We start from the raw sequence: 70,635 nt of genomic DNA on the forward strand, positions 1-70,635 counted from the left end.
ACCTTGGGGGCCCAGGAGCTGGTGGTAGGAGGGGAGACCCGGTGTCCAGATGGCAGAGCTGGGAGGTGATTCACTTCTGAGGCAGGAGGCTCGGGGGCTGTTTGACTCCAGGCCTAGCTGGTCCAAATATATGATTTCGTGCACAACTCAGCGCCCCGGGGCCTGGGGGTGGACAGAGGAACGATGCTCAGGCACTTGCTGCCAGCAGGTGGGTGGGCTGTGCCGGGATGGGAAGGGGAGTGGGCTTCTCTTCTTTCCCCGAGGCTCCGAGTGCGGCCTTCGCGCAGCCTGGCTGAGGTGGGGAGAATGTGCCCCCCTGACATTCCTCCTCACCAAAGTCAAGGCTTGCCGGGGAAAGCCCACCCCTCCCAGCCAGGCGAGTCGGTACCCTGGACCAGCCTTGAGCAGCATGTGTAACAATAGCTAACACCATTGTCACGCTCTCTTTTATTTGTTTTATTCCAGTTACTCAGTGCTCCCAACCCACCCCTCCCGCAGTCATTCAGTGTTGATGTGTGTCCTTTTGTTGTTCTGTGTGTGTGTGTTTTATTTTATGGAAACGATAGAAGCCTGTGGATCTCACTGTTTCTTCTGTTTTCTCAGCATCCTGCTGTAAAGCACATCCATGCTGCTACGTGTACGTCCGGGCTGCTGCTTCTAGATGCTTCCTGTCTGCCCGTGGATTTCATCCCTCACAAAGGATGCCAGCTGGTCGCCAGGGGCCCTGCACCGAGGCGGTGATGAAAAACTCATTCATTCTCTGGACTTTGGCGAGCATTTCTTTGACATTTACACCCAGAATCCAGAATTGCTGAAATGCCATGAAGCGTACTGGATACTGCATGCCCCCGGCCACCCTTGTGTGCCCCCGGCCACCCTTGGGTGCCCCTGGCCACCCTTGGGTGCCCCTCCAGCCCTCGGCTGCCTTTTAAATTCTTGCCGGACTTTGCTGTCATCTGCGTAGCTCTCACTGCTGAGGAATGTTAACATCTCTTCCTGTGCTTATCAGCTTTTGAGTCTCCTGGTCTGCAAATTGCCTGTTCATATCTTTTGTCCATTTTCCCTTTGGGGTTTCTCGCTTTTTTTGTTGGCTTGCCGGAGCTCCTCGTCTGTTCACCACTGGAGACTGAACGCTCGTGGGGCGGGGCCCTGGTCTGCTCTGCTCGCCGCTGCGTTCTCGGCACCGTGCAGGCAGCGCTGGCGCACAGTTGGTGCTTCGTGAATGCGCGGAGAGGAGATGAGCGATGACCCTGCGACGGCGGGGACGCGTGGCGGGTCCCAGGGCCGGCGCTCAGCAGATGTGAACGCTTACTGCCTGCCCGCCCCCCCTCCGCCCGGCGCCCCACTGTCCCTCACGTGTAATGTCCCTCCTCCTTTCCTGGGCTGCAGTGAGAAGCAGTTGAGGTGACGGGGTGGCAATTTGGAAAGGGCTTGTTGCTGTGCACACTCAGGGCGCCGCTCTTGGGCTCTGAGCCCTCTCTTGGGGGCAGCGCTGCCTGCCACCTGGGGGTACCTGTGGGCCTTACCTGTGGACCTGCGACTTGTGCGTGTAACACCGCAAAGGGGGGGAACCCCAGCCCCGTCTCCCCAGTGCTTTTGCAGCTGATATAAGCTTGAAGAAAGCGACCAAGTGCATGAGATCAGATGCATAAAATGCAAAACAGAAGTTCCTTTTGATCTGTAATGGGAAAGAGAAAAATCTCAACAGTTTTGCGGAGATGGGAACAAAACCTAGCAAGAGCACTTAGCGTTAACTCAGCTGATAAGGATGCTTCAGTCACAGCTTCAACGAAGAGACCTCCTGCAGCCCAAAGGCAAGTCACTGAGCCCTGCCTGCCCCCAGATTACTCGCTCAGAAATTTTGGTTGCCTGTAGGATGGGAAAGCTGTCTCTGGGTTTCTGGCCTGAGAGAAGTGAGAACCAGTAACCCGGGGACAGCCTCAATGTGCCTAGAAGGGCCTGACGACTCCCCTCCCTGCTCTACCCCAGCAGGCCTCCCTGCCCCAGGGAAGCCCCGAGGGTGCCTTTTCAGCCGAGCTGTCTGGGGCTCGGCCCAGGCAAGAGAAAGGTTACTGGAGGAAACACTGACATTAAACCACAGCAAGGAAACAGTGAAGGTAGAAGTGTGTCCTGGCACGAGTGCAGGGCTGCAGCGTGGCTGGGAGGAAGCGTGAGCAGCTGCCGAGGGCCCAGGAGATGCCTGCTGTGTGACTGTCCCGGGCTCGGGAATGCCTGTCTCCCCCCATGGAAACCAGATCAGGAAAGTCGCAGCCCGTCCCCACTCATGTACCCCTCCCTGGATCCACCCATCCGCCCATCCAGCCACACTCTGGGGAGGAGTGGGGAGGCCGTTTGTGGTGGGGGAAGAGGACACTGGCACGGCGTCTAGTAGCTGGCGCAAAGCGGGTGAGCCCGGGGGACACTGAGGTCTGGGGAAGGCGCCCACTCTTTCTTTGCCCTGTCGCTCTCTTTCCCAAACACTGAGCCTGTCTGTTCATTCATTCAACTTTCATTCATTCATTGGGCACCTGCCACCGCCCCGCCCACCTCCAGGCACTGTGCTATGCCTCAGGGGCACCGAGTGAGGCTGACACCCTGCCCTGACCTCAAGTACTCACATCATAGCAGGCAAGATGAATAAACAGGTCAAGCACCTACAATTATTGCAGGTTGAGGTAAGTGCTTTGCAGGAAACAAACAAGCAAACGTGTGTACATGGGGGTGTGGGAAGCCATCGTCAGAGAGGGGGCTTGGGAAAGGCTTCCCTGAAGAGATGAGGATGAGCATCTCTGAGGACATCTGGAAATAGAGTGCTCTATCCATGGGAACAGCACGTGCAAAGGCCCTGGGGTGGGAAGGGTGCTTGGGACACACAAGGAGCTGAGAGAGGGCCTTGCAGGGAGTGCATGCTCAGCCAGCGTCAGGGTGTAGAACACACAGTGGTGAATCCAGCCATCATTTCCCAGGTAGCCCCCCTCCCGCGCCTCTTCTCTCCCCACCACATGGAGCCATTTTCTCCTTGGGAGCGTGGCTTAAAGGTTTACCAAAACATCATTAATATTCAACGAAGGGAAACTGTCAGGCTGTCTTGCAGGAAGATCCTGGACAGCTTGCCAGTTTTCAACTGGAGATAATTAAATCGTGCATTTACAATGGACCCCCCAGGACCAAGCATGCTTTTCTCTTCCCTTCTGGTTTGTGGCCTGCGATATGCAGAGGGAAGTGGGTTTGCCCCCAGGAGAAAGAGGGGAAAGCAAAACATTCCTCAGCAGAGAAAAACAAAAGAATCCTGATGAGCAAGAAGTCAGTCTCTGAGCCTTGAACTGATCTTTTTATCAGCAGGAAAATGCTGTCAGTCATCAGGGATGGGGTGTGTCACATTCCCATTTTGAGAAACTTTGCCCCAGACCTCTCCTCTGAGAACAGCATGGCTCCCGAGACCAAGGAGCTCTTGCATAGGACTGAGTGATCAGCATTTGGTAGACAAGAGCTGAGGGCTTTGTTTATACTCTTTTCATCCCCCCAAAGGCTCCACAAGGGAAGTTCTAGTCCATTTTACAGATGAGGAAGCTGAGGCTCAGAGAGGTAAAGAAACTTCCCCAAACCACAGAGTTAAGCGCTAAAGCCAAGGTGCAAACCCTGATTTTGCCAGCTTCAGACCCAGGCTCTGGCTGTTCTCTGTGATTCTCTCATGTGTTCCCAAAATAAAGGCATGAGTCCTGGGCTCTGGGTTGAGCTTGAGGCTGAGCCCAGCATGTGCCAGCCCCATTATGGGTTACTTGACTGTCCCTGCCAGCTTCCTCTGTGAGCACCTGGGAGCAATTCTTCTGAGTAATAAGACTGGGGAGACTCCTAGGGCACAACTTGTGCGAGTGGGAGTTCAGGAATGGCTTGATCAGGCCTCCAGGGACTGCCTCCCCACCCTCATTAGGCTCCTTTTCTAGTTCCTACACTGGTGTCCTGCTTCTTAATTTTCAGTATCACATCAGGAATGTTGATGGTGTGATGGAATACAAACAGAACTCAAAATCCTGTTGTGTTTGAACCAGACCTGGGTTCAAATCTTGTCTGCTACCTCTTGGCCTTGTGACCTTGGGCAAGTTTCTCACCAATCCTAGCCTTAGTTTCCTGATCTATAAAATGGGGATGCCATCTATCCCAGAGATGTTGTGAGAATGCAGTGAATGATTTTGTAGGGCTGTTGGCACAGGGCCTGGTAGGCAGTGAGTCCAATAAATGGAAGTTGTTATGACCTGGCCAGGAGCAGAGGTCATTATTACTGTGGTCAATCCCCACACAGACAGGAACAGAGGTCTTTCCCACTGTGGCCAAGCCGCCACACCAGGACCAGCTACAGAATTTGCAGAGCCCAGCACAAAATGAAACCTTGGGGCCCTTGTTCAAAATGTATGGAGAACTTCAAGAGAGCAACAGCTGAACATTAGACCAAGTGTGTGGGTCCCTATCTCGGGGCCCTGTGAGACTGCAAGAAGGGCACCCCGGAAGCCAGCTTTCCCCTACACAGGAGGGAACAGAGGCTGTTTGTTCTCCGACCACTTGTGTATCTTCTATGGTGAAGTGTCTATCCAAATACTGTGCCCATTTTTTACAAATTGGTTGGCGTTTTCTTATTGGCTTGATTTCTTCATATGCATTCTGGATAACAGTCCTTTGATGAAAAGGGTTTGTGTTTGTTTGTTTATTTTAATAATACAGCCTCAAAAAAGATGAGCAAAAGGAACAGCAGTAGGAAATTGTGACAACAGGATTTTAGGATTTTTCAAGTCAGGAAAAGTAGCAGCATGAGGTGTAGAAAATAAAGCGTATCCATGCCTTTCTGTTGGTGCCAGAGCAGAGAAACGAGGGTTTGGAGAGACCCCGCTCCGAGTGAGTCTCCCGTCACCATTTCCCGGCTGTGAACTTCCAGCCTGGACTTCACCCCTCTGGGCCTCAGCTTCCCCTCTGTTAAATGGGGAACAGACTCTGCGTCCTCAGGAGCTGGTCGTGCAGATGAACGGCCGAGGCAAGCCCGGTTTATCTTGTTCTCCCCAGAGGGCAGCTCACGAGCAGAATTCCAGGAGTGAGGGGGACCGGTGGGGTGGAGTGAGCACTGATTTGGGGGTTCATGGCTGGCTTGCGGGGCACAGCGTGCAGTGTCTCTGGGCTTGTTTCCTGGGGGCTCAAGGGCTCCTGTCACCCCAGCCTCCTTCCTCTTCCAGGCTGGGTGGTAAATGCGAGGGGTCCAGGCAGATGGGGAGGCAAGGGGGGTGCATCCTGAGATCCGTCCTGCAGGCTCCACTCCTTCCCCAGACAAGGGCAGCAGGGGTCCCCAAGGGGGGGAGTTAGTGGGCAGCAGGGTGTGAGGTCCCATGTCTTTAAATGGGCCCACTCCCAGGGGAGACCTCCCTCCCCCTCACTCACATACGGAAGGTGCAGGAGAAAAGGAAACACCAAACCAGGGCCTGGAGGAGCTGAACCCGTCACCACATAAGAATGAGCCAATTGGTCCCAGAGGACAGGATGTCTGAGGCCCTTTGTGACATCGCCCTGCCCCCTCTCCTTGTCCCCGCCAAATCCCCACCCTAGAAGGAAGGAAGGAAGCAAGGGAAGGAGGAAGCTGGGGAGGGAGGGAGGGAGGGAGGGAGGGAGGAAGCATGTCTTCTGACCTCAGGGCCAATGTCTGTGTTACACCTGGGCCTTTCAAGATGGGGCCCAAGATGTGAAGAAGGGGCCAGGAGAGCCAGGCAGGGCCTCTGGATGCACACTCGCGGTTCCAGCCCAACTTCTACCCCTATTGGAGGTGGGGCCTTAGGCAAGACAACCTGCGGGGTCTCAGTTTGCTTGTCTGTAAATTGGGGATGATGATTGTACCCACCTTGGCCCCAGAGCCCCGGCCCTTGGATTGAGCATGCATGCTCTTCAATGGTCTGGAATCTGAGGCTTTCGCTCAAGTGCAAATGAGGCCTCCCAGGACAGGGGCCTTCACAGGCGGGGACCCCTTGCGATCACACCCTGGATCAACGCTCTGCTGTCGTTGCCATCTCAACATGTAGAATCATTTTATCTTGGAACTTGTGTTTTGTAAGTGAAGTCCGTGGGGCAATGGAGAGTGTGTGTGAGCAGAGGAAACACGCACGGTCCGTGAGTCCTCGTCTCCTGCCGCCCCGTCCACACGTAGCCCTCACAATGACCCCGACACAAGGCTGGATTCTGGGGGCCCGAGATGTGGGCGAACTCAGCGAGACTCAGCAAGTTCAAGGGGAGCGTGTTCCGTCTACGGCAAACACCCGAAGCCTCTCCCCCTGAACGAGGACTTGCTCCTGACGCAGAGAGAAGGCAACGTGGCTCTGAGAGACACCAGTGACCCACCATATCCTTTTTTTTTTGCTGTTTCCCTGCACCAGCCAGACGCGTAGGCTGGAAACCACACCGCAGAGAGAAAGGGAGAGAGAAGGCAACCCCAGCTCCTTTCTCATCAGCCAGACAGAGACGGAGTGTCGGCAGAATATGTGCGTACCAAGAAGGGAAGTGAGAACAGTCGAGTTAGTTTTGTGCAGTGTTTCTTCCGTCCTGGTTAGAACAGAACACGTGTGCTGTATGAGCTACAAAATACAAATTGTGTCGTTTCAGTGATGCTGCCTGTGAGTTAAACACTCATATATTTGTATTTGAAACTGGCATTGCATAATATAAAGGTGAATGATAAAATTCATGCTAATGATGTAACAGTTTTTTCTTTACTTAGGATGACTACGAATGGCAAATAGAAAACACCACAAGTAGAGAGACTGCAGAAGGAAGGAAAAAGGATGATAGCATAGTAATTTTAATGGCGCTTTTCCCCTGCTTTTTGAAGAAGGGCCCCATATTTTTCTTTTCCACTGGCTCCCACAAATTATGTAGCTGCCCTGCTCCAGGTGATAAGCAGGGCCCTGGTTTTTCGGCATTTGTGACCAGGCCCCTGACCTGTTTGTTGTTGGAAACTAGGCAACAGGATGTAATGATGAAAAGAGCCAGCGCTGGCTGCTCGTCCCGATGCCCTGCTATTGCTTAGCATGAGTCACTTCGTTTAATCCTCCCAACAACCCTAGGTGACGGGCACTGCTGTTACCCCCAATTTACAGATGAAGAAACTGAGGCTCAAGAGATGGAGTGCTGTGTGCAAGCTGGAACATGACCAAGCTGATCCTGGGATGCAGATCTTTCTGTCTTTAACCCCATGACCTCCCTGCCACTCCGTGATCCCATTTTGCAGATGCGCACACAAGATCGTCTCTCTTGGGCACTTTAGCTTCACAAGATCCGTTTCCTCTCAAACGCTGAATCTAAAAGTCCCTGGAATTGTCTCACCAACTGTTTCCTTCCCCTCTCAGAGAAGCTGCCACATAAAAGCTCAGAGAGAGACAAAATAGGGAGGAGAAACTGAAAAAAGGCAGCAGATTTTTAATGTTTTATTGATTGTTCGCCGTTTCATAGTTTCCTCGTTTAAGGCTGCTTGGAATCCCACTTGCCTTGGCTATGCAGATCAGAGCATAAGCGGCCACCTCCCCGAGACCTGGAGTGTCACTTTAGGTGTTAATTATGTTTTCTATCCGCCTATAAACTCCTGTTTGGGAGAGCCCGGGCGTTCTTAAAATAAATGGCAATATAAAATTGAAAACAGCTAGCACTCCCGAATCAATTTTCACATCTTATAACTTTGCGGCATAATTCATTTCTCCCTCCTGCGCCTGCGTGGCCATGGGGACGGCTTCACACTTACCGTATAATTTCACGAGGAGCAAAGCAGTTCATAATCTGCAGTGTCTTCTTGTCTCCCTGCCGCCTGGAGCCCTTAAACAAAAGCAAGAAGTGCCAAGTCTCCCCACTTGATTAAACCATGTGGGCAAAGACAGTGCAGGGAAGATGTATAATATATTTTGTAAACTGGAGAGACAACTGCAAAGGATTCAACCTATAATTGTGAGGATAATCGCTCCCATTACTTGAACCGTGCTTGTCGGCTGCGTGGGGAGGGACGAGGGCGGCGAGCTTGCACGTGTCAGAAGTGTGACACCAAGCAGAGCCATGGCAGAGAAGCCGCCTTAGCTGCCGTGTTACTTAGAATAGGGTTTTCTTTAAATATACACATATTTAAATTGAGGTTTAACATACATAGAGCGCCGTGCTCGGGTCTTACCAAACACGCGGCTCAAAGCGTTCTTGCACCTCGCATGTAGCCGTGTTGAACTTTGCACACATGCATGCTTGTCTAACCTCCACTGCGACCAAGATAAGAGCATTTTCAACACCCACTTGTGTTTCCTGCCAAGGTAAGGGCTCGTCTACCTCCCAGCACTGTAGATTACTTTTTCTTGTATTTTCTCTTCTTTGTATTAATGGAAGCACACGGTGTATGACCTTTGGTGGCATCCTTTTCACTCCTCATTATTTGTCTGCATTTTGTCCACGTTCTCGTGCGTGGCGGGAGTTTGTGCTTTTTCGTTGCTGCATAGTAGTCTAGCGTATGACTCATCCATTCTGTTGTGGATGGGCATTTGAGGTGTTCCAAGTTTTTTGGCTATTATGAACCAAATGTGCTGCTGTGAGCGTTAGAAGGGGTTTGTCTTGCTGGTATTAAAAACTGGACCCGTGGACCCGTATGTCCTGCACACACACCTGAGTCCTGACCTGCACATTTTTAGTTATTTTCTCCTCAGTTTTGGCTGAATCAGCAGCCAGGAGGGCAAGCACCCTCGGCGCTGTACTGAGAGCCTGCTTCTTTCAGGAAGCAAATCCATCATTTCTAAACCACTAGCTCCTTATTTTGCAGCTCTTCTGAAGTCTGTGAGCTCCCGAGAGATTTCCTTTCCCTTCCTGGTTCCCGACTGCACGTTGCCTTTATTCTGAGTTAACTACTAGACCTAATTAAACAGCACCGTCTCCTCCGAGTGGCTGATTCTCTTCCCGTCTGAATACAAATTAAACTCCCATGCCTTTAACATTCAGGTCAGTTTATCAGAATCAACCTCTTTCAAAACTCTAAGGCCAAAGTGATTCCAATGTCAGTCACTGGGAGGGGCCGGCATGAGTACTTTCCAGCTGACTCCACTCGGGAGCAGCCCGAGGAGAAGGTGTTTGTTCACAACCGAGGGGGCCGGACTGGGCTTGCTTGAGGGGTCCACGGCCATCAGAGCCCATGGTGTGGCCTAATTTCTTTGCTACTGAATTCATTCCCTACTTAGTGGAGATTCAAAATCCTCTTTAGTTCATTTTTCTAGTCACTTGATGGAGCAAATATTGATCCTTGTACGTGCCAGGCCCTGTGCTGGGCCTGAAAGATGCTTGGGTGCACGGGACACATGTGTGGGGAGACAAGGAGGAATGTGTGGTCTGTAACTCTGATGGTGTGGGGTGCTGAGAAACGACAGGGCTGTGAAAAGTACCGGGATCCTAGTTCAGGCTGAAGTGGGGAGTAGCAGGTCCTGACTCTGAGTCCCAGCCTCCACCTGGAGATGGTACAGTGCCTCACGGAATCTTCTAAGGCCCAGCCGGAGGCAACGTCTCCTCTAGACGGTCAGAGGTTGAGAGCCTGCGCTGGACTGTCCAGCTTGTCCAACCTCAGGCCACGATGCCTTTCCTCATCAGAGAGATGGTGCCTTGGGATGCCCATGTCACCGGAATAGCAAAGGGAGCTCTCTGGGGTGTCTCTGCTGTGAAAGAAAGGGGGACCTGGTGCCCGGCACACTGAGAGCAGAGCCACCGTCCTCTAGCCATGCTGTTGGCCTTCAGGAAACAGGCTGTTTCTGCCTCTTCACTGTTTGCCTCCAAGTCAGGTGCACAAAAAACAATGTAATTTGGGGGAACCCAGGCTGGACCCCAGTGGATCGGATTGAGATCAGATCCTTGCAAGCTCTGATTGAGAACGGATTAATTAGGGCATGAAACGAGGGCACTGGGGGCCCCCATGGCCCGGGGACATGTGTGCACCCTGTATGCATTTGCAGGCATGGAAAGCCAGCCCAACCCCTCCCCGCCCTGTCCAGGGGGCCACAGGGGGAGGGGTCCACTGTGTTGTCATCTTCTGGAGCCCAGACCACTCACCTGGAATACCCAACACCAAAGCTCACTGGCTGGGCTTAGGCTGGTGTACAAACGTGCCTGCGGGGGTCAGGATCCCTGCACTCATTTCGCCTTCTTGGCCTCAGTTTCCCCATTGGTAAATGGAAGGGGGCAGAGCCATGGTTGTCTGTTTCCCAGCAGCCATTGCTCCCTTCCTCCTCTTCTACAGAGCCCTGGCTTGGTTGAGGGAATCCACCCTCCTCCCAGTGGTCTGTACTTCAGCCCCAGCCCCAGCCCTGGTCCTGAGCAGCCTAACCAATCAAGGTAGTCCCATTTCCCTGGGGCTGGGCTTTGCCCAGTTGGGGCCAATGAGATGTGAAGAGGATCCATCCTGGGAAAAGTTATCTTTCTTCTTAAAAAGAGATGCACCAGAGGAAGAGTCTCCCTTCTCTCATTATATGTAGTCATGCCTGGATGTGATTCTTGGGGCAATGGCAGCCATATTGGGACCAGGAGGAAAACAGCCAGGACCAAGCCAATGTGTGGTGGTAGGTGGAGCAGCAGGGAGTTTGGATAAGACCCGAGTCCTTCATAACCATGCCATATTGACCAGCCCTGAGCTTCCTTGCTGCAGGGTTTCTTGTTAGGTGAGAGAACCCCAGGTCCTTTTATGTATGCCACTTTTGAGTCCAGGTTCCCTGTAACTTGCATCCAAAATCATCCTAACTGAGAGGAGGGGTGGGATACAGAGGAGACTGAGGATGGATAGATGTACGGTGTCTGCTCAGGACAGCACACATTTGACACTTTCATCTTCTTTCTTCTTGCCCAGACAGTGCAGAGCTGGCATTTTCACCTTCTTTCTTCTTGAGGGGTTCCTTGAACCAGTGGTTCTCAAACTCCATTGTGCATCAGGATCACCTAGAGGCTTGTTCAAACCAGGTTCCCGGGCCCCACCCCAGAGCTTCTGATTCAGGGCGTCTGGGGTGGGTCCTGAGAATTTGTGTCATCTGACAAATTCCCAGGGGATGCTGACGCTGCTGGGCCAAACCCTGAGAACCAGAGGCCTGAAGAGTGCAGGAGTTTCCAGGGATCGCTGGGGTGGGACAGGTGTGCCCGGATGTGTGGACTCTCGTTCTGCACGCGCAGCAGCGGCTCAGAGCGGTGAGCTGAGGTGAGGGCTCATGGGCATCAGCTCTGCAGCTCATATTTGAACTTGGGCCCTTCTGCTGTGCAGCCGTGAGCTTTTCTAGTCTGTGCCACTGGCTGCCTCTCTCCTTCCCTAGGGCCTGTCCCAGTGGGACGCCCTTGGAGCTCAGGATGGATCTTAGGAGGGTGTCGACTTCACGTGTAGATGCTCCACCTGGCCAGCTGGTGACAAGGACCTCTTCAAACCTGCTTTAGGGCTTTGCTGCCTTCTCAGATGGACAGACGGACCCAGGCGTGGAGTTTGACGAGGCCAAGAGGGACAGACAGAGCAGGACAAGCTTCTCAGCTCCCACCCTGGGCCAGCAGCCGTAGCCCTTGGTGGGGTGGGTAAACGATGCCCTCCTGAGAGTCCCATCTGCTCTGGCCTCAGTGCGATCCATGCACCTGTCCCTCTGCAACCAGTGGTGTTCTCAGCCCAGGGAGACAAAGTTCACTCCAGTCTTTTGCCCTCAGGGAGGTTGCCTGATTGTTGGGTGATTGAATTCCAGTGTATTTGCGGTGGACAAGGCAATGAGCTGTCCAATGAGCTTTCCCTTCAGGAAAAAAAAAAGAGGTCCTGTCAAAGAGAAACAGAAACAGAGCCTGACCCTACTTAAAAGCGGTAAAGACAGATTTTCTTCAGTACTGTTGCAATAGGGGAAGAGAGTATAAAACTAAGTGATCTCAATTCCAAATACATCCCAGGGTGCTGTGTGCACCTGTGAAGTGAACTGGTCTTGTCACCCGTATCTTAACAGAGGAAGGAACTGGGACCAGAAAGGGGGGATAATGTGGCAGGCGGGTGCTTGGGTTTTTGGGTAATACAGGCCTGGGTTTGCATCTTTGCCCCACGAGCCAGCAGCTCTGAGACCTTGGGCAAGCTTTGAAGATTATCTTCATGCCATTTTCCTTCCCCAGGACAGTGGGGTAGTGTGGGTCAGTGGTGGCAGCATGGAAGAGGGGCCAAATTCTGGCTTCGCTGTTCAGCTGCTGTGTGACCTTGGGCACGTTACTAAAGCTCTCTGTGCCTAGCTTTCTTATCTATACATTAAGAAAAATCATAGTTGTTCAGATTAGAAAAGTTAACATCTTTTAAAACACTAGACTAGTGCCTGGCACACACTAGGTACCATATTCATGTTAGCTATTACTGTTCTTTTTTTTTTTTAATGAGGATTCTAATACTCTTTCCTTGTTTGTGGTGAGGATTAGATGAGACAGGTAACCAAACATCTCCCTCTCTCTCTCTGACTCCATCTATAATGGTTGAGTGTTGAGGGGAAGCTGCTCTTCACTTTGACGGAGAAAAGTCGTTCTCCTATTTTTAAAGTAAGCTGCCATTGTGATTAGTTTCTGGAACACAGCTGTCATGGTTTTGGACTTGATTTTACTTTCTGTCTGGAGAAGATCATTTCCTATTTACTTTGCAGGCCTGTGGCCATCTAGTCTGGCTCGCCCCTCTCCTCCCTGTGCTCTGTGAAATGGTTCTAGCTTTGTCCCTGGGTGTGGGAGCCCTCAGCTGTTTGCTGGGTCTTGTTCAAATCCTGAGAATAAATAAATAGACCTGAAATAGAGAGCTGAAGGGGTCAGGAAATAAAGCTGTGAAAATGTGTGTGTGTGAGTGTATGTGTGTGTGTGCGTGCACGTGCCTGTGTGTGCTAAGGGGAGGGTTTGATGACCAGATTTGGATGGGGGGCTTGCTAAAACTGGGAAATGGAGGAGAAACAAAAGCAAGTGTGGCTGTTTTTGTAATTTTATTTTAGAATGGAAATGTCTGAGAAGTTTTTAGGTATGAAAATAATGCATGCTCATTGTGAAAAAAAGAGACAGACATTTAGAAAGCCGTAAAGAAGAAAATAAAAATTACTAGGAATCTTATTAATTGGAAACAACCACTAACATCATTTTAGCATATGTCTTTATAGAATTATTTTGTGATACATTAAAGAAGAAGAAAAAGTTTTGAATAGGTAATATATTCTTATGGTTCAAAACAAAAACAACACAGAATGCATGTACTATAAAGTTTTATTCCTTTCCTGGTGCCCGCTGGCCCAGTTCCTTATACCCAACGGGTGACATCCTTTATTAGTTTAGTGGTAAGGATCTGTATATAGTTTACAGGCAAATACAAATATGTACTTTAATCCTGTTTTATTCACAGAAAGTGTAATATTATGCATATTTTTGTCCACCTTACTGGTCACACCAACAACACATCTTAGAGATTTTCCTACATCAGCACTTAGAAGAGTTCCCCCATTTAAAAAAATAGTTGCATGATATTCCATCGCATGGTTTTCCATGACATATTTAACCAATCTTCCTAATACTTCTTTTCATGCAAAAACACAACCCCATACACATTTTAAGCCATAGTCAGGTTATTTTACGCACATGACTTTGTTAACTCTTTCTTTTCGCCTTAATCTACAGTGAACATCTTTTCATGTTAATCCATGTTTGTTCCCATCACCGTTTGTAGTGATTTCACATTATTCCATGGTTTGGATGGATCTTATTTTGTTTTACGTTTCCCCATTGATGGGCATTTAGGTAGTTTCTGCTTTTTGCTCTTACAAACGGGCTCAGGGATGAATGTCCTTGTATATTTTTATGGGCTTGTCTCCTTCATTCCTTAAGATGAATTCCTGGAAACTGAATTCGCTGCATTAAAGGGCATGCGTGTTCCCAGGGATTTTGCGGCACGGTGCCAGTTACCCTTCAGGAAAGCTGTGCCAGGCTGCCATCCACCGGGAGTGGGTGTGAGGGCCCACTTGTCACCAACCCTGAAGGTGATCAACCTTTTCCATCTTTGCTGATTGAACACATAACCACAGCGTGTTATTGCAAAGAGTATAACCCTACATTTGTCTCCCTACATAGAAACCAAGATCCTAGGAGATGATCAAAGAGGGATGGGTTCCAGGGGGCCTGGCTCTACTGTGGTCCTATGCAGCCTGTCTCCCAGGAGTATTGAATTTGGGTCAATGCACTGGTTGGGTGAGACCAGGGAAAACACTGGTTTCCTGTCCTGGAGGATTATTCTGTGCTTTCTGAGTTTATTTGGATTAAGGTCTTTGGGTTAGAGCAAGGGTTATTTAGGTTAATTGCCTTCTAATGATGCTAATATTTAGCATTTACTGAGTGCTGTTAGGGGCCAAGCCTTAAAAGCAAGATTTCTACATGGATTGTCTCATTGAATGCTTCCAAGAGCTTGATGAATGTTTGACTATCATCATCCCCATTTGATGGATGAGGAAGTGGAGAGTCACAACCCTAGACTCACTTTCTCAAGGTCACTCCATAGTAAGAGATGGGGCTGGGTTTCTACTCCAACTTTTTATTATGAAAATTGTCAAATACACAGAGGAGTTGGTAGGATAATTCTGTGAATGCCCATATGTTTGCCACCTAGATTTAACAAAAGTTAATTTCTGGCCAAGTTAGCTGTATCTTTGTGTGTGTGTGTGTGTGTGTGTGTGCGCGCGCGCACGTGCACATGCATATGTGTGAATTAATTAAAAGTTGCAGGCATTGTGACAGTTCACCCCTAAACACTTCAGCTGCATTTCCTAAGAAAAAGGTCATCCTCCTTTATGTCCACCACCATTTTCTCACCAGGAAAATTAAGAATAAATCCTTAGTACTCTCTATCGAGCAGGCCACAGTCGAATTTCCCCAGTTATCCCCCAAATATCCTTTTAGCTGTTTTACTTTTGAACCAGGATCCAATAACGTTCTCACATTGCATCTAGTTTTCTCATCTCTTGAGTCTTTTGAAACCTAGAACATTTTCCCTCCACCTTTCTTCCCCATGTCATTGACTTTTTTTTTTTGAAGATCTGCATGCTATTTTATTTCCATTAGAAAAATATTATCCATATAAAATTTGGTCCAGTTTCTTCTCCTTTACCTCTACCATTCAAACTTAAATGCTTTAATTTTACTCAAGTAAAAGCAGAATCATGTATCTGACATGAGAACTAAATAGTTCACATCATTAAATTAATAGAGTTTAATTGAATTAGGTGTGCTCTTTATTATTTCTCAGGAATAGTAACTCATCTTTCCTACATGCTATTTCCCTTTACTTTTATTTTTCTGAGTAACTATTTAATGTGTGTCTCTTTTCCCACATCCAGTAATATGAGTGCTACAGAAGTGTAATTTATAACATCAGTAACTAGATTCATCATTAATCTTCAACTCATGTTCAATTCCCCTTATTATATGGTATTTCCATAATAACTTCAGATATTTCAGTCAACCTTACACTTTCCAACAAATACTGTAAAAATTAAGACGTTAATTTAAAAACATTATTAAAATTCCAGGCTAAATAACACTGGGCCCACTTAGAGTGATGCTGTCACGAGAGGTCCTTGGACAGCTACTGCTTCAATCTCAACACGGCCTCCTTTGGGCAAAGCAGCAACCTGGTAAGCAGCTCTTGCAGGAAAATTACTCTGGAAATATTGTTTGTAGATGTCATTGACAGTATAGAAGTCGTTTATGTCAGCCAGCAAAACAGTTGTTTTTACCACATTCGTGAAGTCACAGCTCGCTGCTTTCAGAATTTCACCCATGTTTGTAAGAGCTTGTTTAGCCTCTTCTGCCACCCCTCCTGGCACAAGCTGTCCACTTGCAGGATCCATGCCTAGCTGTCCTGAAATGTAAATGGTCCTGTCGACTAACACAGCCTGACTGTAGGGACCAATGGCCGCTGGGGCTTTCGCGGTGCTGATCACCTTTCTGATCAAAGACGACATGGCTAATCCTTTTCCCTTGCCGCCCCTCGGAGACAACTACCCCGTATGCGGCTCCTACTCGTGTCTCACGGGTCTCTCATTGACTTTTTGAAGTGAACAAATCTAGCTATCTTGTGGACTATCCCATGTTCTGGATTTTTCTTGTTCTTCTCTCGCCTCCATTTCCCATAAACACATGACGGAAGGTTGTCCCGCTCTCAGCAATGCTAAGTGGGGTCGCCTGGAGAAGATGGTAGCCACTAACGTTTCCACAACGATGAGCTCTCTTTTCCCTTTGAATGGTTCTGAAGGGGATATTTTGGCCCCTCGCAAGGACTCTGTTCTCCCAACAACCTCTCACTTCCTGGTTTTAGTATCCACTGATGATCCTTTGCCGAATATTTTATCGGGAGTTGCAAATGGTGACTTCGCTAATGCTCTCTTTCCTCCTGCACTGATGAGCTGGCCTTCTCTTCGGAGAAGAGCATCCCCGCATCCACTGGGACAAGCCAGTCCGTTCTAGAAGGGCCGGGTCAGGGGGACCGAGGTTTGAACACACATTCCTCAACCCCAGGATCCAGAGCCTGCACTCTCTCCCTGGTCTGCATCCCCCTCCCTTCCCACAAACTTTCATCTCTCCCAGGTTCTGAAAAATCTTCCAGCAACACCCCCTTGAATCCCTCCTGGACTAGCTCGCGGCCACTTTAAAGGTTTGGGGGCGTTCCGCTCCACCTCCCCAACAAGAAAGCAGTTGGAAATATTCGCTCTGGGGCTGCTTCTAAGAGATGCGTGGCTTGGCCTCTCCGGGGAACAACTTGAGTCTGGCCAGCCTAGGGCCCTTGCCGGGGGTGAGCCAGTGGGAGGCAGCACTCGGGGCCGACACAGGCCCAGGGGCAGGGTGTGAGGGAGCGAGCTTTCAATCCCCAGCATGCTAGCTGTGTGGCTTTGAGTGAGTGACTCAACCTCTCTGAGTATCAGTTTCCCTGCCCTTGTCATGGGGACCAAAATGGTAATGTTTGCCTCAGAGGCTGGGGGAGGGGGGATGATCCCGTGTGACAATGTTTAGGGAAGGGACCGGGCGCATGGTAGGTCCTCATCAAATGGTGGCTCTGTTAATATGAGGAGCATCAGCTTTGGGAAATGGGTTAATGATAGTATCTACGTTTTGGGAATTTTGTGAGGATTAGTAGTGTTTACTGTCTGATTATAGCGCTTTGTGCATTGTAGTCAAATAGAGCCAAATAAAGTGTTTGATATTGTTAATAATAGGAGGGAGGAGCAGGGTTAAGCTGGGAAGGGCCTTGGAGAAGCTTGGGCTAGGGTCCCTCCCTCCTCCAGCTGCTCCAGGAATGTCACAGACCTGTCAGTCTGTGTAGTTCAGATGCAGGCATGTGACCTCCGAGGGCTCCACTTTTGTTCTGTGTCCTGGGGGTTCTTCTGTGAAGAAGGAAAGAAATTGGATCAAGAAAGAAAGAAAAGTAAACAATGTTTGTTGAGCACGCATGTGTGCCAGACACCTTCCTATTTATTATGTTTTTGTTTTTGTTTTTTCCTTCACGACAACTGTGCCAGGATGGTTCTGTGGTTCTTGGTAGTATCAGGACTCCTGGTGGCAAGCAACAGAAAGCCCATCTCAAACTAGCTTAAGCAAGAAAGGGAATTTGCTCCTGTACGATGGCTCATGTAACTAGATTATGCTTCAGGAGTGGCTGGATCAAGGGCCTAAAGCAATGTGCCTGTAACTCAGCCTCTCTCACTATCTCTGCTTTTCTCTATGTTGGCCTCAGTTACAGTCCAGCTTTCCCTTTCTGGTGACAAGAAGGCTGCCAGAAGCTTTAGAATTTCCTCTCATTCACATAGTGGTTTAACTGAAAAGAGAGTGCCTCTATCCTTCCAGTTCTGGCAGAAGTCCCAGAGAAGTCTCTCATTGGCCCCTTTTGGGTGATGGGCACATCCCTGAACCAGTCACTGTGGCTGGAGGGATCCACTGTTGTGATTGGCCAGATCTGGGTCAGGCACCACCCTACACTCACATGTGGTGTCATCTCTATTCCCCAGAGGAAAAATGGGGCGATGTTCCCGGAGGAGAAGGGACAGATACTAGACAGACAAAATGACACGTGCCCACTGCCCTTTGAGTCTGTGGATGGACTGAGCAACGATGGTCGTTTGGGGCACCCACATGCCCGGCCGGCAGGAAGCAGAAGAGCAGAATCACCCCAGGATGTTCAGGCGAAGACCACCGACTCACAGTGAACGCCCAGCTTAAAACGTGATTTATATTTAGCAAGAGGAAAGCTGTCAAGCTCTTAAATATGTATGGGGTTGGAAGAGCCGGGAGGGAGAGAAAGTGCAGATTCTGCATGTGCCAGTGAGGAATTAATTAGAAATAAACCGCATACGAGAAGCTGTCTGAATTCTGTTCTGCTTTAGATCTGGCTGCAACGGATGACTTGGGGGAATTCTCCGTCAAGCAGTGAGCACCTGGGCCTCTGGGGCAGCTCCTCCGGAACAGCCCTGATAGGTGGGGAAGACTGGGGGTGGTCTTCCTCTCCCTCACCCCATTGTCACCTCTTGGCTTGGGGGGTGACTCCTTCCTGCGGGGCGCCTGGATCGAGATGCCACGATTGTGCCTGTGCCTGGGAGGGTGGGACTGTTTATGGAACCAGGGGGCAGACAGGGCTTGGGTGCTCATGAGGGGACCACTGGCTGGTGTCACCTCCAGGAGGCCGAGGTGCTGACCCTCTGCCGGGACCTGTGGTGGGGGCCCTGGACCCTCAGTCTCCCCTTTGCACTGACCAACCAGATGCCAGGCGGGACAGAGGCTGGGCCTCTCCTGGGTCTGACCACACCTAGTCCTGGCCGGACACTTTCCAAATACCAGGTAGCATCATAGCTTCTGGGCTGGAAGGAATGTGAAGCCACAGTGATCTTTTAAAAACTTAAAAACTCATCATGTCACCTTTGGGGACTCCTCATGTCACCAGGGACAAAGGCCCCTGAGCCACCTGTGCTATGCAGGCCCCTCAGCTCTGTCCGGGACAAGCCCGCACCATCTTCCTCGTATGCCCTGTCCTGTAGCCCGCTGTTTACTGACCTCAGACTGGCTGGCTTATTCCTACCTCACAGCCCACGCTCTGCAGTCTCCTCTTTCTGGAACCTTCTGGCCCTGATCTTCACGGGTTGGATTCTTCCTGTGATTTAGATCTCATGTAAAGCCACCCAGTCTATGTTATCTTGTGTGGCAGCCCACCAACTAACACAGTGCTTAATGTATATTTTTTGAATAAAAGTTTGATTGAATCTTTGGAATAAATTAATGAATGCATTAAAAGCATTCAAAGGTCATCAGGTTCAGGGGTCTTCATTTTTTAAAAAAAGGGTTTTTTTTACTGAGATCATTATAGATTCAAATGCAACTGTAAGAAATAACCCAGAGAGATCCTTTGTGCATTTTGCTCGGTTTCTGCTCAATGGTAACATTTTGCAGAACGACAGGACAATGTCACAACCGAGATGAACCCATCGTGCTTTCCGATTTCCACACTCTCCTTGCCCTCCTGTGTGTCGTCCTGTGCCCTGTGCATGTTCCTGGATCCACCAGCATAGTCCAGACACCAAGCCACTCCAACACCCCAAAGAACCCTGAGCTGTCCTGTTACTCCCTCCCTCGTACTATTTTTTTTTTTAATTAATTAATTTATTTTTATTTTTAGCTGTGTTGGGTCTTCGTTTCTGTGCGAGGGCTTTCTCTTGTTGCGGCGAGCGGGGGCCACTCTTCATCGCGGTGCGCGGGCCTCTCACTGTCGCGGCCTCTCTTGTTGTGGAGCACAGGCTCCAGACGCGCAGGCTCAGTAATTGTGGCTCACGGGCCTAGTTGCTCCGTGGCATGTGGGATCTTCCAGGACCAGGGCTTGAACCCGTGTCCACTGCATCGGCAGGCAGATTCTCAACCACTGCGCCACCAGGGAAGCCCTTGTACTATTTTTCAAAGCAATTTTTTTCAACTGACTTAATGCAAAACTCCAAGTGGGTCAGTAGCAGGTGCACTCGTGGAGTCACTGCAGGTATTTCTCCACTCTCTGATCAGCCCCCACTGACGGGCTGGGGATCAGGAGCTAGTGACGCAAAGCAGCTAGGATCCAGGGAATCCACTGTGGAGGTGCCTGGACAGATCCAAGGGACTCCGTGTCCCGGGCTGCAGGCCCGGCCCTGGCCCAGGACTTGCCGCTGAGTGTGAGCTGGGCTGCGGGGGGAGGTCCCAGGACCTGGGTTAGAGGCAGAGCAGGAGCCAGGGGCCCAGGGCCCAGCCCTGACAGGCCAGGCTGGGAGTCTGAGGTCCGGGTGACCCCTGGCCACCCAGGAGGTGAGTGGGGCGGTCCTGGGTCCAGCCCTCATAGCTCAGATGTGAGCAGAAGTCCCGGCCCAGCGCTGGCAGCCACCGCGGGTCCTCAGCACACGGCGCGCACTGGCCTCACTCGGCAGGCTCCCCCCATCCTCCCACGCTTGGATCACGATTTGTCCCCCTCCCTTTTGAGGCCCAAGTCTCCTTCCATCCGGGTAGTTCTGCGAGCCTCCGGCTCCCGTTGACAGGCTCCTTCTCCGTGAGATCAGCTTCAGTGTCTGTCGCTGCTGCTCAGAGCACTCATTTCCCCAACATGGGACCCCCAACTCCACGTGGATCTCAGAGGGCCTTGGCCTTGTGGGAGGGCTCCTGGGCTCAGACTGGAAGCCGAGGTCAGGGCCGGGTGCTGCTCGTAGGCAGGACTCCATCCCAGATCTCTTCCCCTGGAGCGCGGGGAGGGGACGGCACACGCTTGCTGTCTCTGGGCCCGGGACCTGTTCCCACATTGTGCCCGTGAGCTCACAGAACTCCAGTTGGGGAAACTGAGGCACAAGGGACAAAGTGACCCACGCACATTTAAGGCAGCTCACAGTAGCCGGGCCGGAACCGAACCCCTGGTCCCTGCAGCCCTGTCTCTCTTCCTCCCAGTCCTCCGGGAGGGAAGCCGGGCAGTGTCCTCTCTAGAACGATCTCCACCTGCAGGTTCTCTTATGTCCTTCTCGGGGGCCTGCCCACCCCTCCACGCTCCCCGCAGAGTGGGGTTGATTGAATTCAGCCCCAGTCACGTGGGTCCCCCCTTGCGCAAGTTTCGAGAAACCTATTCAAGATTCTGATTTCATCCGTTTAAATTTTTTTTCCCTGTGAAGACTGGAATTCAGGGATATTTATCTCACCAGGCGTGTGAAAGCTTAAATAAAATAAGCTTTATCTGTTGGAAGCTGTCAACTGATAAAAAAGAAAAGAATTAGGCATATTCCTATTTAATGAACTCTCCAGACAGAGGCAGATTTCTGCCTTTTGGTTTAGTTCTTCTCTGCAGAAGCAGCCATGTGCCCAGTCTGAGAACCGCCTTGGGACTCCACTCCCCGACCCCCCCAAACTGTCTAGACATCCTGTAAACAGAGCGATTGCCAGGCGGCAGCAGCAGGGAGGTGGGGATGTTTGTCACTTTGGTGACGGCTGAATGAAGATTCATGGCCACAGAATGTTCTCCTTGGGACAAAAGAACACCAGCTTCCCACCTTTCTCGGAGCCTTTTCCTGGGTCAGGAGCCCCACTCGGGAGAGCGTCATCTTCTCTGGGGAAACTGTTCTTTTTCCACGACAGCCTCCCAAGGGTGCCAGGCCTCGGGCACTGATGCTGAGGGAGGCTGCTCAGCCGGGGCCTCCTGGGAAATGCGGGTTCCCCAAGATCGCCCCCGCTGCAAAGACCCTCTCCACCCAGTCAGGAAATCCAGTCGGCTCTATTTCCCACACCTACAGAGATTATGCCACACCTGCCACTTCCACTGCCACCCCCCAGGGCAGGCCAGCAGTCTCTGCAGCCTGGACCATGGCCGTGGCCCCCTCCCTGGTCTCCCTGCTTCTGTCCTCACCCCACTATGCTCCAAATTATAGGTCAGAGCGTGACAAGCCACTGTTCAAACCCTGCAATGTTCCCATTTTATTCACAGTAAAACCCAAAGCTCTTAAAATGGTCTCAGGGCCCTACCTGATCTATGTCTACAAAACCTGCCACTTGTCCAAACTCGCCTCCTTCTACACACCCCTTGCTCACTACATCCAGCCCCACTGGCTTCCTTGCAGGCACACTGTGGCCTCAGGGCCTTTGCACTGGCTGTTCCCTCTGCCTGGAATGCTTTTCCCGCAGATGCTGGCATGGCTCACCCCACACCTCCTTCAAGTCTTTGCTCAAATGTCCCCTTCTCAACCAGTTCTTCCCTGACCATTCTATTTTGTAGTATAGGGTCCACTCTTGGTGTTGTACATTCTATGGGTTTGGCAAATGTTTGATGTCACGTATGACCATTATTGTATCATACAGACTACTTTCACTGCCCTAAAAATCCTCTGTGCTCTGCCTATTCTTTCCTCCCCCTGCCCCCACCTCTGGCAACCACTGATCTTTTTTTACTGTCCCCATAATCTTTCCTTTTCCAGAATGTCATATAGTTGCAATCATATAATATGTAGCCTTTTCAGATTGGCTTCTTTCACTTAGTAATAAGCATTTAAGCTTCTTCGATGTCTTTTCATGGCTTGATAGCTCATTTCTTTTTAGTGCTGAGTAACATTCCACTGTCTGGATGTACCACAGTTTATTTATTTATTTATCCACCTACTGAAGGACATCTTGGTTGTTTCCAAGTTTTGGTCGTTATGACTAAAGCTGCTATAAACATCCATGTGCAGGTATTTGTGTGGACATGTTTTCAGCTCTTTTGGATAAATACCAAGGAGTTTGATCACCAGATCCCATGAGAAGAGTTTGGTTTCGTAAGAAACTGCCAAACTGTCTTCCAAAGTGGCCGCACCATTTTGCATTTCCCACCAGCACTGAATGAGAGTTCCTGTTGCTCCACATCCTCATCAGCATTTGGTGTTGTCAGTGTTCCGGATTTTGGCCTTTCTAATAGGTGTGTAGCGGTATCTCATTGTTGTTTTAATTTGCACTTCCCTGATGATATATAATGTGGAGCATCTTTTCATATGCTTATTTGCCATCTATATATCTTCTCTGGTGAAGTGTCTGTTGAGGTTTTTGGCCCATTTTTAAATTGGGTTGTGTGTTTTCTTATTGTTGAGTTTTAAGAGTTCTTTGTATATTTTGGATAACAGTCCATTATCAGATGTGTCTTTTGCAAATGTCCTCTCCCAGTCTATGGCTTGTCTTCTCATTTTCTTAACAGTGTCTTTCACAGAGCAGAAGTTTTTAATACTAATAAAGTCCAGCTTATCGATTATTTCTTTCATGGATCCCATTTTTGGGTGCCTAATAACTCATTGCCAGACCAAGGGTCACCTGGAATTTTTTCCTGTTTCCTTCTCAAAGTTTCTTAGCTTTGCATGTTACACTTAGGTCTATGATCCTGTTTGAGTTAATTTTTGTGAAAGGTGTAAGGTCTGTGTTTGGGTTGATGTTTTGGCATAAGATGAAGACAATGATGACAATGATGAAGATGATGATGATGATCATCATAATGATGCTGCCGATGATGTGACAGTAATGATGCTGATGATGCTGGTGATGGTGATGATGATATAACAGTGATGATGCTGATGATGGTGGTGATGGTGATGATGATATAACAGTGATGATGCTGATGATGCTGATGATGATGCTGCTGCTGATGATGATATGACTGTGATGATGTTGATGATGCTGGTGATGATGATGATGATGGTGGTGATATAACAGTGATGATGCTGATGATGCTGGTGATGCTGCTGCTGCTGCTGATGATATGACAGTGATGATGCTGATGATGCTGGTGCTGATGATGATGCTGGTGATGATGCTGATGGTGGTGGTGATGGTGATGATGATGGTGGTGATGATGATGATGATGGTGGTGATATAACAGTGATGATGCTGATGATGCTGATGATGATGCTGATGATGCTGATGATATGACAGTGATGATGCTGATGATGCTGGTGATGATGATGATGATGGTGGTGATATGACAGTGATGATACTGATGATGCTGGTGATGATGTTGATGATGATGATGATGAGACAGTGATGATGCTGATGATGCTGGTGATGATGATGATGATATAACAGTGATGATGATGATGATGCTGGTGATGATGATGATGATGTTGATGATGATGATGATGGGACAGTGATGATGCTGATGATGCTGGTGATGATGTTGATGATGATGATGATGTGACAGTGATGATGCTGATGATGCTGGTGATGATGATGATGATGGTGGTGATGATGATGATGATGATATGACAGTGATGATGCTGATGATGGTGGTGATGATGCTGATGATGGTGGTGATGATGATGATGGTGGTGATATAACAGTGATGATGCTGATGACGGTGATGATGATGGTGGTGATGATGATGATATGACAGTGATGATGCTGATGATGCTGGTGATGATGCTGATGATGCTGGTGATGATGATGATGATGATGATGATGATGATGATATGACAGTGATGATGCTGATGATGCTGGTGGTGATGCTGATGATGCTGGTGATGATGATGATGATGATGATGATGATATGACTGTGATGATGCTGATGATGCTGGTGATGATGATGATGCTGGTGATGATGATGATGATGGTGGTGATATAACAGTGATGATGATGATGATGGTGGTGATATAACAGTGATGATGCTGATGATGCTGGTGATGATGATGATGATGATGGTGGTGACATAACAGTGATGACGCTGATGACGGTGATGTTAGCGGCTGTAGCAGATGCTGTCAATGGCCCACCCTATCTCCATGGTCCACCCTGGAGCTTGGCTGCTGACAGCCTCCTGCACTTCTGAAGCCTAAGGTTTCTCTGGCCACAGGTGGAGTATTCTGAACCCAAGCATAGAAACAGAGCAGAAGTGCTGGGGAGTTAAGACGTCCTCCTTTACCCTCCCCAGGGGCAGCCTCAGTCAGTGACAGACAGGAGTTGGGAGGTCAAGACCCCTTGGCAATGTTGAGGCATGTCCTACACAGTCTCTAAGCAGGTCCCTGACCACAGGGGGACCACTCTATCACACCTTGTATTCATTTACCTTCTTCACTGCCTTGCTCTCCACTCCCTCCCTTCCTGGACCACCTCCCCTAAACTACTTGCACCAAAACCCTTGTCTCAGGCTCTGTGTTTGGGGTACCCTAAACTAGGAAAAACCAAGTGCTTGCCTGGTGCCGGGGGCTGTGTCTATGCTTTCTCCTGAAGACCTATGAGGAAGTTATTACTACGCTCATTTACAGTTGAGGAGACTGAGGCTCAGGGAGGTGGAATTGTTCAGCTGGAGTCACACAGCTGGTGGGCACTGGCCCGGGATCCAACACAGCCCGCTCACCTCTGCAGTCTGGGCTTGTGCTAAGTCATGAATGCACGCGTGAGTGAGAAGTGGGCACATGGTCCACCCCTCTGACTAACAGAGAAACAGGCCTTGATGGGGGGCCAGGGGTGGCCAAGGTCACAAAGCAAATCAGAGCACCGCTAGGACAACAGAATCCTTTTCTTCTCAGCAGTCAGCCTGGTCCTGCTGGGACAGAGATCCAGGCGTGTGAAATCAAGAATGTGCAACTGGGGGTGAGTGTGTCGTTCATCCATCCCTTCATTCACAGGGTGTGTGCTAGTGTGTATAAGTGTGTGTGCATGTGTGTTTGAGTGTGTGTCTGCATGTGTGTTTGAGTGTGTGTCTCTGTGGGAGTTTGAGCTTGTGTGAGAATGCGGGCCTGTATAAGTGTGTGTCTGTGCGAGTGCGTACATCTGCGAGCGTGGGTGCCTCTTCCACGGTGCGGCATAAAGGCACACACCTCGGCTCTTGCCCTCGTGAGGTCTGTCAGGAGGTGTCAGGAGTCAGACAGGTGTCCAGGCCAACACAGGGCTCAGTGATGTGCTGGGAGAAGTTCGGGACCGTGGGGCTGGGGCAAGGGGCCTGCCGCCTGCCTGAATGGTCAGGAGGGGCCTGGAAGAAGGCGGAGCCCAGCCAGGTCCTGAAACGTGAGTAGTCTGGGTGACCTGTTGGGTGGGGCTGCCGTGCCCCTCTGGGCTGGCTGGTGGGTGGTAGAGGGAAGATGAGTTTCTCTCTTTTCTTCTTGGCTGTGCTTTGACTTGCTTTGTGACCTTGGCCACGTCCTTACCCCACTGTGGTCTCAATGTCCCCAATAATAAAGCGTGAGCCGGACCAGAGGTGCCCTCTGACACTGGCCCTGGCAGGGAAGAAGCAGTTCCTGGCGTGGGAATGGCCTTCTCTGCACCTGTTCTGGCCCGGCCACACTGAGCATCTTTCCCGGGGGGAGTCTTGTAAACAGGGTGGACCCCAGGATGGGGCCAAGCTGTGGGCAGATGAGCTGGCATCTGGCCTGGTCCCCCCAGACTCATGGTGATGGGCTCACAGCTGGCAACAACCTTTCAAAGGGACGCCTTGATGCTTTGTCAGGTGGCTGATGAGCCCTTTCTGAATCCTGATCCAACAAGACGATGATAAAATATGCGTTCTCAGGGCAGGGAGGCCTCAACAGCCCATTATGGGAGACATTACCTTGTTTGAATTTAGAAATGAGGTCATGGGGTGACATGTAAATGCAGTCTCTGTTTGCTGCTGGGGCCAGCGGCCTCCTCTTTCACGTGGAGACACAGAATGCAAAGTTTACATTTGCTCTTAGGATGTTTGAGACCCTCAGCTGATGTCTGGAAAGACGCAGGAGCTGAGTGCTTCCTGCAGCACCGGGTTTGCCTGAAGCCAGGCTGAGAAACTTGTCTGAAATCTGGGAAATGATAAAAAGGAAACATCCTGTCTCCCAAGCCCCTTATATTTTTAACCCCCACAGTAACTCCAGTGGGTGAGGGGTGGAGTGGGGAATGTCCACTTGCAAAGGGCTGGCTCACTGGGTGGGGCTGATTATCTGGGTGAAATCAGAGTAGGTCAGGGACATCAGCGCTGGCCGAGACCCCTGATTGCACCAGCTTGCTTAGCTGGGCCCATCTCACATCTTAACCAAGCTCTTACATCAGACCAGAATGCCACCGAATTTGCTTATAATAAGAAATACCTATTGTTGGGGCTGAGTGATCAGCCCAATTCTCCTCCTAAGCAGACCCCGCTGTGGGAGACAAGCCAGCAGGTGGCTTGTGGAGCGCAGAGTCACGACAAGGGAAATTTCTTAGTTGATGCAAATGCTTGCTGGCATCAGCCCGAGGAAATACCCATAATGTTCCCATTCAGCATGTTGTGTCTTAAAAGGTTTAAGTTTTATCACATTTAATCATTTCAACCACAGGGCCTTTTGCATGTGTCAAGGTCAGACCCTCCTATCACAATCATACTTTTACATTTATGCCTTTGACAACGTGATTAATGCCTCACTCTTCCCCAGACTGTGCCTTTAGGAGGCTGAGATCTCTGTGGTCTTTTTCACGGTTGTATCCTCAGGCCCGGCATAGGGTCCGGCATAGGGTAGGCCCTGCTGCTCTCTTGTTGGACACGCTTGGGAAGGTCCATGTGCCCTCAGCTGCCAAGGCTTTATGGACCCCAACGCCTTCTCGTTAGGTTCTGAGGAATTTTCTCTCCACCCTCCATCCCATCTTCTATAAAGAGCTTTGTTAAATTGCAAAGAGGCACCTTTGTCCTGAGAAAGGCTTGTTCAGAAATTGTATTCTTTTCTTTGTTAAGCCTGATGGGTTTATTTCACTTATAATGTGAAGTATCAAAGTTGTCATTCTGGAAAGTTTCAAGGCTGGGAGCAGGTGGGGGAATGAAATGGCTTTTCAAGGATGTCAGGAAAGGCTGAGGGAGAAGGTGATGCATTGTAGTGGGTCAGAGTTGGGCTCCAGAGCGAGACGGCCTGGGTTCACATCCAAGCTTTGCTACTCAGTAGTTGTGTGACTTTGGACAAGTGGCTCAACCTCTCTGTGCTTCAGTCTCATCCATGAAATGGAAATACTAATAGTATCTGTTTCTTGGGGTTGTTATGGAGACTAAACAAGTTAAGGCACATAAAGTGCTTAAGTGCAGAAGAAACATTATGTGTTAGCTACTATTTTTGTATCATTATAGTATCCTCCTCCTCCTCCTCCTCCTCCTCCTTCTTCCCATGATCATCAATAGCAGCATTATTAGAGCTCATAACAGGAATGAGGAACATGGCCATTACATGATCTGTCAGTTAGGAGCATTTGGTTGCTGCTAACAAACATCTGAAATAATAGTAGCTTAAGATTAGAATTTATTTACCTCTCTGGTTTGAAAGTAGGTTGTGATGGCAGCTCTGTGGTATTAGTTAGGACCCAGGTATTATTCTTGTGTTTTTGGTTTTCGTTTTTGTGGTTTTGCTTCTCCATCTTTAGCGTGTGGTTTCCATACCTAGGTTTGCCTCATGGTCGAATGTGGCTGCTGAAACGCCGGACAAAAACTCTGTGTTCCAGGGAGGAAGAAAGGGACTGGGAGTGTAAGAGGAACTGCTGATGACTCTCACTGTTCTTATATAGGCCAAGGTTGCCCTACTGTAAGCCCCCATGACTCTGCCAGAAGATCACTGTCAGCTCAGGAACAGGAGCTGAGAACAGGAAGTGCCCTCAAGCAGTCCTCAGAGATAAACAAGAGTTGGCGGGTAAGTACCTCAGCTTCTTGGCCTCCTGGTGGGATAAGTCTGAGAGGCGTGTTCTGTACCATTTCCCCGAAGGTCCCAGCAGCACTGAGTCGTTGCCCACAGTGATGACTGCCCATCAGTGTGCTCTGCACTCGTTCCTCCCTTTCTCCGACTCACCTCCCCATGGCGCTACTTTGAAAAAATCCATTACACTTGAATCCTTGACTGAGAGTCAGCTTGTGAAGGAACTCAGTCAATGACAGGGGACAGGGCAAAAGGGGCACCCCCGGCTGTCTGTCCACCTTTTAAGCAGCCCCTCCTCCCGCAGCTCCAGTCGGCATCCACGCTCATTTCATTGTGCTCGAGCTGCAAGGGCAGCAGGGACCCGTAGGCCATTAGCTGGGATCTGTTGCTCAGGAAGGAGGTGCGGAGCATGGCCATGGGGCGGCAGCCAGTGCTCTCTGCTGCCGTGAAAAAACGAAGAATTATGGAAAGTTTCCGCCTTCCTCTGGGACCAGATCAGACAAGGTCGCGTCAAGTCTCTTGGACCCTTCCTGAGAAGTGTATTCATTTATTTCATTCCACCAGTGTTGGCCGAAATCTACTGAGTGCTCGACTCTGGAATGCCATCGAGAAGAAGACACGGCTCTCACTGGTGTGAGGTGATACCTCCAGTTAGAAGAGGCACCATCAGAAAATCTACAAACAATAAATGCTGGAGAGGGTGTGGAGAAAAGGGAACCCTCTTGCACTGTCAGTGGGAGTGTAAATTGATTCAGCCACTATGGAGAACAGTATGGAGGTTCCTTAAAAAACTAAAAATAGAATTACCATATGACCCAGCAATCCCACTACTGGGCATATACCCAGAGAAAACCATAATTCAAAAGATACATGCACTCCAATGTTCATTGCAGCACTATTTACAATAGCCAGGACATGCAAGCAACCTAAATGCCCAACGACAGACGAATGGATAAAGAAGATGTGGTATATTGGAATATTACTCAGCCATAAGAAGGAATGAAATTGGCTCATTTGTAGAGACGTGGATGGACCTAGAGACTGTCATACAGAGTGAAGTCGGTCAGAAAGAGAAAAACAAACATTGTATACTAACGCATATATGTGGAACCTAGAAAAATGGTACAGATGAACCGGTTTTCAGGCCAGAAATAGAGACACAGATGTAGAGAACAAATGTATGGACACCAAGGGGGGAAAGTGGCGGGAGTGGGGTGGGGTGGTGGTGTGATGAATTGGGAGATTGGGATTGACATGTATACACTAATATGTATAAAATGGGTAACTAATAAGAACCTGCTATATAAAAAAATAAATAAAATTAAATGAAAAAATGAAAAAAAAGACGACACAGTTCTCAATCTCACGGGGTCTGCTGGCGTCATGGGGGCAGCTGTGGCCAGAAGCAGAGAACGGGGCCAGTGGTGGGAGACAAGGCCGGCAGGGGCCTGGCCCAGCTGCCCAAACCCCTAACGCCTGGGTGGGAGTGACACGGAGCACCTGTGGAGGGAGGCTGGGTTATTCTTCCACAAGGGTAAAGACGAAGGGCCCAGATCTCCAGGGTTCAAAGCCACATGTACATCTCGGTGGGGAGGGGGATCTGCTCATGGGGACGAGGTCGGTGCGGAGCCACTATCTTGAACGTGGCTGGTCAAAGAAACGTGGCCAGAGAAAAGAGCTCACGGGGACTGCCCAGCATCATTTAAGTGATCCTGGGACACCGCTGCTCACAACTCACGGGCCGGACATGGTCACATGGTCCCAGCCAACCTCAAGGTGGTCAGGAAGTGGAGTGGGTCAGAAGTATTTGGAGAACAGCATGGTGGCCGCCATCCACGGGGATCAGTTTGGTGCATTCCTTTGGAGGCCTCCTTCTATGTGTTTGCATATACTTATGTATGTACCCAGAGCTCCCCTCATTCAGCATGCGTAACTCTGTTTCGTGCCTTTAAAGGCTGCAGTGGATGTCACGGTTTGGACACCCCATAGCTTATTTTACCAGCCACCTACGGAGGGACTTTTAGGATGTCAGTCTTTGGTATTGTGAACAGTCCCACAGTGGATGTCCTTGCCTGTCTCTTTAGTGCACACATCTCAGAAAAATGGAGGTGCTGGGTGCTGGCTTGTATATTTAAATTTCCACAAATACTGAAAAATCATCCTCCAGGTGATTATCAGTATACACTCCCACTGGTAGCGTATGGCAATTCCCCCCATATTTGCCAAAAAGCGGTATAATACAGTTTGAATTTATTTTTAATCTCATTGGATATCCCCTTTTAATGTTTTAAATTAAAATTTAAAAGGTTACTTTTAAAAAATGTAAACAGCGGAGAAGTACGCATGGAGCAGAAATTAGAAGTCCCCTCTTTGTTTTTCTTATTTCTCACTTCATGCCCCATTCCAGAGGAACCATTGTTAAAAGTTTGTTGGGTATCTTTCTAGATTTTTCTTTCTGCATTTACATAATACACATTCATAAACATATATTGATTTTTAAAGGCATAACTATTGCTATCCCTGTATCATCTAGTGTTCTGGACCCTGCTTCACCACCTCTCTGTGCAATCCCCTTAATTTTTAGCGTCTTTTACGACCCTTGTTTTTCTGTCTTCTCACACATCTACAGGCCGGAGGAGGGGGAAAGGGAGGGGAAGTTGATTATGGGGCTGTCTGTTCTTTCCCTTTCCTTCCCAGAGTTGCCTGGGGTGGGGTGACCAGTGTCCAGACATGTCTCCGGGGTGAAGGCAGGAAGAAGAGAAGATAGGCTGGCTGCAGAGTCTCCGAAGAGGAGGATGAGAGGCAGGAGGCTGGCCGAGGAAGGGGATGTAACGCAGACTGGAATCCTTCCAAACTCCTGTGGCAAAATTCAGCAAAATGCTATTAAGGATAAATTTTTTATTCTTCTGTCCTGCAGGCGGCTTGGGAAAATACCGTAGTTTCGGCATAAATGAGCTCCCCGTCTTATTTTAGTTTTAAATGACACTTTGAGCACCAGTTCTGACTGTGGAGTAACGGAGGAGTCCGTGTGGCAGCCATGGCCACCAAGGGCGCAGCTGCACAGCCGGGGCGCTGGGAGCCGAGGCGCAAGGCCGGCCCGCAAGCACGGTGCGGGGCAGGCCCGCGCGCCACACTCCTCACCCCAAATGGCGCTGCCATCTATCCAACGCTGGCCAAAGAAAAATCAAATACATCGAATACAGACCGGAAACCACGTGCGCCCTTTTCTTGAAAAATACCTAGATTTATTCACTTATTCACAGACTCTTAGGTGGTGCTTTTTGTACGCGGGGCACTGTTCTTAGTGCTTTAGAAATAGTAATTGATTTGTTTCCTACAAGTTGGTGTGGGACGATTACCAGGCCTGTCGTGGAGATGGTGGGGTGGGGAACCGTGCAGGCGGTGCGGAGTGAGGGCACCAGCCCAGTTCATGTGTCACTCCGGGGTCCACACGGTCCCACCTGCTCCTGGGGCCTCGGCTGCTTTCCCCAGCGAAGCAGCATTCTGTCCCCAGGATTGCAAACCACCAGCTGCCTCCCTTGCTGTCACATCCCTGCACCTCTGCACCCCCCACCTCTGGTCCTTCCGGCCCCTGGCGAGGGTCTGGCTTCAGCGAAGCCCCCATTTTGCCCTTGGACTTGGGGCTGCAGCTGCTCCGGGGCCCAGGTTCACACAAAGAGGACCCTCAGACGCTTTGGTTTCTCCGGTGGCTGTCCCAAGCAGCACAGCCTAGAAGTACGGGGGAAGCAGTCGACACCCACCAGGGTAGAGCACTGACCAGGGTGGGACAGGAGATGAGTCAGTCCCGCCTCCTTCTGCAGGCGGACTGGTCTGGGAGGAAGGGGTCTCACGGCCTCTCCCGGGACATCCTGCCTGAGCGAGCCGACGGAGGTGGCCACTTTGGTGACGCCCGCCTCTCCCTCGTCTCACTCTTGCTTCCTGGGACTGCACTCCACAGTCAAGTGTCAGGGCCGAGCTCTGCCCCCAGCTCTGTTTTCCAGGGAATTCCAGCTGAGCCAGAGAGACGTGTGCCGAGTAACTTCAGCTGCCATTTCTGTGGTGCTCTCCATCACCGGGGCCCTGCCAAGATCTCCACGGTGTCCGTTTCTTTCATCCTCACAGCAGCGCACGCTTTACACAGATGAAGATTTGGCACCAAATGCGCCCAAGGTCACCAGCCCAGACGTGGAGGAAGCGGGCAGTTTGGATCTGGAATTTGTGCTCTCAAGCATCGTGCTAGCTAGAGCCGCAGGTGGCGTGAGGGCTGGCGGTCACCGAGCAGTGGCCACCGGCCGTACCTGACTCCGAGGGCTTCACGTACAGTGTCTCAGGACCCCCAAAAACCCTGGGGAGCGGGGACTTGGATTATCATTTTACAGCTGAAGAGCATTTGGCTCGGAAACGTTTGAACAACGTCATTTATTCATTCAACACGTATCCGCTGGTTGCCTCTTCCGTGCTTGGCAGTGTCCTCGATGCTGGGGGTGTGACAGCAGGGGCTCCCGGTCTGCTGTGGGGTGGGGGGGCAGACAGCGAACAGTCACAAAGTAGTGACAGACCGTGGCCGTGCCACCAAGGCATCAAGGGTGGAAGCGCCACCTCTGGTGTCTGGAGGAGACGCCAGCTTTGTTGACACCTGAGGGCCCCAGGGAGCAGCCTGCAAGGGGTCGGGTGGGGGAGAGCATTCCAGGCAGAGGGAATGGCACGTGCACAGACCTTGAAGTGGGAAACATCTCAGAATGTTTGGGGAAAAGGAAGACGGCCGACGTGGTGGGAAGGTAGCGAGGCCTAGAGGGAGGACATGGGAGCAGGGCCTGGTTGGCCTTGGGAGGGTGATGGGAAGGGACGGGGCCTGTCTGCCTGTTGAGAAGATCCCAGGGGTGGGGTGGGGGGGGGGTCTGTGGAGGGCAGGATGGGAAGGGGGGCAGGATGGGAAGGAGAACACCAGTGAGGAGGGTGGTAGCCCTTGTCCTGGGTGAATTCGGCACCCCTCAATCCCTCACCTCCGAGCCCTTCAGAGAAGCCCGGGGCCAGGGCCCTAGCTCCTTGCAAACTGTAACAGCTGGAAAAACCAGGGAGCCCCAGGGTCTGGATGCCTGGTTATTTGAGGGGAGAATGGGGAGGGGGAGAGGGAGGGGAAGGCTTGGGGGCAAGTCGTGGGAGGGCTCTCTGTCTTCCAGCCTTCTGCAGTGCCTTTGGGATAAAATCTAGACCATTCCAAACTCCTCAGCATGCCCTGTGCAGCCCCTGCCGACTCCTTCAATGCCTTCCACCCGTCTCGTGCCTCTCTGCCTCTAGCACAGGTCTGCATCTCAGCCGTGGGAGAGCTCCAGGCCCCCCAGAAGCCCCCTCTCACCCCTGGACCTTAGCACATGCTGTTCCCTCTGCCTGCAAGCACGCCTCCGCCTCCCCCTCCCCCCCAAGATAACTGCCCTAATCTCCCAAGTCTTATCTCAAGACTGTTCTCTCTGGCAAGACTTCTCCTCCCAAGATCAGGTGAGGCCCCCTCCTTGGGGCTCTCACAGGCCTCCCCCGGGCTTATAACTACCTGCTTGTTTGCATATTTGCTCCATTCAGCTCTGAGCTCTGAGTGCAGGGACTGGGTCGGGTCGGTTCGCAGTTGTACCCCCGGCGCCGAGAACAGAGCTTGGCGCATTGTAGGTGCTCAGTAAATACTGCTGAGTGAACGAGAGATGGACGAATGAGTGAAGGTCCGAGGGGAAGAAGGGGCAGGTGCATCTCTTGTGCTTCCAAAAGGCAGAACCGGTTTTAGGGGCTGAAAAGGACAGAAAAGCCGCTTTAATAACTGATTTCTTTGGGGGTGACGGGGAGCCTCCATCCCATCGTGGGAGCTTTTAAATGGGTGCTGGGAACAACCTGACAGGGTCCTGGGGCTGAGAGGTCCCCGTCTGTCTCCTCAAGGCACAGCAAACCCTGGGTGGGCGGGGGGGCAGAGGCTCAGTAAGTACCCATTGGATGGATGCAGGTAGTGGTCCTCCAAACCCAGAACCTTCTAGATTTGTCCAGTAAGGCATCTTAAGATGTGGCTGGTCTGAACTGAGCTGTGCAGCAAGTATAATGTACGCGGTGGATTTCACAGTCTTGGTGTTTTAAAGTGAAAATGTCAACAATTGGCTTGCACGTTGAAAGGATAATATTTTGGATATTGTGGGTTAAGTTCAGATATTATTAAAATTAATGTTGGGAATTCCCTGGCGGTCCAGTGGTTAGGACTCGGCGCTTTCATTGCTGGGGCCTGGGTTTGATCCCTGGTCGGGGAACTAATATCCCTCAAGCCACATGGCGTGGCAAAAAAAAAAATGATGTCACCTCTTCCTTTTTACCTCTTTTTTTTTTTTTTTAGAAGGGGTTACTAGAAACTTTTAAATGTGGCTTGCATTATATTTCAATCATGCAGAGCTGGCCTAGGATAGCAGTTCCCAACTTTTTTGGATTCACTCCATTCTTTTGCATACATACAAATAAGGAGTTTTCAGCAGTGTATTTGAAAGGATCAAAGGACTCCAAACACCAATTAGCTGTGACCACTCAACATCGTCCTCAGGACATTTGCTGGGCTGCTGCAGCCTGGTCCCGCCCCCCTCCCCCGCCCCAGTGGCCTGGTGGCATGTGGGTGACAACGTGGGACCCATCACTGTGCAGGTCCTGCTGTCTTCTCTCCTCCTCTGCAGTTCACACACCACCCATCTTTGCAAAGAAAGTGGCTTCCTGCTTGTGGACACAACCCACGGCGTGTATTATGCACTAAGGCCCTCAGCTCACTCAGCCCCGAGGCCCCTTGCATACAGGTCAATGTAAGATTTTTGTATCATTTGCAGAAAAAAAATGCTGGCGATTTATATGAAAAGAAGAGTGCACACCCCTAGCCGAACAATCCCGTTTGTACAAATGGATCTTAGAGAGATAAAAGCCTGGGAACTTTGCCGTCCCAGGTGGTCTTCTCAGAGCTGGCCTCCTCTGCCTGCCCACTCCAGACATTGGAGGCCACCTCCGTCCGACGGGATGGTGCCCACGCAATTACAATTGTTCAATCTCTTGGCTTTCACACCTGCATACACAGATGTCAACCGCAGGGTGGTTTGTAGTTAACAAAACAAAACCAGAAACAGCCTAAACGTCATGTGCAGGGTAACATGAGGAATATTTGCTGCTCTGGAAAGTCACAAGTTAGGGCCACATGAATAGATCTGGGAAGATGCCAGCGCAGGTTTTTGAAAAACAGTTTTGAGTGGTGTTTATTGCACGATTACACTTTGCGGGGTCTTCGAGGGGTGTTTGGGGGGGAACAGAGAAGAGGTGTGGATGGGAGAGTGTGAGATTGAGAGTGGGGAGGGTAGGGACGGGAGAAGTCAACTTTTTCTTCATGCATCTTGGTTACCTGGCTTGTTCCAACAAGTGTGTGATCCGTTTATAATTGTACAACAGTAGGAAACCTGGGTGCCCCGCATTGATCCGAGCTGAGGGCCCTTGTGAGGACTGAGTGTCCAGCAAAGAGACTCCACTGCCTGCCTCAGAAAAATCAAGCACCAGTGCCGTAGCTGCGGCCTCTTCCAACCCCAGGAATATATTTCGTTTCTCAAGCAGATTCTTCCGTGCATGGAATCTGCAGGGTGGAAGACGGATTCTCTGCCTGCGCTGACACCAGCTTCCCTCATTCTTGCCTGGTCTGGGATCCCACCAAGACATGGGATCAGAACCAGGAAAAGAAACAAGGAGGACACGGCTGAACGCCAGCTGGGGTGAGATTCATGGGCGGTTTCATTTAAGGGTGAGGGTCCTCTCGGCTCTGCTTTCCATTTGGGCCCGTGGAGACACTCCTGGGTTTTGTTCCATTGTTTAACACCCAAAGAATTCCAGAAACGAGAACGCCTTCCCCGGCTGGCAGCCGCCCCTGGCTCTGTGTGTCGGAAACAGTAAGGCATGTTTCCTCTTGCTCCCCCTCCTGAGGGTTTATCAGTCAGGCTCGGTGATGGGTTTCTGATGCTGTACCCTGGACCGCAGTCAGGTGAGGAATTCCTCGAGAAGATAAATCAGTGCAGAGATGGTGGAGACCAAAGCTTCGCAGGGCTCCTGGGTCCAACAGGCCATACGCATTCCCAAGGTCGGCGAGCCCAAACAAGAAAAGTCAAATCCAGGAGGCCCCTGGAGTGGATGTTTTGTTGCTGGAAAAGCCCACGGGTGCCGGGGGACTGAGTGATGTTAATTCTGGGGACTCACTTCATTAGGGAGACTAGGGCTCAATGGACAAGCCCACGGGCAGCGTGGGGTTGGCTGCCCCAGAAAACTCAGCTCAAACTGACTTTAATAATGAAGGGAAAGTTTTGGGACCTGCTATACCTAGAAAGTCAAAAGCTGCTGTAGCTTTAGCAGCTCCAGCAATACGGCTGGGCCAGAGTCCCCTACCCGTCCCCCTGCGTCTGCTGTGTTGACTTCATCCTCAGACCAGCCTGCATTTGGCCAAAGGTGACAGTCAGCGCCTCTTGTCGCTGTTTTCTTCCAGGTTTAAAATAGCAAGAAAGAGAAAGTTCACTTCCGCAAGAGCCCAAACAGTTCACTTCCGTCTGGGGCCAGGGGCCCATCTTGGAAGCAGGGCCTGTGGCTGGACCGGGACCCAGGGCTGCTTGGCTAACTAACTGGGCCAGGGCTTGTCCTCGAACAGAACATGGGCCATGCTCAGCAGGGTGCCAGGTAAACTTGAATTCCAGATAAACAATGAAGATTTTTTTTTAACATCTTTATTGGAGTATAATTGCTTTACAATGGTGTGTTAGTTTCTGCTTTATAACAAAGTGAATCAGTTATACATATACATATGTTCCCATATCCCCTCCCTCTTGCATCTCCCTCCCACCCTCCCTATCCCACCTCTCTAGGTGGTCACAAAGCACTGAGCTGATCTCCCTGTTCTATGAGGCTGCTTCCCACTAGCTATCTATTTTACATTTGGTAGTGTATATATGTCCATGCCACTCTCTCACTGTGTCCCAGCTTACCCTTTCCCCTCCCCGTGTCCTCAAGTCCATTCTCTACATCTGCATCTTTATTCCTGTCCTGCCCCTAGGTTCTTCAGAACCTTTTTGTTTTTTTTAGATTCCATATATATGTGTTAGCATACGGTATTTGTTTTTCTCTTTCTGAGTTACTTCACTCTGTATGTGTGGAGGGGAGACCAGAACCTGAATACAAGGTGAATACAGAACTCTGTATGTGTGGAGGGGAGACCAGAACCTGAATACAAGGTGAATACGGAACTCTGTATGTGTGGAGGGGAGCAGTGGGGCAGTTCAAGACCAAGCAGGGCCACGCAGCAGGGTGAGTTCATCCCTGGGGTGGTGTCCCCAGGTGGGCTCTAAGCTCATGAGAGGTGAGGCCACCGTGGGCCGGGGCAGTCTGGGAACCCCTCCTGAAGACACAGGTCTTGTTTGAGCTCCACAAACATTTAATTTAACAGACGTGGCCTTAGCAGGGGCCGGAGTCAACCCAAGTTGGAAGGCTGGCTCCTACTGGTCCCAGCGTATGACCTGACATCGTTCACATCCTCTACGGAGGCCCAGAGTTGTCATCTGTAAAATGTGTACCAGTTTCCTCCGGGCCGCTGTAACAAAGTGCCACAAACTTGGCTTAAAACAACAGAAATGTATTCTCTCAGAGTTCTAAAGGCCAGAAGTCCCAAACCAAGGTGTGTGGGCAGGACCACGCTCCCTCCGGCAACTGGAGGGGACTCCTTCCTCGCCTCTTCCTGGCTTCTGGTTGCTGCCAGCCATCCCAGGCGTTCCTTGGCTTGTAGCTGCGTTGGTCCAATCTCTGCTTCCGTCATCACGTGCCCCTCTCCCTGTGTGTCCGTGTCTTCACACGGCTGCCTTCTTACAAGGACACTGGTCATATTGGGTTATGGGGCCCACCCTGCTCTCCTTCCCGGCTTGCGGGGCTGCCTTGACCAGCTGGCTCCTCTGCAGGTGAACTGGTGGCCGGGTGCCTTGGGCCTTCTGCGGATACCTGCTCAGGTGTCTGCCCTTGTCTGCCCCTCCTGTTTGGTGCCACTCACCCCTCACTGTGACCTTAGACGCCCCTGCAGGTGCAAATCCCAGGCTTCCCCATTCAGGGCTAGGGGCCTCTGAGGAGGTCCTGGGCCCCACCTGTGGAGGGAGGACCCAGGGAGCCCCCAGCCCTGCCTACGGAGAAAGATGGAGCCTGGAAGGAAGAGTGCCCCCCTGGGGGAACAAGCTTTCCAAACTGCACATATGCTCCTTCTCTGAGCCCTTCTGTGGCTCGTCACAGCCTTCAGGACAGCCCCGGCACCCAGCCCCGTCTGCTGGGGTCCTGACCATCTCTCTGCTCTTTTCTCCTACCTCCGGATCTCTTCACGCCCAGGCTACGGGTGCACTGGACCTCTCAGCTCCTCATCTGGGCCCGCCATCTCCCACCCACAGGCCCTTGCACGTGCTGCTGCTTCCTCGGACAAGAGTTCTCCATCACTGCCACCTCCCAGCCCTGCTTCAGCTGCCCAACCTCCTCAGTCCTCAGTGCAGCGGTCACTGCCGGCAGGAAGCCCCTCCTCAGCCCCCAGTCCAGACTCCTCAGGGTGCCCCATCGCAGCACGGAGCTCCAGAGGGCAGGCCCTGGTTTGTCCTGCTCACTGACGGCTTGCAGGGCCTAGAACAGTGCCTGGCACAAAGCAGGTGCTCCATTAATATCTGTTGAGGAATCCAGCAGGATGCCCCTTGGACTTAGGTGTTTCCCAGAAGGACCGAATTGCATTCCAGGAATAAGATGAGCTCTGGCCTGGGGAATGCAGACACAGGCACCCCAGTTGTGGCAGGGCAGGATGGATTGAGGGCAGGGAGTATCTTCCCATTCCTGCCCAGGATTCTCTCCTGAACTGTGGGTGAGGCCAAGCAGGAGGGGTAGAGGAACTCCCTGAGTATGAGGTTGGGCAAGTCACTTGAGTGCCTGGAAGCTTGGTTTCCCCACCTGCAAAATGGGCTAATAGTCATCTCTATATTTCAAAGCGTGGTTGTGAGGATGGGTGCTTGCGTGTGCCAAGTATTCCACAAATCATTATTGTATTTGTTTCCTGGGTCAGTTGTAACAAAGTAACCACAAATAGAGTGACGTAACAAGACTCTTATTCTTCCATAGTTCTGAAGATAGAAGTCTGAAATCAAGGTGTTGGCAGGACCAGGCTCTCTCTGAGGAGAGAATCCTTCCGTGCCTCTTCCTGGGTCCTGGTGTTTGCTGACATACCTTGTCATTTTGGGCTTGTAAGCACATCACTCCAATCTCTGCTTCTGTCATCACATAGATTCTCTCTGTGTATTTCTCCTCTCTATTTGTTATGGATTAAATGTGTTCCCCACCCCAATCGTATATTGAAGTCTTAACCCCCAATGTGATGTTATTAGGAGGTGGAGTCTTTGAGAGGTAATTAGGGTTAGATGAGGTCATGAAGTTGGGGCCCCATGACGGGATTAGTGCCCTTAGAAGGAAAGACACCACAGAACTTGCGTGCTGGCACCCTGAGCTTGGACTTGTGGCCTCCAGAACTGTGAGAAATATATGTCTGTTGTTTAAGCACCCCCTGCTCACCCCATCTGTGGTCTTTTGTTATGGCAGCCTGAACTTACTGGTTAACTCTCTCAGTGTCTGGTGTCTCTGTTTCTCTCACCTCTCCTTCTGAGGACACCTGTCATATTGGATGAGGGTCGGCCCTGCTCCAGGATGCCTCATTTAACTCAATACACCTGAAGGGACTCTAGTTCCAAACAAGATCACATCCTGAGGTTCCAGGTGGTTGTGGATTTCGGGGGGACATTTTAACCCAGCACAGAGGTTATCTTGTTTAATGTTTCATCCAGACCGACAATTACCCAGTGAGATCAGAATTATCACCACCATTTCTCAGATGAGGAAACTGAGGGCGCAAACAACTGCAGAGTGACAGATGTAGGACTTGTACCAGACATGAAACCAGGACACAACGGAGAAGGCGGGGAGTACCTGGGTGCCGAAATTCACGGTGCCTCTCCAGCTCTGCAACCTACACAACTGGCCATAAAGAGGAAACCTGAAGGAAAAGAAAGAAAACTCAAATTGTCTCTGTATGTTTACAACCAAAGGGCCTCTCCTGGGAGTAGCGTATGAAATTTTAATATTTTAGGCAGGCAGGCAGTACTTCTTGTCTAGACATGGAGAAACGTTGAGATGCAGAATTATTCCCAACGCTCCAGCCAATGCAGCACGGTTCCTGCCTGTTCCCCCAGATTAGGGGGTGTCATTTACTGTGCATTTGTGGACATACATCACAGAGGCCCCAACTGCCCGCGGGTGGCCTCAGCCGCTGCGTGTCACCGTGATGCAGTGGGACCGAAAGATGTCGGCTGGTGGGCTGTCTTCTCCCAGACAATTGAGCTGCTTACAAATCAATAAAAACAAGGTTGATTGGGATGAGGGCTTTACCGGACTCAAGGCTCACACCACTGTCAGAACGACAGTGACTGTGAAAGTGGGATCATTAAACCTGTAATTAAGCTCTCAGAAACATCGGGCAGGGGAGGGAAAGAGAGTAAGGGATGGGGTCGGGTTGGCGTTTCACATTGTTTTGCCATATTTCTCTCTCATTTGCCACCTGGAAAGGTAAGCAGAGCAGGTTCCTGCTGGTCACTCCGGTGGGATGCTGACCTGCCCTCCTCTAAGCTGTGTGATCTTCAGCCAGTTCCTTCCCCTCTCTGTGCCTCAAAGTCCTCGTTTATAAAGTGGGCTCATGAATTGGTAGAACTGGTCTCTTCAACCCCAATAGTCCCCATGGGACCCAGACTGGAGATCCACGGAGGCTGAGGCTGGGAGACAGCTGAGGATGAGGACAGTCCTTGTGGCTCTTGGTGCTTCCTGCAGTGGCCATTTAAAGAGGGCACGCTGTGCGGTCAGCAGCAAGGGGTTCTCTCACCTGCAGATGGGGAAACTGAGGCTCAGAGCCAGGAAGTGACAGAACCAACGCTCAGACTCCACCTTCATTTCTCTCCCTGCTGCATCTTCATTCACCAAACATTTCCTTAGCATTGACCGTGTCCCAGGCCAGGTGCTGCCAGACCACGTCGGAGCCCCATATAGCCACCAGGACAGTGGAGGCTGGCAGAGCAGCTGGGACCCCACCTCACTAAACGTCTCTGCATCCCGTTGTTACTAAGATGCAGATGCCCCGTGTGCTCCAGCCACCAAGTGCTCCGCTTCTAATCTGGGACAAGAGGACAGAGGGATGGCGAGTGGGGTGAGGTGTCAGTAACCCCCAGTGTCCTTGTTACAGAGCTGCCACAACCTTCCTGGGTGGCTCTGGCCTTCTTCCTTCTCTCTTGGGCCCTCCCATGGGGTGGTGTCTGGTAAAAACATACACTCTCCACCTTGTCCAAACAGCAGTCACAGAGGTAGCCCCGGGATGTGGGACATCGCACCCTTGAGTCCTTATTCTATTCTACATTGTTTGTCACCCAAACCATGTGCTGCCTTTCTTCCAACACACTATGAAGCTCCTCAGAAATGCTCGTGAGCAAGTCCACAAATTCTGAGGCTGGTGGGTGACCTGTTCACTTGTTGAGCACCTACTGTGTACCAGGCTCTATGCTGAGGACTCTCCTTTCAGCCTCAGCATGGTCCTTTGAGGGAATAATGCTACTGTCCAATTTTACAGACAATGGCAGTGAGGTGAGTGTGGTGGGCAGAATAATGGCCTCCCAGTTGTCCACAGCCGAATCCCCATAGCCTGTGAACATGTTATGTTTCGTGGCAAAGGAAGATTAGGTGGAATTAAAGTTGCTAATCAGCTGACCTTGAGATGGAAAGACGATCCTGGGTTATCAGGTGCCCCAGCGGAATCACAGGGTATTCATAAGTCAAAGAGGGAGGCAGGTGGGCAGCGTCAGAGCCATGTGATGTGAGGAAGACTCGGTGGCCATTGTTGGCTTTGACGGTGGAGGAGGGGACCACAGTGAAGGCGGGGGGCCGGCTCTGGAAGGCAGCAACGGCAAAGAAAGGGGTTCTCCTCTAGAGCCCCCAGAAGGAATCAGCCCTGCCAACACCTTGATTTTAGCCCAGTGATGCCCATTTTGGACTTCTGACATGCAGAACTCTAGGATAATAATTTTGTGTTGTTTCCAGCTACTAAGTGTGTGGTAATTTGTCATCACAGCCATGGGAAACCGACTGCAGCTAAGTTCCTCATCCTAGGTCACATATAGTAAATGGTGGGGCTGGATTTAAACCCAGACCTCAGGGATTGGTTCAGGGATGGACATGCAAACAAGGCTGGCAAATCCAAAGCAATCCTGGGAGTTTCCTTGGAACAAACAGGAAAGGAAATCTCTTTCCATCAGGGCTGCTGAGGACAATAGGTGCTAGCCTGGAGGGGTTGATTAGCTACCACTAGGTAAATGTCGTTCTGAATTACAGAATTGGGGTGAGAGGAAAAACAATATGGTGACATTACTTGAGCCTCTGGATACCACCATTCCTGAATCCAACTCTTTACATTCCAGGAACAAATAAACATCCCTTTTTGCTCAAGCTGGTTTGAGCTGGGCTTTCTGTCTCTTACAACTGACAGATTCCTGGCAATCTCAGGATTTGGACATGGCTTTTGAAAACCTAAAGGATTTGAACTTGATTTTGATTTCCTCTGTGCAAACACGCCCCCCCCACCCCCCGCCTTTTAGGTTTTCAGAGAGAGAGCAAAAAAGTCAGATGCCAAGGAGCCTTTGAATCATATAATCCTACAATGGCACAGCCTCTAGAAGCCTCTTAGTCCTTAGTTTTACACTTTTTATACTGATACAGAGAGTGGGAGCGACTTGCCCACAGTGACACAGCTGCTAGGAGAGAGCTGAGACCAAAATCTGGGTCTTTTCATCCCCACTCCACCCCTTTGCCTTCTGAAGTTCCACAAGAAAGGGCTTTGAGTGCATACTTTCTGGATGGTTTTCCTGCTGACAGGACTCAGGAAAGAACTAAGCTTGTCCAGCCTTGATTTTGCCACACTCATAATATGGCTCACATTTGCTTGTGGTCGAGTCTTTAGAAGTTGGCTTTCTGGCTGAGCCACTCTCCGGCCCAGGACTCGCCTGGAAGTCACTTGTGGGGTCTGCCCATCTGGTCAGCTGCGGTTGTGCAGTTAATATTTCCCAGACTAGGCTTTCTTCCTGGTCCCCAAACTCCCTGACCCCCTCAAAGCTCTGAGAAGGGAGGAATGTGTCAGGGGCGGGTCTCCCAGCCATCCTGGCTTCTTTGCTGGTTACCTGTCCCGCTTTGAGGAATCAGATGGCTTCACTTAATGTGCAGCCGGGAGCCAAGAGGTCCAGACCCCAGGTTGGTGCTAAAACGCCAGCCGTGTCCAAAGTGGGCACGAACTCCCACCCACCGACCAGCCCAGGTGGAAACACACCCTCTGCTCCTCCTCCTGGCTCACTCTTTTGTTTTTTCCAACCTCGCCACCAGTTACAAAAAATCTTTGTGCATCCCCTCCTGTGTTCATGGTGGAGGTCCATCCTCCTCTTACTGGGAGTGGTCTGAGCAGATTCCCAGTGTCTGATCATGAGCTGGGTATTTACTGAGCACTTACTAAGTGCAAGGAAGCTTCTGTCAGTATTAGTATCAGTATTAGTTTAATCCTATGAGGTGGATACAAGTCTCGTCCCATTTTAGATCCTAGGGAATGAGCCCAGGTGCGTGGAGTGACTCTCTTAGGACAGCACAGCTGGGAAGAGGCAAAAGTGGGGGCAAAGCTGGCATCAGTCTTACTCTGTCCATTTTACTGTTGAGGAAACTGAGGCCCAGAATGGGGAAGTGACTTGCTCAAAGTCACACAGCAAGTGAGTGGCTGAGATGTGCTCAGAGTTCCTGTTTCCCGACTCCCGGTTTTCTCTGTCCCCCAGGGGTCCCACAGGCCCCCGGGCACCAGACCGGGTAGAGCATGTGGACGGCCTCCACCATGGCCACCAAGGGTCCCTTCTGAAACCTGCCTCGGCTAAGGTGGTTAGAAACCCTCCCTGGGCGGGGATCCTGCCCTGCAGTGGGCGGTCCTATCCAGCCCGTGGTTCGCAGCGACCCCCTCCACCAGGGCACCCCACCTGCCCTATCATGACCCCCAAGAACTGCAGTGCTCCTGGGGTGGGCTGTGGAGAGCATAGTCTGATGCTTTGCTTGAAGCTTTAAAAAAAGATTCCATTCAAGGTGGATTCTCTCCTCTTGGAAGGAGAGAATCCACCTTCTAGTGGGAGAAGCAGATCATTGCTGTGGCTATTTCCCACGAGGAAGTCGCGAAAACAGAGCAGGAAGCTGGGCTGGGGGGAGGGGTCGGGGAATCTTGAGGTGAAGGGGCAGGGAAGGCCTCTCTAGGGAGGTGACATTGAGATAAAACCTGAACAATGATCAGGAGGTGGCCATGAAAATGTCAAAGAGCTCCAGGCAGAGAGAACAGCAAGTGCAAAGGCCCTGAGGTAGGAATGAGCTTGTCTTACTGGAGAATCCATAAAGTCAGTGAATGAGGGGGTGGGTGGTCAGAAATGAAGTCAAAGAGATAGACCTTCTTAAGTAGAGAAAATAACCTATCAGTGATGTACTCCACCACCCAAATATCCAGGGTGCGGGGGGAAGGGGACTTAGGTTTATGGCAGGTACACCACGTGACACATATGGTATTTTGTGCCACTCTTGTATTAATTGGTGAGGTGAGAACTCTCATCACCTCCATTTAGCAGAAGAGGAGCCTGAGGGTCAAGGAAGTGGGGTGGCCCGTGGAAGCCATCGCTGACCAGGCTGGCTGCTAATGGGGCTTGTGGGCTGAAGGAGGATCTTTGCTGAAAATGCAAAGTCCAGGCGAGCTTGCTCGCCCGGCGACTTAGCTTTCCTCTGCATCACAACGTGGTTCCACTTTTCCTATTTCCAGCCAAACGTTTTGGAAACTCTGGGAGGTGTCAACCCATACAGCCTCCAGAGGCTTCTGGGACTGCTTATGCAAAACTGGTGGAAGGGGGGGGCTGATTTCTGCCAACCTTTCCTCGCTCAGACATGGGGCGTTGCGACTCTCCCTCTCAAGGGAGAGGGGATCTGGGGATCTGGAAAGCACCTCTCTGGGTGCCGGCTTTCCAGAGAGTCTGAAAAACAGCGTTCCACAGGAAAGAACTGAATGAAAGCAGGCGCTGTTTTGGCAACGTGTACGGATCACTCACAACTGGTTTGACGGGGGATGGCGCCCGGGAGGCCCACGAGCCCTGGCGCCCAGCCTGAGGACGGCTCCTTGCATGTTTGCTGGGGGCGTGTAACCCGTGGAAGCTGCATCCGGCATCTCCCGGGCGCTCCCCTGTGCTTGGCCCAGGTGTGACGGGACCCAGATCGACCTGTGCCAGGTGGGAAGCCAGGATGGGCACGTGAAAAGATCTGGTCTTTTGTTCACAAATATTTCTTGGTACTTGCTTTGTGCCAGAACCTATCAGCACCAGGATGCGGCCACGGACAGGACTGATGGAGTCTTTTCTCCCGAAGCTCATGTTCTACTGGGAAAGCCACAAGCCATATAAAGAAACAAATAAAAATATGCTACCCAGGAGTGACATGTGATGGGAGGGGATAAGGTGACCAGTGGAGAAAGGGGGGTCATGGAAGACCACTCTGAGGAGGTGGCCTTGGTGGGGAGACCTGAATCGAGAGGGAAGACCCCCCCCCCGGGAAGGACAAAATGACACAGGGCCTCATGCACCAAGTTGGTGCTATCTGCCAGCTGTGCCCCCGCCTTGAGGCCCATTTCACAGATCAGTAAGCTGAGACACAGAGAACCAAAGTAACTTGCCAAGGATATAGAGCCAAGAAGTTGAACCCAAGCCCCCTGGCTCCAGGGTCCACACAGAGAACCACTAGGCTGCACAGCCTCTCGAAGATACCTAGGGACACAGGGTCCTACCCAGGATACCCACTGTAGCCTGTGCCTCCGAATCAAGTCCCTGTGCGCATCTAAAGACCAGGTGGGGGTGGGTGCTGGGCAGCACCAGCCTGATGGATGGAAAGCTGGCCCTACCTCCTCCCTCATGCCATGTGTCCCCCCATTTCTGGGTGCTCTCAGTGGGGCCTCGAGCAGGTTCAGAGGGGAGGCTGTCAGTTACAGCTCCCCACAGTAAGTGCGGCAAAGGGCTGGGTATTTTGTTTCCGATCTGTCAGAGACCTGGAGGTAACCCTTTGGCGCCCAGGCCTGGCTATGCACTGGTCACGTGCTCGGATGTCACTGTGGCGTCAAATCGCTATAAAGCTTTTTAAATACTCTCAGCATGAACGAGTAACCAGGTCCCGAGGTGAGATGTGCGAAGCTAGTGTCCCTGCACAACGTCCATCATCCACTGGCCTCCACAGTCTGGCCACACTGGTCCCCTCCAGCAGCCTGAGAGCCACCAGCAGGTCTCACCAACGGCATCTGGGAACAAGAGTGCCCGGGCCGAGGCTCTGTTCCTAAAAGCCTCCAAAGCCCCGAGTCTCTGGCTCCCGGAGTGGTTTGAGTTCTGTGCTTCTGGGAAAAGGCAGGGAGCGATGCCTCGCTGCTTGCTCTGGCTGTGGACTCCGTGCTGGTCTTTGCGAGACCCGGCGGACAGGCACAGCTACTGTGGGGCTGGCTGACCCGATTCAAGTGATTCCATCAACTTCCGGCCCTTGAGCAGCTGTCCACCATCCAACCATCCCCTGCGCCTTGCCTCCAGCTCAGTCTCACATCAGAACCGTCGCTTCTCCCGGGAACACGCCTCTGGATGGCTCACCCGCCCACGCGGGAGGAAGGGCTGGGTCCGACCGTCTGCCCCAGCCCAGCCAGCCCCAAACGTCTCTTCCCTGGAGCCGGGCGGCCAAAGCGGCCTCAAGACTGGAGGGCACTGGTCAGCCCCAGGCAGGAGAGGGTGGACGGCTCATGGCTGCCCAATGGAGCAGAAACATGAGAAAATAAAGTTCCTTGCACTAAACTTCAGGCAGGAAAAGCATTGACTCATCCCCCTGCCCCCAGCCAATTTTTTTTTTTCCCCAAAAAGCAACCGCTGAACTTTTCCTACTTTCAGTTCCCAAACTAATTAAATCATGTATTGGGTTTGGGTTTTTTTTTTTTTTTTAACATCTTTATTGGAGTATAATTGCTTTACAATGGTGTGTTAGTTTCTGCTTTATAACAAAGTGAATCAGTTATACATATACATATGTCCCCATATCTCTTCCCTCTTGCATCTCCCTCCCTCCCACCCTCCCTATCCCACCCCTCTAGGTGATCACAAAGCACCGAGCTGATCTCCCTGTGCTATGCGGCTGCTTTCCACTAGCTATCTATTTTACGTTTGGTAGTGTATATATGTCCATGCCACTCTCTCACTTTGTCACAGCTTACCCTTCCCCCTCCCCTTATCCTCAAGTCCATTCTCTAGTAGGTCTGAGTCTTTATTCCCGTCTTACCACTAGGTTCTTCATGACCTTTTTTTTTTTTTCCCCTTAGATTCCATATATATGTGTTAGCATACAGTATTTGTTTTTCTCTTTCTGGCTTACTTCACTCTGTATGACAGACTCTAGGTCCATCCACCTCACTACAAATAACTCAATTTCGTTTCTTTTTATGGCTGAGTAATATTCCATTGTATATATGTGCCACATCTTCTTTATCCATTCATCCGATGACACTTAGGTTGCTTCCATGTCCTGGCTATTGTAAATAGAGCTGCAATGAACATTGTGGTACATGACTCTTTTTGAATTACAGTTTTCTCAGGGTATATGCCCACTAGTGGGATTGCTGGGTCGTATGGTAGTTCTATTTTTAGTTTTTTAAGGCACCTCCATACTGTTCTCCATAGTGGCTGTATCAATTTACATTCCCACCAACAGTGCAAGAGGGTTCCCTTTTCTCCACACCCTCTCCAGCATTTATTGTTTCTAGATTTTTTGATGATGGCCATTCTGACCGGTGTGAGATGATATCTCATTGTAGTTTTGATCTGCATTTCTCTAATGATTAATGATGTTGAGCATTCTTTCATGTGTTTGTTGGCAATCTGTATATCTTCTTTGGAGAAATGTCTATTTAGGTCTTCTGCCCATTTTTGAATTGGGTTGTTTGTTTTTTTGTTATTGAGCTGCATGAACTGCTTGTAAATTTTGGAGATTAATCCTTTGTCAGTTGCTTCATTTGCAAATATTTTCTCTCATTCTGAGGGTTGTCTTTTGGTCTTGTTTATGGTTTCCTTTGCTGTGCAAAAGCTTTTAAGTTTCATTAGGTCCCATTTGTTTATTTTTGTTTTTATTTCCATTTCTCTAGGAGGTGGGTCAAAAAGGATCTTGCTGTGATTTATGTCATAGAGTGTTCTGTCTATGTTTTCCTCTAAGAGTTTGATAGTGTCTGGCCTTACATTTAGGTCTTCAATCCATTCTGAGTTTATTTTTGTGCATGGTGTCAAGGAGTATTCTAATTTCATTCTTTCTTTCTTTATTTCTTTCTTTCTTTCTTTATTTATTTTTGGCTGTGTTGGGTCTTCGTTTCTGTGCGAGGGCTTTCCCTAGTTGCGGCGAGCGGGGGCCACTCTTCATCGCAGTGCGCGGGCCTCTCACTATCGCGGCCTCTCTTGCTGCGTAGCACAGGCTCCAGACGCGCAGGCTCAGTAGTTGTGGCTCACGGGCCAAGCCGCTCTGCGGCATGTGGGATCTTCCCAGACCAGGGCTCGAACCCGTGTCCCCTGCATTGGCAGGCAGATTCTCAACCACTGCGCCACCGGGGAAGCCCTAATTTCATTCTTTTACATGTACCTCTCCAGTTTTCCCAGCACCACTTATTGAAGAGGCTGTCTTTTCTCCACTGTATATGGGTTTGGGTTTTATTGGGAGATGGACCCCAGTCGTGCTTTGTTTTCTCACTTAGGCTCTCAGTGATCTCATCAACCAAGTTGGGGTGTCCTCAGGGCTGGGACCTCCTGGGCCTCCTCTCTTTGCCCCAAGTCCCTCTCTGTTTCAGAAACAGTCAAAAGAAATCCTCCAGCATGAGCTCACGGGAGGCTTGGGGCTAACATGAGTTTGACTGGGTCTTGGCACAAATGTTGTGGATGCTTCATTTTTTAATTAATTAATTAATTAATTAATTAATTATATTTGGCTGCATTGGGTCTTCGTTGCTGTGTGCGGGCTTCCTCTACTTGCGGTGAGCTGGGGCTACTCTTGGTTGCGTTGTGCGGGCTTCTCATTGCGGTGGCTTCTCTTGTTGCAGAGCATGGGCTCTAGGTGCTTGGGCTTCAGTAGTTGTGGCACACGGTCTCAGTAGTTGTGGCGCACGGGCTTAGTTGCTCCGTGGCATGTGGGATCTTCCCGGACCAGGGATCGAACCCACGTCCTCTGCATTGGTAGGCGGATTCTTAACCACTGCGCCACCAGGGAAGTCCCGTGGCTGCTTCATTTTAACATGGAAATGTTATAAAGTCAGTGGCAGCAGGACCCCCAGACCAAGGCTCTCTGGGTGGTCTTGCTGTAAATCACCACTGGTGTCTTTGGCTGCACGTGTCCCTAGAGGATGTTCCAGAGCTGGTTGACCCTGTGTGGGAGGCATAACCTTGAACACTGAACACAGGACGGTGTGCAGCAAGGCAGGGTAGAAATGGTTGATTGTTTGGGACTACAGAGGCCACAGGCTAAAATATCACCAATAAAGGCACCGAAGTGCCCAGAACCACCTCAGTAAAGGGTGCTGGGGGGGTCTGCAGGTTACAGCACCCTGGGGAGAGGGATGAACTCAGGCTCACTGCCCAGATGGGAGTGGTGCTGTATGGTGTTTAGAGTACAGAGTATTCTCCAGAACTCTTGGTTTAGGCTTCTACAGCTCTTGTAAGTTTATAAGAATAAATACAAACATGCTAGTTGAAAAATAAAGAAATAAAATAAATGTTATGAAGTCACTTTGAAGGACGGAGGGGAAAAGCTGCAAAGGGACACGTCCATTCTCTATAAGGCACTTTATGATCACCTCCTTTCTGAAATGTCTACCGGAAATACGTTATATTAGGATGCAAAGCTATTTGTTCAAGTTATCACTGCAGCTGAAAAACATAGTATTTTTCCCACTTTTTTTTTTTTTTTTTTTTTTTTTACTCTCATCACTAAGAAAATTGAAGTAGAAAATCCAGCAGACAATTATGCTTCGTGGAGTGGTGTCACTTCCGCAGGCTTCTCCGATGCTCCCGGTGTCCTCTAATTAGATTCGGGGTTCTCTATATGTGGGGGCCTCCGTCTAACGCAATTTGAAAGCTAATCATGCTTAATTAGGTTGTACTATTAGGAAACAGCCAAGCAAACGGAAGAATTGTGACTCATGCTTGGGAAACTTACAAAAGCAATATCACAAAACACACTGTTACGACCGGGGAGAAGCACAAAAGTCACTCGCCTTCTGTTTGAATGACTGGATATGCATTCATGCTGGAGAGGCACTAAGGGTCGTCCCTTCTCTAGGGGGCCAAGTTCTCAAGGTGTACTGGCTATATCTGGCTGCCTCCTCTCAGAATGGAGGGGACTTTGTTTCAGGCAGTGATCTGGAGAAATTTCTTGCATTTTGCTGCAAGATGTGAAACAGACACATTTATGCATCATTTTGTTGGGGCATGTGGTTCAAAAGTGGCTGAAACCCGGGGTAGAGGGAGGCTGTCACTGTGCTGATACGTCCACGTGTCATGGTTTCAGGACCTGCAAGAAAGTAGCTGAAAGACATGTGCCTTGTAGATGGAACAAGTCCAAGCTCAAGGTTAATTCACCTCCGGACAGTTGGGAAAGCTCCGAGGCCTGGAGAGGAAACCTCTTGTGTTTCCAGCTCTCTGAATTTATATCAACCAGGTTCATCTTCACAGAAGTGAAAAGAGGTTCTCAATTCCCCACCTGTTGATAAGAGCATAAGGATTCCAGTTCAGCCATTAGATCAATTTCTGACCAAGGATGCTAAAAGAGAGCTTCCACTCACCTCCTCTGTGCTTTTATTTCTCATTGGCAAAGTGAGTGTCAGAAAAATGAATGAACACGTCACTCCTCAAATATTCATTACGAGACACTGGGATTATAATAATGACTAAGACATGTTCCTGTCCTCAAAGAGCAGGGATCCTTTAGAAAGCAGAGCCTGAGGCAAGGATTAGGTGGCTTCTGCTGTACTTTGGAGGAGCAAGCCCGGGGCAGTGGAGGTGATGGAGAGGGAGGTGAGGTGGTGAGGGAGGATTTGATCGGCAGTGATGCAGGGCACTGGCTGCCAAGCCCAAAGTGCTGAGGAGGGACAGAATGGGCTGCCCGGCAGGTGTGTTCACCCAGCACACGAACTCCCCTGAAAGGGCTGCAAGGAGGAACTGCATCTCCAAGGAGTCACAGGAGAGAGAAAGGAGAAGACATTCTGCCCGGCTCAGGGAATCCCCCCCAACACACTTCCTCCCCAGGCACCTCATCCAGCCCCTCTGGGCTGCTAGAAAAGCCAGGGTCCCCTCTGTGTGGTATCTCATCCACGTGTGGAAGTGGAGGTGTGGGGTGGTGTCATCCAAGAGGGAAGGAAGGGGCACCTGGGAGAATCTGAGAAGGGACAAGAAGCTTGTGACCCAACACAGGGAGACAGACAAGTGAAGACACAGGTGCATGTGTCTGGAGGGGTGTGGAGAGGGGGCATCTCACAGTCTGCGGGGTTCAGACAGACCTTATTCCAAGAGGAAGGAACACGTAGCCCGACACTGGAAAGATGAGTGGGATTTGGCCAGGGGAAGGATGGGGCAGGGACAGTGTTACAGGCAGCAGGTCCAGGTAGGCAAAGGTAGGTAGGCTGGAAGGTGCAGGGGGAGACTGAAGCAGGAGGAAGGCTAGGATGAGCCTGGAGAAGTGGGGAGCACGAGCCAGACCACGCCTGGCCTCGTCAGCGTGGGAAGGGCTTGGATTTTACCCCCAGCAGCGGGGAGCTCCCCTCCAAGCAGCCGGGGCCCTGGTCCTCGGCTCTCAGCACCGGGAATCTGCTTCTCTTTTACCTCTCTGGCTTTGCTCTCCTTCCCTCTGGGCTGGGAGCTCAGGGGAATTTAGAACAGCTGTCTCCAGACACCAGGGGTGAGAAAGTCCAGTCTTCCCCGTGCTAGCCTCATAACGGGTCACCGTCACACCTCGCCGGCCTCGGGGGACATCAGCTCTGTGCCAAGAGCTGGCAGCCTCACTCGTCTGCTGGCCCAGGATCAGCAAAAAGGAGGGCAGGGGGAGGCAGGTGTGGACAGGGCTGGAGGCGTGGGCGGCTGGCTCTGCTGTCCTGGCTGGTTGGCTAAGGAGGGCCCATGACGTGAGGCCAGCTCGGCCTCTGGTGGGGGACCTGGGGATGTGGCTCGGGTGGGTCCTGTCATCTCTCTCAGGTCCCCTCTGGAGTTAGCTGAGCACGGATCCACTTGGTTGCTATGGTTCAGAGATGCCCACCAGAATTTCCCTCCTCTCTTCCTGGGTATTGGATGAGGGATGGGCGTGTGACCCACCCTGGACCAATCAGAAGTCTGAGATCGAGGCTCTGAGATGTTGCATAAATGAAGCTCGGTCTCTGGGTGCGGTGGGCAGAATAATGGCCCCCAAAGAAGTCCATGTCCTAATCTCTGGAACCTATGAACATGTCACTTTATGTAGCAAAAGGGACTTTGCGGACGTGATGAAGAATCTTACGACGGGAAAATTATCCTGGATTGTCTGAACGGGCCCCATGTATTCACAGAGATCCTTATAAGAGGGAGGCAGGAGGATGAGAGAGAGAATGGGAGGCCAGAAGCAGAGGCTGGAGTGATGACTTTGCTGCCTTTGAAGATAGAGGAAGGGGCCACAAGCCAAGGAATGCATCAGCCTCTAGAAACTGGAAAAGGCAAAGAAGCAGATTCTCCCCTAGAGCCTCGGGGAAGGAAGACAGCCCTGATACACCTGAATTTTGGTCCAGTAAGAACCATTTCAGAATTCTGACCTCCTGAATTGTAAGAGAATAAATCCATGCTGTTTTAAGCCACTCAGGTTGCGGCAACTTGTTAGAGCAGCAAAGGGAACTGAACAGGCCGGGCACATGGGTCCTTGCTGTCGGAGCGCCGTCATTTCAGAACAATGTCACGCTCCCCTCGTCAGAGATGTGGGGCTTGACATTGCTTGTAGGATTCTGGGGGTGATGCCTTCTGCGTTGCCCCTGGCTTGTGGGCTTCCCTGCAGCCAAGCATCTACACTGCCTGATTCTCCCGCCAGATCGGCCTCCTGGAGCTGCAGAGTACTTGTGCTGCACTCTCCTCACTACGAAATAACTGACGGCTGCTGTTGGATTAGCCTTGGGTTTCCTCGTCTGCAGTGGTTGAAGTTTCCCCGAGTTTGGAATCAACCGTTTCTCTGATGGCACTTTCGGTGGGCCTCTCTTTTCTGCGGTATGACTGTGACCTGGCAGGTGGCCTTCCTCCCTCCTCCCCTCCTTCCTTCCTTCTCCCTGTGAACACACACGAAGTGCTTCCTGATGAATTTTCACATGTGCACACACCTGTGTCATCACCACCCAGGTCACTCAGACCATTTCCAGCACCTCTTCTGTTGACCCTTAAGCCCCCAAAGGTAACCTCTGTCCTGACTTCTATCACTGTGGATCTGTGTTGCCTGTTCTTGATCGTCACGTAAAGTGAGTTGAGACGGGAACACTGACTCTTGTAAAATGTACATCTGGCTTCTTTAACTGGGAGATCCATCAGTGTCGTGTGGACCATAGTTCATGCATCACTGCTGGGTAGTGTTCACTGCGTGGATGTAACACAGTTTGTCCATTCTCCTGTGGATGCACGTTTGGGTTCTTTCCAGATTTGGGCTACAATGAATAAAACTGCTCCCAACATTCATGTGCAGGTCTTTGTCTGGACATTTGCCCTCTTTTCTGTTAGAGTATTTCCAGGAATGGAATTGTTGGGTCGTAGGGTAGTTGTCTATTTGGTCTGAATTCTTTTTTGATTACTCTCTTGCTGGTTGGATCTCACTGTCAAAAATTGACTCCAGTTCTCTTTCCAGAGCTCTCCCCAAGGAATTTTCTCCAGGGATGTGTATTCTCTTGTGTGTGGAGCATCTACCCACTGTGTTGATTTGAACATCTTGCCTACATGTAACGTTTCCAGGTCACATCCACGGCCCGTCTGGACTTCGTGGAAGTTGTTTTCTGGTGCAACGTGTTTCTGTGGAAAAGTCAGGGCAGCTCAAATATTTCCCTCCTTTTCCGTGATCTGTTTTCCTGCTTCAATATTTGAAGAAGTCTTTCTCTGTCTTTGGAATTCAGTTGTTCAATTACAGCATATCTCAGTGTTGGGCATTTTAAATAAAAGTTTCTTGGAACATATGAGTTTTTTAAGTATAAAGTTTCAGAGGTTTTTCTTCATTTCAGGGAAAGTTTCCTGCTTCACGTCTTTGAACACATTGCCACTGTTGGGCTTTGTAATCCAGGGACACCCCCAAACCCTTATATCGCATCTCCTGCAACAGGCCTCCACCTCTGTTAGCTTCCCTCAGCTTTGATCTCTTTGCCCTTTTCATGTGTATTCATTTTATCTCACGCCTTTTCTCTCTGTTAATATTTGATTTCCAGCTGTATCTGTTGTGTTCTCTGTCATTAAAAATTTTATTTCTTAGTTATGTAAAAATTTTTTTAAAAAAAAATCTGTTCCCTTTGGTCAGTTTATATCTTAAATAGGATTTGAAAATCATTTTGTCTTCCAGCATTTGTTTTACTGAATGCATAATTTTTATTAAGTTTTTCTAGAGGGTGAAACAACTGAGAGAAATTCTCTTCTGTTTCTGGAGACACATTTTCTTCTTGGTTGGGCTCTTTTTATTTTTTTAAATACATTTATTTATTTTTTATTTATTTATTTTTGACTGCATTGGGTCTTCATTGCTGCACGTGGGCTGTCTCTAGTTGCAGTGAGCTGGAGCTACTTTTCATTGTGATGTGCGAGCTTCTTATTGCGGTGGCTTCTCTCGTTGTGGAGCACAGGCATGCGGGCTTCAGTAGTTGTGGCGTGCGGGCTCAGTAGTTGTGGCGCATGGGCTCAGTTGCTCCGTGGCATGTGGGATCTTCGTGGACCAGGGCTCCAACCCATGTCCCCTGCACTGGCAGGCGGATTCTTAACCACTGCGCCACCAGGGAAACACTGGACTCTTTTTAAAAAATACCTCTTTCGGCATAAGGGGAGAGGCAGCACTTTGAAAGGAGGGCCTCTGGAGTGTGGAGTTCCGGAGTTTGGAGTTCTGCAGAAGGGGCTAACGGATACCTTTGCTGATGTCCAGGTCTCTGTAGTTGATTGCCCTAATTTGACTGAGGAGCCATTTACCTTTCCCGTAAAAGGTATCTGTGGGAAAACTAGAATTGCAGAAGTAGGAGGTGTGCCTTACTTATTGCCTCTTATAAATAAAAAAAAAGTTTATGATCTAAATAAAATCGCAAAAGAAATCCAGCTTCTTGGAGCTTTTGTTCTGGGAGCAGGAGCAGGCCCATTTCAGACTCTTGGATTCAATTCTGAGTTTATGCCAGTTGTTCAAACAGAAAGTGAACACAAACCTCCTGTGAATGGAAGTTACTTTGCTCATGTTAACTCTGCAGATGGAGGGTGCCTACTAGAGAAATATAGTGAGAAATATCATGATTTGGGGTTTGCATTACTGGCTAATCTTTTTGCCAGTGAAGGCCAACCTCGAAAGGTGATTTTGTTCTAAAAATGCAGTATTCTCCAGAAGTTCTCAGATAGCTAAAAATTCGAACGCTTACTGCTACTACTGTAGTTTTCTTAAGAAAATCCAAAGCTACCCAAGTCCCAAACCTCTTTAAATAACCCAGTTATAAAAGATTCAGAAAATACTACAGGCAGAGTGAGAGTCTCATTTAAAACTAAGGTTAAGAATAATACTTTGGGCTTTCTTGGTGGCTCAGTGGTTAAGAATCGGCCTGCCAATGCAGGGGGACACGGGTTTGAGCCCTGGTCTGGGAAGATCCCACATGCCGCGGAGCAACTAAACCCATGCACCACAACTACTGAAGCCCACGTGCCTAGAGCCTGTGCTCCACAACGAGAGAAGCCACTGCAATGAGAAGGCTGAGCACTTCAACAAAGAGTAGCCCTTGCTCGCTGCAACTAGAGAAAGCCCACGCACAGCAACAAAGACCCAATGCAAACAAAAATTTTAAAAAAAAGAAAAAAATAATATTTAGTAAGTGATAGCATTTTTCCAACGAACTAAAAGGTCATTGAGGTGAAAGCCAAAAGAAGAATTGGAAAACTTAACTTTGTGACTTGTATGAGGCAGACTCTTGAAAAACATTATGGAGATAAGCCTGTAGGAATGGGAGGTACTTTCGTGATTCAGAAGGGAAAAGTGAAGACTCACATTATGCCGGCAGAATTTTCTTCCTGCCCATTGAACTCTGATGCTCTGTCACATTGATCAACCAATAAAGACCCATTCATTTGGATGAGATTAAATCAACTGATACTCGTTTGACTGATTAACTCATTAATTGATACTAATATAAAGCCTAATAGAAATGATCTCACTACTTAAGCCCTATTTTTTTCGGCCTTTGAAATGAAAGGTATGTCGACACTGTGCTCTGTATTACTTCACAGATCTATCTGAAAGGGATTATTGGGAACAAAGACACATGATGGAGATGTTTTTCCTTCTTTTTACTCTAAAAATCAGTCTTATGTTTATAATTAAATATAAACAGGATTAAGAATCAAGTGATTATTAATAAACCTACCTAAGGAGACAGAAGACCTGTATGCAGATAACTATAAGACACTGATGAAAGAAATTAAAGATGATACAAACAGAGAGATATACCATGTTCTTGGATTGGAACAATTAACATTGTGAAAATGACTATCATTGACAATAGCCAGGACATGGAAGCAACCTAAGTGTCCATCGACAGATGAATGGATAAAGAAAATGTGGCACATATATACAATGGAATATTACCCAGCCATAAAAAGAAACGAAATTGAGTTATTTGTAGTGAGGTAGATGGACCCAGAGTCTGTCATACAGAGTGAAGTAAGTCAGAAAGAGAAAAAACAAATACCATATGCTAACACATATATATGGAATCTAAAAAAAAAAAAATGGTTCTGAAGAACCTAGGGGCAGGACAAGAATAAAGATGCAGACAGAGAATGTATTTGAGGACATGGGGAGGGGGAAGGGTAAGACGGGACAAGGTAAGAGAGAGTGGCATGGACATATACACACTACCAAATGTCAAATAGATAGCTAGTGGGAAGCAGCCGCATAGCACAGGGAGATGAGCTTCGTGCTTTGTGTCCACCTAGAGGGGTGGGATAGGGAGGGTGGGAGGGAGATGCAAGAGGGAGGAGATATAGGGATATATGTATATGTATAACTGATTCAGTTTGTTATAAAGCACAAACTAACACACCATTGTAAAGCAATTATACTCCAATAAAGATGTTTAAAAAAAACTCCAAAACACCTCTTTTCTTCTTTCCCCCCTCCCTCTCTCCCTCCTTCCCTTCCTTCCTTCCTTCCTTATCATTCTAACTTTCCTTGCTCTGAAGTCTGCTCTGTCTGAACCTAAATATCCACTCCTGCTTTCTTTTCATTAAAAAGAATGGTCTATCTTTTTCCACCCTTTATTTATTTATTTATTTATTTTTAATTATTTATTTATTTAATTTATTTTATTTTTGGCTGTGTTGGGTCTTCGTTTCTGTGCGAGGGCTTTCTCCAGTTGTGGCGAGCGGGGGCCACTCTTCATCGCGGTGCGTGGGCTTCTCCCGTTGTGGAGCACAGGCTCCAGACGCGCAGGCTCAGTAGTTGTGGCTCACGGGCCTAGTTGCTCCGCGGCATGTGGGATCCTCCCAGACCAGGGCTCGAACCCACGTCCCCTGCATTGGCAGGCAGACTCTCAACCACTGCGCCACCAGGGAAGCCCCACCCTTTATTTTTAGTGCATCTGTGTCATTACATTTAAAGCAGGTTTCTTGTGGACAACATATAGTCAGGTCTTGTTTTCTTATCCACTCTGTAAGTCTATGTCTTTTAATTGGTGTATTTAGACCTTGATGTTTAAAGTGATTATTGATATAGTTGGATTAATATCTACTGTAGTTGTTTCTGTTCATTGTACTTGTTAATTTTTGTTTTCTCTTTTTCTGCCTTCTCTGGTTTTAATTGAGCATATTCTCTATGATTTCATTTTTCTCTCTTCTCTAGTATATCAATTATGCTTCTTTAAAAAAATTTTTTTAATGGTTGCCTTAGAGTTTGCAATATACATTTATAGCTGATTTAAGTCCACTATCAACTAACACTATCCCACCTCATGGGTAGTGAAAATACCTTATAACAGAGTGTTCTCAATCCATTCCTCCTTCTGTTTCCTATAATATTGTTGTCATTAATTTTACTTATTCACAAGCTATAATAACCCAATGCATTTTGCTATTATAATTTTGAAGTTATCTATTAATCAATTACAAGTAAGGAAAATACAAGATTCAATTTTACCTTCATTTATTCCCTTTCCAATGCTCTTTCTTTATGTAGATCTGAATTTTCCTTCTCTCTGAAGAACTTTTTAAAATATTTCTTGCAAGGCAGGTCTATTGGTGACAAATGCCCTCAGTTTATTTTCCCTTCAAATTTGAAGGATAATTTAACTGGATACAGAATTCTAGGTTGGCAGGTTTTTTCTTTCAACACTTTAAATATTTGACTCAAATCTCTTCTTGCTTGAATGGTTTCTGAAGAGACGTCTGATGTAATTCTCAGCCTTGTCCCTCTGTAGGTAAGGTGGGTTCCCACCCATGCCCACTGCCCTGGCTTCTTTCAAGATTTTCTCTTTGTCTTTGGTTTTCTACAGTTTGATATGCTTAGGTGTAGATATTTAACCTGCTTGGTGTTCTCTGTGCTTCCTGGTGTCTGTCATTGATTTTGGAAAATCTCAGCCACGTTATTATTCATATATTTCTTCTGTTCCTTTCTTTTTTCTTCTCCTTCTGTTATTCCCATTATGCTTATGTTATGCCTTTTGTCCCACATTTCTTGGATAGTCTATATTCTCTTCTGTTCTCTCTCTCTCTCTTTTTTCCTCTTTGCTTTTCAATTTGGAAAGTTCCTGTTGACACATCTTCAAGCTCACTGATTCTTTCCTCAGCCAAGTCTACTCATGAGCTCATCAGAGGCATTCTTACTTTCTTTTGCAGTGTTTTTGATTTCCAACATTTCCTTTTGATTCTTTCTTAGAGTTTCCATCTTTTTGCTTACTGTTTTTGCATATTGTCCACTTTTTCCATTAGAGCACTTAGCATATTAATCATAGTTATTTTAAGTTCCTGGCCTGATAATTCTGAAATCTCTGCCATTACTTAGTCTGGTTCTAATGCCTGCTTTGTCTTCTCAGACTGTGTTTTTTCTTCCCTTGTAGTATGCCTTGTAACTTTTTCTTGAAATCTGGACATGTTGTATTGAGTAACAGGAGCTGAGGCAAACAGGACTTAGTGTGAGGCACTATGACAGTCTGGGGCTCAGAGCTGGGCTGTGTTTCATGTTTGTTGTAAACATAGGTAACAACAAAGGCTTCAAGTTCCTCTCATGTCCATGTTTTCATCCTCTTGTTGTCTTTGGTTTTCCCTGGAGATTCCTTCTTAAATTGAGTCTGTGTTCCGTGGCTCTCACTTGTAACCTCCTGTTATTATACTGGAGCTCCTATAGTGATGTGATAGTAAAGTAACGAGGAAAGGAACTATTCTGTAATCTTATCATCAAATCTTCTCCGTGGGCCAGAGCCTCTGGGCTGTGACCTTCAAAAGAGTTTCTTCCTCTCCCCTAAAGTGAGATGGAAGGCCAGAAGGGGCTCCAACTATCCAGTTGCCCTTGCCCTAGGTGATCAGGCTCTGATAAAGTTTTTTCCCTTGAGTGCAAGCCTTTGTTAAGGAGAATAGAAGGTTTGGGGCATATTTCAAAAGGGTTGTCTCCCCCTTCCCCCTGTTGGAAGCACAAGTGGGACTTCCGAAGGGAAAACTCATGAAAGTGTGGGACCCTTCTTGAAATGGGACACCCTGGAGTTTTTCATCTCAAGCTAGCCCACACTCAGCCTCCAGCAATTAGTCAATTGCTGTTAAGGAGTTCTTGCCCACTACTGGCTTCAGCAGCTTCTGGTCTCTGTAAGTTAGGACTCTGTATCTGCCTGTCTGTCTCCCAAGTTTCTGGAGAGGCAGTCTGCCCTGGGACCTCAATTCCATGAAGGATCTGAGAAGAGATGTTGATTTTCAGTTTGTTCCGCTTTTTTCTTGTTGTGAGGATGAGAATGATGAGTTCTAAGCTCTACATGTTGGAGCGGAAACTAGAAGTCCTCCAATACATTTTAAAATCAAGTTGTAATGTATTTTATTGTCAGTTACTTGAAGCCTCTTGAAAAATTCAGATCAAAGGGACAAATGATTTCTTGTGTAAACAATCTGCATAATTGTCTCAATTACCCCTTCTACAGGTGGGGGCCATGTGACCTTAGGTCAGCCTCAGAACCCAGCCAGCACGTCCCCCAGTGCAGGCTGTGAGCGATGTGTGATGGGTCGGGTGCAGGACCGCAGGGGAGCTCATTCCAGGGGGCAGAGTGCACAGAGCCATGAGCAGGGCCTGGACCAGGGTGAGGCAAGTGAGGCACTCAGGGTGCAAAATTTAAGGAGGCCTGACTCTCAGGCACCAACTCTGCACAGGACCAACCCTGAGAGTGACATCTCCCTAAATTTTAAACCTGAGTGCCTTGCTCGATCACCTGAGTCCCAGCCCTGGTTATCAGCACAAGCTCTGAGTCCAGACTGCCCAGCCTCATCCTTGTCTGCTGCCTGCTGGCTGAGTGACCTTGGGTGAGATTAGAACCTCTCTGTGTCTCAGTTTCCTCACTTGTAGAGTGGAGACAAGGCTAGTGCTTACTAGTGGGGAGTATAGACTGAATGTTTGTCTATAGCAAAATCCATATGTTAGACTCCTAACGCCCAGTGTGACAGCATTCAGAGATGGGACATTTGGGAGGTGATTGGGTCATGAGGGCTCCACCCTCATGAATGGGGTTAGTGTCCTTATAAAAGAGACCCCAGAGAGCTCCCTCAGCCCTTCCATCATGAGAGAACTGAGTGAGAAGACAGCCATCTACGAACCAGGAAACCCTCATCAGACACCATATCTGCCAGCGCCCCGATCTTGGACTTCCAGTTTCCAGACCTGTGAGAAATAAATTTCTATTGTTTGTAGGACACCCAGTCTGTGGTATTCTGTTATAGCAGCTCAAACAGACTAAGATACTGGCAAATAGTAAGCCCTCAAAAATGTCACTGGTTTTTACTCTCCCCTCTGGACTCCTGTACCAGAAGCTGCTGGCCCGCTGGGTTCCCTCAACCATTCTAAGTTCTGCAGCTCGGTCAGTCCACGTGCCCATCCTCTGCCCTCTGTTCTCAGCCCGGCTGCCTGCTGGCTCTTTCTTGCACCCCAGAGCTCATCCATCCAGCCCATCTGCAGGGGTGGCCCGGAAAGGCCCCTGGCCGCCCTCAGCCATGAGTCTGAGTCAGTGGGTGAAGACCCCAGGTGCCTGGTCTCAGCAGGGCAATTCCGAGGTGCCTTCCACAATTCCTCGGAAGGAGTAGCTGCAGCTTTATCACCCCTCTTCTCTGACCCCTGCTTCCTGGTGTCACGACCCTAATTAACTACCTGCATCCACGCCTTGTCTCAGGGTCTGCTTCGGGGTGCATCCAAATGGGGCGATTTGTCAAGGATGAGTTTCATCTCCGGAAAAGCCCTCTCTGCGGTTTCCCAGGACATCTGTCCAGTGTGCGTGTACGTGGTGAGGGTCCATTCATTCAGTGTCACGTTCTGTGCACCTCCTGGGTGCTAGGGCACCCATCGGGAATCGCAGGGTCAGATTCTCAGACAAGGCTCGGGGCCATCAGCTGTAGGACCCATAATGCCCCCTTTGTGGCCAACACTGATGAGAGCAGGTCGTGGTCAGTGAGGAAGGGAGTGAGCTCTGGGCTCTGCCTGCCAGGGTCTGGACCTTGGCTCCACCCCATGAAGCCATGTGATCCCGGACACGGCCGGTGCTACTGAGCCTCAGATGCTCATCTGTGAAATGGGCAGAGCCCAGAGGACCTCGTAGGGCTGCAGCGAGCATGAGATGAGTTGATACCCAGGCATCTATGATGAGCTCGTAGTTCCGTGGGCATGTTACAGTTCAGTACCAGGGTTAACAGGCCCATTTCCCCCCATTACCTTCTGATTCATGGGTGAATTTACGTCTATATAAAAACAAAATCATCTTCACACCCATCAAAACTGCTTTCCCGGGCTTCCCTGGTGGCGCAGTGGTTAAGAATCCGCCTGCCAATGCAGGGGACACGGGTTCGAGCCCTGGCCCGGGAAGATCCCACATGCCGCGGAGCAACTAAGCCCGTGCGCCACAACTACTGAGCCTGAGCTCTAGAGCCCGCGAGCCACAACTACTGAAGCCTGTGTGCCGCAACTACTGAAGCCTGCGCGCCTAGAGCCTGTGCTCCGCGACAAGAGAAGCCACCGCAATGAGAAGCCTGCGCCCCACAACAAAGAGTAGCCCCCGCTCACTGCAACTAGAGAAAGCCCGCGTGCAGCAGCAAAGACCCAATGCAACCAAAAAATTAAATAAATGAATAAATAAATAAATTAAAAAAAAAAAAAAAAAAAAGACCATGGGTTTAAGTCCCAATCTGGTTTAAAAAAAAAAAAAAAAAAAAAAACTGCTTTCCCTTTAGGAAAGAGGAAAGTGATTACTGACTTGTAGAACCCCCCAAAAGACCCGAAAAGACATTCCCTAATTTCCCATCCTGGCGACTCACTGCCGAGTCTGTCTTGTTGAAAGTTAATCAGAGTCGACATTGTTGCCCCAAAGAAAATAAACTTCTCCTTAATGATGTGACGGAGAGACAGAGGCAGGAAATTTTATCCAAAAAATCCAAAGGGATTGAAGAGTCTGACTTCCCCTTCATACCAAGCATCTGTAATTTCGACAGTTCGCTGATGAAAGAAAAAAACAAAACAAAACAAAACACATCTTCTTAGCAGTGAAGGAGCCTGTCTGGTGAGGGAGCTTTCAGGGGAAGAAAGTGGAAAATTTTCCTCCGACCCCTCCTTTCTCGGGTTGAACACTAGCCTACGCTGGTTTCCGTTCCCACCTCCTCTCTCTCCGCCTCTGTCCTGTCTGTCTATTCTCATCCCTCTCTCTCTCCACACTCATAATTCCTGATTCCTCAGCCACGTTTGCTCACCTTGAGGCCCAACTGCCACCCCCTCCGCTGCCTTCTGAGACGTCCCCAAGTTCCCCCCTCACTGGGTCTCTCCGCCAGGTGTAAGCTTGCAGACCCCATTGTGCACTTGTACTTAAAATGCTGCTGAGACCTGTCACAGCCCTGGGAGGATCAGCTTGTCTGCATCCAGAGAAGCTTCCTTCTGAATCTAAGGGTTTCCCTCCTCCAACGCAAACCTAGCCCCCGGAAGATTCCGGGTTTTTCTGACACCCTGGTGTGGAAGCCGTGAAGTGTTGGGTGTCAGGTTAATCCTGGCCACTGGCTTCCCTTTGTTCAGTCTGTTGAGCTCCCAGAGCCACTCCCATGACGAGCCAGAAATGAAAGCCACCCCACCCTACGGAAACCACGTGCCCACTGTCCAGGGACGGTGCTGGTGTTCATGAAGACCCATTGGTGGGTGGATTCAAATGCTGTTCTAGCCATCAGGCTGCCTGTGGATGTCTAGAAAGATTTTAGGGCTCATAGGAGTGGGAAGCTCCTCATTGCCAAGCTGTGGTCACCGCTCTTAAGCCCAGAGCCCTGACCATATTATTCTTTGGGGACACTGAACCAGGTTCAAATGTTGTTGTTGTTTGCCTGGTAATAGTAAAAGATCAGTATCCCAAACTATGTTCATTTATCACAGGACTCTTTCCATTTCCAGTAACAAAAGCCCAACTCAAACTGGCTTAAGAAAAAATGTTCAGAGATCGAGGCAGCTTCAGGAACGGCTAGACCCAGGGGCTCTAACAATGTCACAAGTAATGTCTCTCTCTCTCTCGCCATCCTTTAACTATGCTTTTGTCCATGTAAGTTCTGTCCCAAGCAGGGCCTTCCCCTGCCTTGGCTTCCCAGAGCTCCCAGCTTACATTCCTGCAGTTTTACATCCCCTGGTGAGAGAGTGCGTCACTTTCCCAACTTCTGTGGCTGCCTCTCATTGGCTGAGCTGGGGCCACATGCACATCCTTGAACCAATGACTGTAGTCAGGAAGATGAAAAGAATGAAAAGCCCTGATTGGCTAGGCCTGGGTCATGTGTCTTCCCCAGGAATTAGGGGTGAGGTCAGCCCCACCCCATCCTGTGCACGGAACAGGAGTGAGGAGAAGTCCCCACAGGTAAGCCAGGTGCTGTTGGTAAACAGACTGGGAGTGGATGCTGGGCAGCAAACACAGCACACATGGCACATGTTGGTGCGTGGGAGTGTTGGGTTAGCTTGGAATTGTGCCCTGGTGCTGCAGTCAGTCCCACACGGGATTCCTTTACATCTTCTGAAGACCCGGAACCCAGCCTTGATTGGGAGCAAGGATTTAGGGGTCAGACAGAACTGATTTCATATCCCAACCCAGCCATTTACCAGCAGTGTGGACACTTGCACAAGCTCCCTGACCCCCCTAAGCCTCGGCGATATTAACCAGCACTGGCTTCACGGGCCTGCCACCTGGGCAGGCGCCCAGGGCCCCGTGTTCTAAAGGGTCCCGAGCTCGGTTTAATGCTTTGCTGTCACCACCTTGAAATTCTTTTTTCTTTTAATTTTTATTTATTTATTTTTGGCTGCGTTGGGTCTTCATTGCTGTGCGCGGGCTTTCTCTAGTTGCGGCCAGCAGGGGCTACTCTTCGTTGCCGTGCGCGGGCTTCTCATTGCGGCGGCTTCTCTTGTTGCGGAGCACGGGCTCAGGCGCGTGGGCTTCAGTTGTTGTGGCTCGCAGGCTTAGTTGCTCCATGGCATGTGGGATCTTCCCGGACCAGGTCTTGAACCTGTGTGCCCTGCGTTGGCAGGTGGATTCTTAACCACTGCGCCACAAGGGAAGCCCCACCTTGAAATTCTTAACAATTTTTGAACAGAAGGTCTTGCATGTTCAGTTTGCACTGGGCCTCGGAAATGCTGCCGTGGATTCTGACAAGTCAGCTAAAGGGCTGGGACGTGGCGCTCGCTCGGGCAGTCCTGTACCTGTAGCCGGGAGACACAGCGCGATGGTCTTCGGGGATGGCATCTCATACCCCTCTGTCTGAGTTTCCATTTTCTCCCCCATTCTCACCTCCCTCTCTCTCGCCCGGCCCCTGTTCTTCATTCAGTCTTCCCCGCGCACCTTGCACGCCCGCACTGCTTTGTTCTGAGTGCCCACCTGACAATCCCTGCCTGCCCTGGGGCTTTGCTGCCCGCAGAGCACCCACGAGGGCCCACACAGAAAGTGGACCAGGTGAGCCTGTCATGCCTCTGGGCCCTGTCAGCACCCACGGGGCACAGGAGCCAGTGGATAAACGCCTCCCCCGCCATCCCTGTTCCGTGGGCCCTGAGCCCCTGAGCGGTGCAAGTGCAGCCAGGGCCCCTGAGCCTCTTCCCCCCTCCCTTCCCACCTGCCTGCCACCTGCACTCCGGCTCCCCAGGCCACTTCTCAGACGAGCTACCTGCACTCAGGCCTTTGCTTTGCTGCTGGGGGCAGAGGGGGCCGCACTTCCCCCTGACCGAGGTCATTACAGGCCACTCTGAAGACAGTGCTAAGTGACATTACTGTACCGACCCCCTTCACCCTCTGCAACCCTCCGCTCTTCCTTCAAATGCAACGGTGCTGGGAACCCTGCATCAGGAACTGCTTGGGCGGAAGGCAGGTGGGACCTGTAGGATCCCCACTCAGGTGGCCCCACCTGGGAGGGCTGGAAAGCCCAGGGGTCTCTGGGATTTGCGAATGCACAGCCCCGCCCTCCCCGTGTGGCTCAGTGTCTTGGGAGATGAGTCGTGAGGACCGTTCCCTGAAATCCCGGCTTGGACGGCCTCGGGGGTCTGGTCTCAGAGCCTTCGCTGGGGCAGCCTCTGGGCTCCTTGAGAGTCCGAGGCTGAAATCAGTCCACACCAAACAAACACTCAGCTGGGGGACTGGGGGCCCAGATGAGGACAAAGGACTCAGGGCAGTGAGGGGGCTTCAGGGCCCCCCGGGCGGCCTCCCTGCTGGCCCAGGGCTGGCCCCACTCGACGCCGACGCCCCAGCTTCCAGGTCAGCAGAGCGAGAGTTTAGGAATGGAGACCTTGAGGCTGGTGACCCATTCTCCTCCAAGCTGGGGACACCGGCCAGAAACTGCTCTTCCCTGGGGGCCGCGGTGGGAATAAAGGAGACAACGTCTGAAAAGCACTTATGCCATTAGCTCTCAGTTAAAACGAGCAATGATGATGGAGACTGGTCTTCCCATTTTATTCCCCACGGTGACTTGGGTCCCCAGGGCCTGCCTTTCCCATGATCCCCCAAACCCGCAAAGAAGCCTAAGCCCCTCGGAGGCCCTCAGCAGTGGTTTCCTGTTTGCCCCACAGAATAGGTACTTTCTAGGGCCCGGAACCCAGATCTTGCACCCCAGACAAGAGCTGACGGTCACCCCGCTGTCTGCTCCTGACTGATCCACAGTTTTATCTAATTTCTCGGCTTCAGGTACAGCCAAACGAGGTGCTACATCTGAGGGCAGCGGGCGGGGCCCAGCGGGCTGGCGGATCCATCCACCAACAGAGAAGCTGGCAGTGTCGCCGTCCAGAACGGTCTAGTGGCAGGATGTTTGCGATTTTCATTCTCAAGGCTGTGACACATTGCCTGTGAACCCTACAGGGTGCAGCCCTGCTGAGAAGCCCCCCTTCCTAATGTGTCCTTGCAGCCCTCCTGCCCACCCCTCTCTACCCACCACCCCACCTCCCCTCTTGGGCTCAGGCTGGAGTTTGAGGTGAGTGATTTTCCCTGAGACAAGCCCTCTGACGCAGACCGATGTTTACTTCCCTGTTTGTTTTGCCTTGGGTTGGGTTAAGGAATGTTATAAAATGACTGTTTATGCCCTAAATGAAACCTGAGTGACAGTTCCTCTTTCCCACAAATACTTCTGAATATTTCCAAAGTCGGTTCCAGACCTCCAGGGGCATGTGGGTGCAGAACTGTGTGGTTACAGGCCTCAAGGGAACTTCTTTGACCTCAGGAGACCTCAGTTTACACATGCTGTGAAATGGGGCTGGGGCGTGCCTTCTCTATGGGGTTGCTGGGAAGCAGGATGGATTCATGCTAAGGATGCCTCTTTGGACAAAGCTGCCTGCAACTTCTCTAGGGGTTTGTGGAGGGTGGAGGTAGAAGGAGACGGTCCATGTCTGCCTGAGTTACCTCCATTCAAGGATGGCCCCTGGGGGGATGTTGCTCTGGGTCTGCACATTCTGGAATCCAGCCAGCTCGGCTGACGGTGGCCCTGCTGAGGGCTGGTCATGAGACCAGGGCAAGGTCCTCTAGTCTAGGCCCGCCCGCTTGCCTGGTTTTCAGTGTTAGCACCGGAAGTCTCACATCCTAGGCAACATCTCAGTCCCGGGCAAATCAGGACAGTTGGTCACGGGGCCTTGGCTTGCTCATGAGCAGAGCGGGGATAATAACGGGGCTGTTGTAAGGCCTAAATGAGATCACGCACGTGAAATGCATATAGTCAGAGAGAGCTGTTACAGTCACCGAACAATGCAGAAGGGGGAATCGGTGCGACGGCAGCTGGGGTGGCAACGGGAGGACGGCCTCAGCTCCCTCTGCCCGCCGCCCCCAGGCCGCACTCGCAGCTAGCATTAACTGTGTGCCTGCTGCATGCCAAGCACAGGGCTCAGTGCTCTCCATGGAGCGCTTTCTGTTCTGCACAACAATATTCCCATTTCAGAGATGAGAAACCAAAGGCCCCCAGAGCTGAAGCGACTTGCCCACAGCAAGTCCGCCAGAGTTGCTCACCCAGGTTTGTCTGACTTCAAAGCTCTCACTGTTCCCAAGCTTCTGCATTGCCTCGAGGAGGGAAAGAAACTTCCAGAACCAAAGTCAGAGATGAAACCCTGGAGGGCATACACCCTCATGGACCCTGGAACCACGTTGGCCCCAGTGGAAACATTCGGTGGGTCAAGGCCACGGGTCTCGGTTTCTTCCTATTTACCCGACCTCTGATTTTCCCTCTGTCTGTGCCCATGCTGGCCTCTGTACCAGCCTTGGCTCAGAGTTTGAAACCCAACTCCTGGCGCAGATTCGGCTGCCTTTGCCCTGCTCTGGTGTCTGTGGTCCTGGCCAGCTCTGCCCAGGCTCCCAGGGTTTTCACTTCTGAGACCGTCCATCCCTCCCTAACACCCTCTTCCCCACTCCCGACTCCAACATAGTCTGAGGGAAGAGGGCTGGGTGGGTCTCCGTGCAAAGGGGTAAAGTGACATTTCTTTAGTTTCCCAGAAATAGTCCGAAACTATTTTTTATTCAACTCATCAGCTCATGTCAAGTTGTCTCAAGCCACGTCAGCTCAGTTTAAGTCCATTAAAATCAACTTGGATCCAGTCAGACCAAGTCAGTCCACCGGTCCCCACCCCTTTCCATCCCACTCAGATATTTATTGGGGTTGCTCATGTGACAGGCCTGAGGAGACTCTGGGAGGGTTATCAAGGCCAGGAAAATGGTCTAGCGGACAGCAGTGGTGCAAAGTGCTTCATCCATAAGTGGGCAGTTTAGGAAAAAAAGAGACCAGGAGCCCAGCCTCTGGACTTAGACAGTTCGGTTCCAATGTTTGCTCAGAAATTTAACGACCACATAACCTGAGAAAAGGGCCCCAGCCAGGCTGAGTCTCACCTCCTCCCCTTCTCTATAAAATGGGAGTAGTGATAGCACCTTTGGCGGGAGTCCGAGTAAGGATGAGACAAAAGGTTTCAGAGTGGCACCTGGCCGGCAGCAGCGTTGGGCCCATGGGAGCCATCCCTGTGTTTATTACTGTCGTGATGATTATTCCTCCAACTCCTCTGGGCAACCCTGTGCCGGGCAGGATGACTCAAGAGATGAGGAGAGAAGCCCTGTCTTCTTGAATCTGGAGCTGGTTCCCTCTGCCAATCCCATGTTGACATCAGATATCGTCGAGTGCACTCCCTGGCTGACCATAAGCTCTTTGAGGGCAGGAATCTTTGCTCAGATTTTGTGGGGTAGCACACCTCCAGGACCACACCAAGTCCCTTCACTCTGGCACGCTCAGAGTAACTCCCAGGGGACGGCAAGGATCCTTGGAAGGTGTTTTGAGCCCAATACAAGGGAAGAATTTCCAAGTGGAACATCTGAAAGATGGAGGGCCTGCCTCAGTTTCCTAGAACTGGGAGTGCTCAAGCAGATCAAACCACTGAATCAATGGTGGCCCAGAACCTTCTGTCCAACCCACGGTCCGTGGTGGGCAATCCAGAACCCTGGCAGACTGAGCCTCTCCCCGGCACTGACCCCTGTTTAGTGTCGGGACGTTTCTCTCCTCCCTGAACCTGAGATGCCCCCTGGAAATGCTTCACAGGGATGCTTCACGGGCTGATGGGGAGAGCCATGTGGAGTGAAGACAGACGGGGTCTGCGTCCTTGTTTGGCCACCTGCCACGTGTGCTTGCAGTCACTTAACTCCTAGAGCCTGGACTCATTTTAACTGAGTGCTAAGCTTATAGGGCTGGTGTATCAGTGCCCTGTGGATGCCGTAACAAGTTACCACAAACTAAATGGCCTGAAACAACAGAAAGGTATTTGCTCACAGTTCTGGGGGCCAGAAGTCCAAAGTCAAGGTGTCAGCAGGGCTGCACTCTTCTGAAGGCTCTAGGGGAGATTACGTCCTGGTCTCTTTCAGCTT

The 70,635-nt window shown here is 50.1% G+C and overlaps 2 protein-coding genes across 2 annotated transcripts; one reads left to right on the plus strand and one right to left on the minus strand.

Annotated features, from left to right (window-relative positions):
• Window positions 1-15,057: 15,057 nt before the first annotated feature.
• Window positions 15,058-16,070, minus strand: LOC103005760 (2-iminobutanoate/2-iminopropanoate deaminase). The gene has a single exon (XM_028163070.2). The coding sequence runs from the start codon at window positions 15,999-16,001 to the stop codon at window positions 15,588-15,590; it is 414 nt and encodes a 137-aa protein (XP_028018871.2). The 5' UTR covers window positions 16,002-16,070; the 3' UTR covers window positions 15,058-15,587.
• A 15,607-nt stretch (window positions 16,071-31,677) lies between these two features.
• On the plus strand, window positions 31,678-57,134 carry LOC103015329 (ester hydrolase C11orf54-like). Its single transcript, XM_057529729.1, has 4 exons — window positions 31,678-31,748; window positions 32,642-32,934; window positions 55,942-56,225; window positions 56,934-57,134. Exons 1-4 carry the CDS (start codon window positions 31,678-31,680, stop codon window positions 57,132-57,134), a joined length of 849 nt encoding a protein of 282 aa, XP_057385712.1.
• The last annotated feature ends 13,501 nt before the right edge of the window (window positions 57,135-70,635 follow it).

The sequence above is a fragment of the Balaenoptera acutorostrata genome, chromosome 15 (genome assembly GCF_949987535.1).
Source record: "Balaenoptera acutorostrata chromosome 15, mBalAcu1.1, whole genome shotgun sequence".
Lineage (NCBI taxonomy): Eukaryota > Metazoa > Chordata > Mammalia > Artiodactyla > Balaenopteridae > Balaenoptera > Balaenoptera acutorostrata.

What these genes read in the sequence shown, in the direction of transcription:
- LOC103015329 (XM_057529729.1), top strand. Translation starts at nt 31,678, where the DNA reads ATGGCCACCAAGGGCGCAGCTGCACAGCCGGGGCGCTGGGAGCCGAGG. An exon ending in CCGAGCAGTGGCCACCGGCC is followed by an intron (nt 32,935 to 55,941) that starts GTACCTGACTCC and finishes CGGAGTTTGGAG; the next exon opens with TTCTGCAGAAGGGGCTAACG. An exon ending in TCAATTCTGAGTTTATGCCA is followed by an intron (nt 56,226 to 56,933) that starts GTTGTTCAAACA and finishes ACGAACTAAAAG; the next exon opens with GTCATTGAGGTGAAAGCCAA.
- LOC103005760 (XM_028163070.2), bottom strand. Translation starts at nt 16,001, where the DNA reads ATGTCGTCTTTGATCAGAAAGGTGATCAGCACCGCGAAAGCCCCAGCG.